The 72,089-nt window shown below is 39.9% G+C and overlaps 1 protein-coding gene and 1 pseudogene across 1 annotated transcript; both read left to right on the plus strand.

Moving 5' to 3' along the window:
* Positions 1–12,197: 12,197 nt before the first annotated feature.
* LOC138378273 (small ribosomal subunit protein eS17-like) lies at positions 12,198–12,657 on the plus strand. The gene has a single exon (XM_069463627.1). It carries the CDS (start codon positions 12,208–12,210, stop codon positions 12,613–12,615), a length of 408 nt encoding a protein of 135 aa, XP_069319728.1. The 5' UTR covers positions 12,198–12,207; the 3' UTR covers positions 12,616–12,657.
* Positions 12,658–56,416: 43,759 nt separating this feature from the next.
* LOC138378851 (E3 ubiquitin-protein ligase RNF10-like) overlaps positions 56,417–72,089 on the plus strand; it is a 20,990-nt pseudogene continuing 5,317 nt past the window's right edge.

A 72,089-nucleotide genomic window follows, 5' to 3' on the forward strand; every position in this document is an offset into this window, starting at 1 on the left:
GTGGGGGGGTTCTGTGTGGACTATTCTCAACTATTGAAAATTCCAAGATGAAGAAGTAAGGGGAAAAAAGGAAGAAAAACAAAAGCCCAAACACGGGATTTTCTGTTCTAGTGTAAGGTTCAGTCCCATTTAGGAAAGAAAGGAAAAAAAACTTACCTAATTTCCAACACCCTAAAAATTCTAGCTAGTTAAAACATTACAATAATATTAAAATTAAGCTAAAACGGTATGGGAAGCTAACATCTTTTCCTTGAGTTCAATAACAAATCCCTTGTAATGATGCAATCCTTTTTCAGTGCAGACAATTCCAGAGCAAAGTGTGTTAAAGAAGAAAAATTATCACTGACCTTAAAATAACATCAAAAATGGGAGGAACTAACGTAATCATTTGAAGATTTAGAGAAAAAAGTTAAAATGTCACAGCTTTAATTGTGGAACATTTGCTAAGTATCCAGAAAGCCTTACAGACAAAAATTAAAGAAAGCTAAATCTTCTAGCAAAATATGTGTATGTGTATGAAAATTAGTACATAAAAATAAAATGATCTTATCAGTAAGCTTTACCATCTTCCTTAAGGAAATACATGTTTCTAAGTTAAATTTAAAAGAGAAGAAGAAGAAGAAGGAGAATTGTGCCCTTTCTCTGCAAACTGGGCTTTTTCACGATTCATTAAACCCTTTTTCCATATGTGTAATTGGACTCTTCTCATTTACATAAACTAAGGATGAGGCAAAAGACCTAAGATCAGCCCAAAAGGCGAGAGATGTTTCTCATTCTCCTATGTTTAAAAAAAAAAAAATTGTAGAAGAAAACTTCAAGAGGAAAGAGCCTTCTTCCTCACCCCCTCCCCACCAGACCTGAAATACTTCATGGCCAAGGAGTTAACCGGTTTGCAGAGCTTTGGGGGTTGTCCTGCACATGGCGCCTCACAATTATTATCAGAGGCACATGTTTTTATTTTATTTTCTCTACATACAAAGCCTGGGCCAAAATGACTGACAGTAGGACACCACATCCTACTTTCTCTCCTCATTTTTGACTGCGTTAAAAAACAAGAAGAAAGACTGCACTGTCTTTTAAAGAGCACAACCCTCTGCTTGGGCTTGAGTTGTCTGGCTGGTATTCTCCATTCAGTTGGTTTCAGCACCTGATTAATTAGTTAATTAGTACTTAGAGCTGACTAGCCTCGTTCGGCAATTTTCATGCCCTGCATGGTGAAACGTTGGATCCAGCATTGAAATTTCTGTGTCACACACCCTAATTATTATCACCTCACTACTTTTAAAACCATTGCACCAAATTATTATTATAGACAGAGCCAGACAACTGTGTGGGAATATGTTCTTTCTGAGAAATAATGGTAGAAAATATTTTCCACTGTCGCCCTTAACACATTTAAATAAAACAATTGAATGAGGAAAATTCTAATTCAGTTAGCCTCCAACTCCTTCCATTGAGAAAATGATTTTATGAGATATGTTAGAAAAATTACATTAAAAATTTCAAAAAAAATTGTAATGTTTTATTAGTTCCCAGGATGGCACAGAATGTATTTACATGATATCCTGAGATTAGTTTTGTTCCCATGTACTCTAAAATGTTACGAATTTTTTTAAAAAAGAAGAGAAAAATAGAGACAAAACAAAAAGACCATTTTTTACTTGCTATAAGGAAATGATGCTATCTATGTTGGGGGGGATAAACTTTTGATGTTTAAAAAAGCTGATGGTTTAGGAATGAGTTGTCTATGGTAAGAAATATTCCTTGGTTGCTGCCCCATTATTCCATAAATTTGATGTCATGGCTAAGGTTAAATATCAACTAGAGAAAAAATAGTTTTAGAAAATAAGGACACAAACCTAGGGCCGTCTGATTTTTAGCATTTCTCAATGTACTATTACTGAAAAGGGCCCCGTATGTCAGTGATTTCCAATATTATTGGTAGCTACTTTCACCTGGAACAATCCTTCTATATCAGTAGTGGGTTGCCTGTAATTGTAAGAGCTAAATGGTACACAAAACTGGATACACAACCACACAGACCAGTAAATGGGTCGGACTCAAAGCAAAAGTAAACACCAACCTTAGGAAATGAAAGAAGTTAAAAGATAAGTGTTAAGGACCTTATTCTTTTTGGAGAATAAAACAAGATTTAGTAGCTTTCCACTTAATTTAAATGAAAAGAATCACTACCTTACATATTGCAGTGATAATGTAATGGGGAAAGAAAACAAAAAAGTCTTTGTACAAATGACACCTCCTATAGTTGTTGTGAAGAAACTTTTCCCCTTGGTATCTGCTAACAAATTCTAATTAATGCTGCACATTCCTTTACTGAAATCATTTAATGCGTAACAAGGGGGGTAAAAAGAAATGCTGAATGCTCGTGATTGCCCTGTTAGAATTATGGGAGTGAAAGCCTGGGGCCCCAAACTTACTGTCTATTAAAGCCAAGCTTTGAAAAAGAAATGCAACCTACAAAAGCTGTCAATCTCCCTTGCCCCTAAAGCCTGGGTTCACATGGATTCAAGTGACAGCCCTCCTCCCCCATGCACAATACATCAATCTGTCTCTCCCACAAGCACCCACAGCCCATTGTGCTGGCCGCAGGTGCCTATTATGGCACCCATGGCTGCCTCCCACAGCTCCGCCCCTGAGAAACAGGAACTGCAGACAATGGAGCCCTGTGGGAAGACAGAGGTGGGTGTTGGGAGGGATAACAGACAGATGGTAAAGGGTACAGGGTAGTAAGGTAGTTTCAAAACAAATGTCAAACATTCAAAATTATTGCTTTCGTGTGCCCCCCTTTTGAATTGCCTTTGCTTCAATCACCATCTGCCATAAATAAGAAAATACTTACCTGTTAGGACGAATATGTGCTCTTCTTTTTGGGTAGTGGTGCAGGGGATGACCTTCAATACTCCTGTTTAGCCTCTAGGTTTCTCAAGGTCACAGACTCAAGGGTTTTAGTTAAGTGACACCAGTAGATCATATAGGGGAAGGAAGGAATATTTCTACTTTTTTAATTAGGTTTGTGATTTCCTTTCAAGCTTAGTTTGAGGCTCCGGGAGGGGGTAAAAGTTATAAAAACTAAGTTACTTTGGGTAATTTATTTGTGAAACCAAAGTACTATGAGACTTCTTACAAATATCACACCAAGCAGGTGGAAATTCTTAGACCATTTCTTTTCTAGAAAGGAGATATGAAAAGGGAAATGAAGTAGATTTAATAATTAAAAGTACTAAAGGTCTCTGACTCAGCCTCTTGTCTTATTCCCAAATATGCCACAATAAATAAGAAAATTTGTTTAAAAAATTACCAAATACTATTCACATCAAGTGTTGTTATCAGAATAAGTACATTTTAACATTTCATTTTATAAAATGTCACTTGTCTATGGTGTTTTAATCTTCTGAGTTCTGAACTAATTAAGAAGCAATAAATAGAAGAATTAAAATATATGCCAAAAAAACATAAATTAGCTCAAATAATTTGATTTAGTTGCTTTTGCCTTTACATGATCATCTCAATATAACACCTATTTCTGTTTTCAAGATAATTTGTTATAAATTAAAACCAAATTAATAATTTCATCACTGCTATTAATACCTATCTCAAACAAAAATCGAAAATCTGGCACAACTATAAGTCATGGTCAAGACAATTGGTGACTTGTTGGGATGAGGGTACCCCCAGAATAATGCCAAGGACTAAAACCAGCCAGTTTTCCTGAAGCAAACAAGAGAGTCTTGGTTTGCTGTCAAAAACCACAAACTAGGTTTTAACTAGGAACTGTCAGAGATCCAAGTGAGCTCCTGGCCAGGGAGAGCTTAATTAGCAGAGTTGGTTTGGGTTTTTAAATTACACAAGAAAAACAACCAATACAGTATGAAAGCATGCAGTGGTTTAATGTAGCACAAAATTCACTATTCCATTATATGTATGTGTGTAGTGATTTTGCACATTCATTAATGATTTAAATTTAGATTTTAAATATTATTTTTGCACCCATTACCAGGGCATGTTTCTTTTGTTTTGTTTCTTCTTATGTGCCCTTTCAGAGATTTTTATGCATTTGCCACCAAAGACAGATATTCATGCTTCCTCTTTTTTATATAAATAGTAGCATACACTGTTTTTTTTAACCTGATGGATCTTGGAGATCAGTCCATAACAGAACATTCGGAGCTTACAGGGCATACTTCTTAAATGTGAATAGCTTTGAATCATATTTGATATTTGCAAAAATTAAGACTCCAGTTCAACAATGGGAAATATATATCATTCCAATATTTAGCTACCAAAGTGATTAAGTCATTTGGACGCTGCTCTCATTTATCCTGACAATGATCGCATTAGGCATAGGCATTTCATTTTGAATACTCAGAAATTAGTACAGCGCACTCTAATTATCCATGTAAATAGGAACCAGAGAAAATGTGGAAGAGAAAGTCACAGATAACCCATAGATATAATCTTTGTTAGAGATTCTTAGATGGGAACACTTTTAAGATATTTATTGGTAAAGTTTATAAATTGTTTCTGCAGCATCCAAAATATTGAGTTCAAAAGAAATCCTTAAGGCTTTCCACTTGATCCATGGTCCATTATTCATACTCATGGTATCTCACACAAAATGACCTTGCTTAATGGATTTAACTGATTAAAAGATGTCAGGTTTTAGCTGTAAAATTAGTTGACAATATACAGTCCTTTTACCTGTGCCCCAACACCAAGCTCTGTGACTTCTAGATGATTTCCATGGAACTATTGAGTCTATCCATTTAAAAATTAACATAATATATTGGTTAAAATCCAATATTATATTGTCAGACAAACTTGGGTCCTAACTTTGGCTCTGGAGCTTGAAAGTGGTGCTATTTAACTTCTCTGATGCTCAGTTTTCTCTAAAAGGAGGATAATAATAGTACCTACTTCATAGGTTTGTTGTAAAGAGTAAATGAGACCATGCATTCACACTTAAAACAATGCCTGGAACATAGTAAATCCTCAATAAACAGTATATATTAATATTATTACTGTTAATAATAATAATAGCACTTATAGGACTCTAAGGATTAGCTAGATGGGTTCCTAAACCCAACTGATTAGCAAAATCACATGGGGGAGCTTTTCAAAAACACACATACCCCAGCCACACCTACCCTAAGAAATCCCAATTGAATAGATCTGTGGTGAGGCTTGGGAATCTGGGGAATCTGTATTTTAAAGTACCACAGAGGTGTATATTGGGGAGGGGATGGGGGTATAACTACATGATGAGTGCGATGTGCACTGTCTGGGGAATGGGCACGCTTGGAGCTCTGACTTGGGGGGATCGGCGGTACATGGGCAACGTATGTAACCTGAACTTTTGTACCCCCATAATAAGCTGAAATTAAAAAAAAAATGAAGCTTATCTAGAAAAAAAAAAGCACCACAGAGGTGTACATAAAAGAAATCCCAAGATGACAACTACTAAGCTGACCAAGAAAGCAATAGATCATAATTAGAACACGAAGTCAGGGCTCAATGAAGAATACCCTTAAGATGGATACAAATTCCATAGTCAACCCACGTAACTGAGAAACCAGAAGCTATTTAAATGTGGATTTGATTGACAATAAAAATGAAATACAGTTAGGAACTCTAAGGAAAACAAAAAGCTGGGCCGGGCGCGATGGCTCACGCCTGTAATCCTAGCACTCTGGGAGGCCGAGGCAGGTGGATCGTTTGAGCTCAGGAGTTCGAGACCAGCCTGAGCAAGAGCGAGACCCCGTCTCTACTAAAAATAGAAAGAAATTATATGGACAACTAAAAATATATATAGAAAAAATTAGCCAGGCATGGTGGCACATACCTATAGTCCCAGCTACTCAGGAGGCTGAGGCAGGAGGATCGCTTGAGCCCAGGAGTTTGAGGTTGCTGTGAGCTAGGCTGACACCACAGCACTCACTCTAGCCGGGGCAAAAGAGTGAGACTCTGTCTCAAAAAAAAAAAAAAAAAAAAAAAAAAAAAAAAGCTGTACCAGGATCCTAGTCCTGATAGGAAGTATATTAAAATGTGGCATCATTCTGAGCCATTGAAAGAGTATAAGAAAAGATAATCCATTTGATTTTGATACTTGAAACATTCTCCTTCCAGCAACACTTCTTAAGTGCAATATGATTTCATTTTTTTCTATATGGTTCCAATCACACTACTTGGTCTTGCTGTGAATAATATTTACATGGAAATTACTATTGGAAATGCTATTTATCGGTTCAATTTTTAAAATTAAACTTTTAATTTTGAGGTAATTTTAGATTCACATGCAGTTGTAAGAAACAATAGAGAGATCTGAGAGGTCCAGTGTACCCTTTACTCAGTTTCCCCCAATGGCAACACCTTGAAAAACTATAGTACAATATCATGACCAGGATATTGACATTGGTATAGTCAAGACACAGAACAATTCCATCACCACAAGGATCGTGTATGTTTCCTTTTTATATCTATACCCATTTTCCTCCCATCCCATCCCCTCCCTAATCCATGACAACCAATAAACTGCTCTCCATTTCTGTAATTTTATAATTTCAAAAATAAGTATAAATAATATAATACAATCCAACAATGTGTAACCTTTTGGGATTGGCTTTTTCCACTCAGCATATTCTCTGGAGATTCATCTAGGTTGTTGCCTGTATGAATATTTCATTCTTTTTTATTGCTGAGTAGTATTCCATGACATGGATGTACCACAGTTTGTTTAACCGTTGACCTGTGGAAGGACATCTGGGTCATTTCCACTTTATAAGTAAAGCTATTATGAATAAAGCTGCTGTGAACATTTGTGTGCAGGTTTTTGTGTGTACTTAAGTCTTCATTCTTCTGGGTTAAGTGCCCAGCAGTGGGTTGTATTAGTGTTTGCATGTTTAATTTTTTTAAAGAAACTTCCCAATATTTTTTCCAAAGTGGCTGTACCATTTTCCATTTCCACCAACAATGTATGAGTGATCCAGTTTCACCAAATCTTCTTAAGCATCTGTTATTGTCACTAAGTTTAACCCTTCTTATAGAAACATAGTGATATCTTCTTGTGTTTTTAATTTGTGTTTCCCTAATATCTAATGATGTTGAACATATTTCCATCTGCCTGTTTGCCATCTGTGTATCATCTTTGGTGAACTGCCTTGTCATCTCTTTTGCCCTTTGGTTTGCTTTTGTGAATCAAGCTATGGATAAAGCATTCTGAGAATTTCATTAAAATTGCAAAACAGAATTTCTTTACTCATAATTTTGTTATTGTATTTTTAAGTTTAACACTTAAAAAACACTTACTGTGGGCCAGGTGCGATGGCTCACGCCTGTAATCCTACCACTCTGGGAGGCCGAGGCTGGAGGATCGCTCGAGGTCAGGAGTTCGAGACCAGACTGAGCAAGAGCGAGACCCCGTTTCTACTAAAAATAGAAAGAAATGATTTGGACAGTTAAAAATATATATAGAAAAAAAAAATAGCCGGGCATGGTGGCACATGCCTGTAGTCCCAGATAACTTGGGAGGCTGAGGCAGAAGGATTGCTTAAGCCCAGGAGTCTGAGGTTGCTGTGAGCTAGGCTGATGCCACGGCACTCTAGCCCAGACAACAGAGCAAGACTCTGTCTCAAAAAAAGGAAAAAAAAAAAAAAAAGCACTTACTGTATAGCAGCCACTATTTTAAGTGCTTTAAGATATTTATTTTGATTTAAGTGAAATTTAATATTACAACAACCCTACGAAGAAGATATTAGTTTTATGATCTCCATTTGAAAATTAAAGAAACCAGGGGCACAGAGATGTTCAGTAACAAGTGATGGAGCTGGGATTTGAACCCGGGCAGTAGTTGTTATAAGGTTAACAATGCACAAGTAATATTACAGAAGTCAGAAGCTGTAGGGGGAGGGAAAGAGTGGAGTGTCTCTGAAATGAGCACCAATCAATATTGTCTATAATTAATGGATCCAGAAATAAAGATTTAAGTATATTATTTAAAGCTATGAAGGCAACCACTAAATAGTTCTGAAAATTATAATAATATAACTAATAAAATTTTGGCAAAGTCTGAAGTTGGTAAAAGAGGTAGCATAAGTATGCTAAATCCTTCATCTTTCTTTGTAGAGAGTTGATAAATACTGTTTAAAAAAATGGGAAAGCAAGAAATAGAACTATAAACATTATATAGAGTAATCATCAGAAAGTTAATCATCAGAAAAACTCAACATTTGAAATAATTAAAAACAGTTATCTCTGGACTGGAAACTAGTAAATAAACAGGAAAATTTTTCTTCTCTACTGTTCAATTTCTTAAAAACTCTATGCAGTTATTATCTCTATAATAACAACACAGGAGATTTTAAAGCACCCCAGGTGATTCTGATGAGGCCAGGTTTGGTAGCTGCTGAGCTAAATTACACCCAATATTCTTGGACATCTTCAAAGATAGGTGAGGATGAGTGGTTTAGCATAGAGTATTGGTTCTGCTTGTGGCATTCTTAACTTCTAAGTCACCCTAGGATGCTATTTTTAACTCAATAATCTTTTCTCCCCTTCCATTCTCTTCCATTGTGCAAACTTTTCTCCCTAAAATCCAAAATCAGAAGATTAGTGGAAGGTTAGCAGCACTATTAGGGTCAAAGACAGGGAAATGATTAATTTCCATCTTCCAAATTCAAGCTCCCGACACAGTATAAAAATAGACCTCTATTCTAGTTAATAGATGCTTAGAAGAAGGCATTTTTCATTTGAAAATATAATGTGTGCACATGGTTACAAAATTCAAATAGTACAAAAGGGTATACAGTGGAAAGTAAATCTCCCTGAACTCCAGACTCCATGTCCTCCTTGCCAAAGTCAATCATTGTTAACATTTTAAAATGTAAGGTTTCAAATGAAGCACACACACAAAAACGGGGACATATGTATCTAATTCACTTGTGTTTCTACTTTATTCTTTTTAGCAACAGCATGATAGCCTCTTGTATGGACATACCATGTTTAGTTAACCAGTCTCTCATTTATAGGCATTTTTATTACTATATTTTTATATTTATCATTACAAGTAATTCCATAGTGACCATCTTTGTACAAAAAGATTTACATCTGCTTTCATTTCAGCAGAATAGATTCAGAAACACATATAAGCATTTAATATATATCTGTATATTTATCTTTCTATATCAGCATAATCTATTTGATGTCCGTGTAATATTCTATTATATGACCACCAAATGTACCCTAACTTATTTAAGTAGTCTCCTCTGACTGGATAGTAAATTATTCACTTGCAAAAAATGAAGATGAGTTTGACTGTGGCTCTGAGTGAGCATGTGTGTGTTTGTGTGTGTGCGTGTGTGTGCATACATGTAGATGTCAGAGTTCTCCAGAGGAACTGAACCAATAAGATGTGTATGTGTATGTATATATATGTGTGTGTGTTTATACATATACATACATATATATGTGTATATACTGGAGAGGGAGGAGAGTGAGAGAGATTTAAGGAATTGACTCCCATGAATATGGAGGCTGGAAAGTTCAAAATCTGCATGGTAGACCAGGCGCGGTGGCTCACACCTGTAATCCTAGCACTCTGGGAGGCCAAGGTGGGTGGATCGTTTGAGCTCAGGAGTTTGAGACCAGCCTGAGCAAGAGCGAGACCCCGTCTCTACTGTAAATAGAAAGAAATTAGCTGGACAACTAAAAATACATATAAAAAAATTAGCCAGGCATGGTAGCACATGCCTGTAGTCTCAGCTACTCGGGAGGCTGAGGCAGGAGGATCACTTAAGCCCAGGAGTTTGAGGTTGCTGTGAGCTAGGCTGACACCACAGCACTCTAGCCTGGGCAACAGAGTGAGACTCTGTCTCAAAAAAAAAAACAAAAAACTACATATTCCCTATCCTTTTCCTACTTTATGAAAAAAAGAAAAAAGAAAAGAAACAAAATCTGCGTGGTAGGCTGGCAGGCTGGAGACCCAGAGAAAAGCTGATGTTGCAGATCAAGTCTGAAGGCCATTAGGCTAGAGACCTGTTAAAACCTGCATGGACGGGGGTTATTCCTAGGCTCAGTTGCTCACCACACAGAAAGCCAATTACTGAGACAACAAGGATTGTCAAGGAAGAAAGGAAATTTATGGCAGAGGACACAACTAGGAGATGGAAGGACTGCCTCAAATCTGCCTCCGCAACTGATGGGGTTAGGGGTTTTTCTAGAGGTGAAATGAATAATGCATGAAGTGAGTGCGTGTCATTGTGTGTTTGAGGTGGCGTGCAAGACACGCAAGTGCAGTGAGAAATCATGCTGGCACATACATCATATGATCAAAAAAGGGCGGATAAGCCTCTCCCAGGGCAGAGATTTTAGTAATATAATGAGCTAGAGGTTAATATTGGTCATCTTTTCAGTCTTGTGCGCATGAAGGTTGTGGGGATTAAGTTGCCTAGCAAGTCCTTGGGCAAGATTTGTGGTGGAATGCCACTTATCTTGACTTCGCTGAACAATCAGGTAGTATAAGGCCTTGTGATTATCTTGTTACTGCAAGGAAGGTCTACCATTTCTGGAGAACAGTTCAAAAGGGAGGTGATCAATGAAGCAAAAAATTCCCAAGTTCTCATCAGCAAATCTTACTGGCCTGGGAATTTGAAACATAAGAGAACTGAAAAAAGGCATTTTAGTTCTTGGAGCCGGTTACAGACTCAGAAAAGAATTGATGTTATAGTTCAAGTCTGAAGGCAAGCAGTCTGGAAACCTAGGAAGAGCCAATGTTGCTAAAGTCCCAAAGCCATCTGCTGGAAGAATTCCTTCTTGCTCAGGGGAGATCAGTCTTTGTTATCTAACTGCCTTCAACCGATTAGATGGGGACCACTTAACTTATAGAGGGCAACCTGCTTTACTCAAGTCCACCAATTTAAATGTTAGTATCATCCAAAAAAAAAAAAAAAACCCCTCACAGAAACATCCAGAATAATGTTTGAACAAATATCAAATATCTGGGCACCGTGGCCCAGCCAAGTTGACACATAAAATTAACCATCGCAGTGTGTGTGTGTGCATAGAAGCATATTTAAAATCAACGGTCACTTAAGAATTTAGAAACCAGACCAATATTCACTACATACTATCCATTTATAGTGGCAGTATTTTAAAATGTACCAAATTTATCATCACTTCAGAAAAGGGAACCCTATAATACTTTTTCCAAATCTTCCTTCTGTTTCCTTAGAAAACTTAAAGTGCCAATAAAATATCTTTTACCTGTTCCCCACTTACCCCCCAGAAAAACTTAAATGGCTAATTCTGTATAAAGCTTTATTTCCATTCTGCTCCATTCAGCTACAGGGGCTTAACTCAAGTGTTTGGTTGGAGTCTGGGACCTCATCTCCTGAAACTGATATAGGTTGTTCAACCCCAGATTTTTTCCATCTTTCCAAAATTCTATGGAGCTAACAAACCACACAGAACACAGTAGCATAGGTTCCACACCCCCAAAACGTTACCAAATGCCATGGCCAAATATAATTGCTTATATTCCTTACAATCTAGGCACCATTTCTGAAGCAATAGTAGTATTTCCACTTAAAATCTAGATCTGCATGGTTGTTACCAGATAGAAACAACAGATCCTTAGTTCAGTAAATTACAGAGAGAAAGCAGAAAAAAACAAACAAAGAAAAAAAAACAAAAACAGTTTTTAAAACAAATAGTGGTGGAACAACTGATATCCATTTGGGGGAAAGAAAAACCTCTAGTCTTATCTCACACCAGGCACAAGAATTAATTCAAAATAGTTCATAGATAGACCCAAATGTACAAACTATCAAACTTCTAGAAATAGACATAAAAGAAAAATTTGGGACCTTGCAGTAGGCTAAGATTTCTTGGGACACAAAAAGTATAAACCATAAAAGGAAAAAATTGATAAATTGGACTCCATAAAAATTAAAAACTTCTCTTCTTCGTAAGATTCTATCAAAATAATAGAAAGGAAAGCCACGGATAGGGAGAAAATATTTGTAATACATATATCTAACATGTATCCAAAATATATAAATATCTCCTATCACTTAGTAAGAAACAAATAACCTAGTTAAAAATTGGCCAGATGTTTGAACAGACATTTTACAAAAGTAAGTATATGAATGGCCAATAAGCACACGAAAAGATATTCATGACTGAGGACCCGCCGACATGGGCCGCGTTCGCACCAAAACCGTGAAGAAGGCGGCCCGGATCATCATCGAGAAGTACTACACGCGTCTGGGAAATGACTTCCACACGAACAAGCGCGTGTGCGAGGAGATCGCCATTATTCCCAGCAAGAAGCTCCGCAACAAGATAGCAGGCTACGTCACACACCTGATGAAGCGGATTCAGAGAGGCCCAGTGAGAGGTATCTCCATCAAGCTTCAGGAGGAGGAGAGAGAGAGGAGAGATAACTATGTCCCAGAGGTCTCCGCTCTGGATCAGGAGATCATTGAAGTAGATCCTGACACTAAGGAGATGCTGAAACTTTTGGACTTTGGCAGCCTGTCCAACCTGCAGGTCACTCAGCCTACAGTTGGGATGAATTTCAAAACACCACGTGGAGCCGTTTGAATCTTCTCTGTGCTGTAATATTTTAATAAACTTGAGACTACAAAAAAAAGAAAAGATATTCATCATTAGTCAAATGTGAATTAGAACCACAATGATATATCACTACACACCCACTCAAGTGGCTAATATTAAAAAGACTGACAATACCAAGTGATGGTGAGGATGTGGATCTATGGATCTCTCATAGAGATTGCTGGTGGGGATCCAAAGTGGGTACAACCACTTTGAAAAACAGTATGGGAGTATATTGCATATGTTATAAAATTAAACATACACTTAACATATAACCCAGCAATTCCACCTGTAGATATCAACCCAAAAGAAATGAAAATATTTGTCCAGAAAATACATGTACTCAAAAGTTCATAGCAGCATGATTCATAATAGTCTCAAGCTGAAAACAATCCAAATGTTCATCAACTGATGAATGGATAAACAAACTGCGCAATTAAAAGGAACAAGCCATTGATAGATGCAACAAGATGTATAAATCTCAAAAATATTACACTAAGTGCAAGAAGTCAAACACAAAAGACTACAGCAACAGAAAGCAAATCAATGGATGCTTGAAGCCAGAGGTCTTGGAAGAGTATAAATGAGCCCAAGGAAACTTTTTAGGGTTAGGGGACTATACCATAACTTGATTGTGGTGATGGTTCCACAACTGTATAAGATTACTAAAATTCATCCAACTGTACATTTAAAATGGGTGAATCTTATTGTATGTAGATCACAGCTCAAGAAAGCTGGAAATTGTCTAGAAAGGAAAAACGTTTTTGGTTTTCTCTTCATCAAGGTGCCAATCCATGTTAGTTGTCCAGGGTCTACCCGCTATGAACTTAAAATTTTGTCATGTGGGAGAAATGTTCCAAGTGGTGAATCACAACAGAAAACTACCACATTAGGAACACAGGGAATCCACAGCCCATGCAGACTGCCTCTGTCTTTGAAGATGGCACGTGTAACTTTCCTTTCATCTAAACTTTCACCATCTGCAATGATGCCTCCTCCAGTTTATAGACCTTTCTTGAGGCCTCCTTCCTCCCATCAGAGTCTGAGCTATATATATTTAAGCCCCATTATTTCCTTTTCCATTTTTCCTTTCACCTGGTATTACTGACACCTCAGTCACAAACTCTTTCTGAGCTCTATCCAGGAATATGGCTCCCTTTTTCACTTGCCAGCAGGTCCTCTACGTTTACAACATTTATATATCTTCTCCAACCTCATGCTTTTGACTTCTTGTGCCCTCTCCTACTCCTGAGACAGCTCGAATTCCCTCTACCACCTCCTTGAGGAGGTGGAAGGAAAGAGATAAATTCCCTTGAGCGATAGAGTGTGTGTCCTAAACTCCCCACATGTTGTCCCCCCAGGTAACCTAATGGGCTTATCGGCTGAGCCTCAGGAGTGTAACTGCACCTTGGAGGAGGAAGATGTCATTGGAGGCTTAGAAAAGACTAGCAAGCTTCTTCACAAAGTGGCCGCTCTAATCCTGGCATCCACTTGGGAACCAATGGGATGGGCTATTCATCTTCACAACACTTTTACATATGTGTCATTGATAGTGCCCCTAGAAGCCTCTGAAGTGCATCAGGACTTTACTTCAATGAAGATCACACTAAACCAAGAGAGTCTTGCCCTATTTAATTTCCTGTCTCAAATTACACGGGCTCTACTGTCCAACTGAGCACAAGCACACTAGCCAAGGTCAAAAATGTGTACCAGAAAATATTAATAACATGCGGTCAAAAATAAATAAATAAATAAAAAATAACATGAGGTCTGCTTATCAGATTGGCAAAGATTAAACAGGTTCATAAGATCCCATTTGGTGGCCCTATGGGGAAAACATATTTTGTACGCTGTTGTCATGTATACAGGCTGCATTGCTGTATATACAATAGTGTATAAAATAAAGTGTCGCTGTGGCCCTGGGACAAGAGGCAATGTATTGTGCCTCTGGAGTAAAAATTCAGCAATAGTGTTAGAAAGTTTTCACATGTGTAGTCTTTGACATAGCAATTCCATGTCTAAGAATTTGTTAAGAGCATAGGCTCTGGGCCGGGCGCGGTGGCTCACGCCTGTAATTCTAGCACTCTGGGAGGCCGAGGCGGGTGGATGGTTCGAGCTCAGGAGTTCGAGACCAGCCTGAGCAAGAGCCAGACCCCGTCTCTACTAAAAATAGAAAGAAATTATATGGACATCTAAAAATATATATATAGAAAAATTAGCCGGGCATGGTGGTGCATGCCTGTAGTCCCAGCTACTCGGGAGGCTGAGGCAGGAGGATCACTTGAGCCCAGGAGTTTGAGGTTGCTGTGAGCTAGGCTGACGCCACAGCACTCTAGCCCAGGCAACAGAGTAAGACTCTGTGAAAAAAAAAAAAAAAAAAAAAAAAAGCACATAGGCTCTGGAGTGAGACGAACCTGAATTTGAATCCTAGCACCACTACCTCCTTTCTGACTATGTAACATCTTTCTGACACAGTTTGCCTGTCTGTGAATTTGGGACAAATATTGGCACCCTGGCAACGATGGGTAGTACTACAGTGTATTTTACCAGTAAGGCGGCCAAATGTCTGAGACTTAAGGAAGTTGCCAGGATGTGGGACTTTCAGTGCTAAGTTCAAGAAGGTCCTGGGCAAACCAGGATGAGCACTAGGTCCACATCACCTCCTTTAAGAACCACAAGTTCTTGCCCACTCAGTCAGCTCTACAAAGTATCAGAATCACTTTAAGTAACTATCTTGACCACTTAAGAAGCACCAGCCACACCCCAGGCACATTGTATAAATCAGCGGTTCTCAAAGCTGAGCTTACATCTTAGTCTCCTGGAGAGCTTGTTAAGATACAGATAGCTGGGGCCCACCTCAAGAGACTTTTATTAGGTCTGGGGTGGGGCTTGAGCTTTTACATTCTAACAACCCCGAAGTAATGCTGCTGGTGGTCCAGGGTACACATTCTGAGAACCACTGACCTAACAAACTACTAATTAGGAGAGTGTGTGGAAAAGTTTCTTTAAAAAACAAGGGGGCATAACGTGTAACCACAATGTACCTCCTCACCCCCTAAACCCCGACACAAAACAAACACATCCCAGAACAAAGTTCAAGCCTCCATCTCAGGTGAGCCAACCAACCTTAACACAAAACAGTCTACAACCCATAACTGAAACCCATACCAGGCACAGTCCAAGTGGTGATCAGAAGAAGCAAGGAGGCCGGGCGCGGTGGCTCATGCCTGTAATCCTAGCACTCTGGGAGGCCAAGGTGGGTGGATCGTTTGAGCTCAAGAGTTTCAGACCACCCTGAGCAAGAGCAAGACTCCACCTCTACTAAAAATAGAAAGAAATTAGCTGGACAACTAAAAATATATATAGAAAAAAACTTAGCAGGGCATGGTGGCACGTTCCTGTAGTCCCAGCTACTCGGGAGGCTGAGGCAGGAGGATCGCTTGAGCCCAGGAGTTTCAGGTTGCTGTGAGCTAGGCTGACGCCACAGCACTCTAGCCCGGGCAACAGAGCGAGACTCTGTCAAAAAAAAAAAAAAAAAGAGCATAGGCTCTGGAGTGAGACGGACCTGAATTTGAATCCTAGCACCACTACCTCCTTTCTGACTATGTAACATCTTTCTGTCACAGTTTGCCTGTCTGTGAATTTGGGACAAATATTGGCACCCTGGCAACGATGGGTAGTACTACAGTGTATTTTACCAGTAAGGCGGCCAAATGTCTGAGACTTAAGGAAGTTGCCAGGATGTGGGACTTTCAGTGCTAAATTCAGGAAGGTCCTGGGCAAACCAGGATGAGCACTAGGTCCACATCACCTCCTTTAAGAACCACAAGTTCTTGCCCACTCAGTCAGCTCTACAAAGTATCAGAATCACTTTAAGTAACTATCCTGACCACTTAAGAAGCACCAGCCACACCCCAGGCACATTGTATAAATCAGCGGTTCTCAAAGCTGAGCTTACATCTTAGTCTCCTGGAGAGCTTGTTAAGATACAGATAGCTGGGGCCCACCTCAAGAGACTTTTATTAGGTCTGGGGTGGGGCTTGAGCTTTTACATTCTAACAACCCCGAAGTAATGCTGCTGGTGGTCCAGGGTACACACTCTGAGAACCACTGACCTAACAAACTACTAATTAGGAGAGTGTTTGGAAAAGTTTCTTTAAAAAGCAAGGGGGCATAATGTGTAACGACAATGTACCTCCTCACCCCCTAAACCCCGACACAAAACAAACACATCCCAGAACAAAGTTCAAGCCTCCATCTCAGGTGAGCCAACCAACCTTAACACAAAACAGTCTACAACCCATAACTGAAACCCATACCAGGCACAGTCCAAGTGGTGATCAGAAGAAGCAAGGAGGCCGGGCGCGGTGGCTCATGCCTGTAATCCTAGCACTCTGGGAGGCCAAGGTGGGTGGATCGTTTGAACTCAGGAGTTTCAGACCACCCTGAGCAAGAGCGAGACTCCACCTCTACTAAAAATAGAAAGAAATTAGCTGGACAACTAAAAATATATATAGAAAAAAACTTAGCAGGGCATGGTGGCACGTTCCTGTAGTCCCAGCTACTCGGGAGGCTGAGGCAGTAGGATCTCTTGAGCCCAGGAGTTTGAGGTTGCTGTGAGCTAGGCTGACGCCAGGGCACTCTAGCCCGGGTGGGCAACAGAGTCTCCAAACAAAAAAAGAAGCAGCAGCAGCAGCAGCAAGGAGGCAAGGAGTAGGGGGACTCAAAAGATGGAAACAGCAGGTAAGCACCATGAAGTTCACAACTGAAACCGGGCTCCACAGCAACACTGAGTGTTTTCTCTAGCAGGGGACCCCCTCCCATTCATCCTTGATGCTTAGCCCAGTGCTGGGTGCACAGCAGGTGCTTAACAAACAAAAACAATTCTTTGCTTGAGGCCTTCCATAAGGAGACGGGCCTTTTGGCACAAGCTGGGGTCACATCCATTACCCCAGTTGGTGGGTTTGCTCCCGAATTTCAGGACACGCACCCTGAGACCTACCAGCACTGCCCCAGGGCGGGCTTTATCAAGTGGCCTTTGTTCACCCATCACACATTTGCTGAGCCCCTCTCTAGGCCCCAGGCAAACCCCTGAACTTGATCACGGACTCTGGGGTCAGCCAGGCCTGGGAGCAGAACACTGCTCTCCGCTGACAAGCTCTGTGCCCTGGGGCAACTTCCCCGCTGTAACCCTGGACCTCCTTATCAGGAGAGGGGGATGGAAACCCTACCAGCTTCACAGCACGCCAGGAGGGATGAAATCAGAGGACAAGGGGGGCACTCTGAGTACAGGGCCTGGCACCCAGTGAATGCTCCTTAGAGGTCATCTGTTGTTACCCAAGATCCCCGCTCCGGAGCCCTGTGCTCTGTCCACAGGGTGCTGTGGGTGGGGAAGCCCAGGAGCCCTGCGCAGTCACACCTGGCCACTTGCTAATGAGCCAGCCATCCTGGGGCACAGGAGGCAGAAGGTTGAGGGAAGGGCTGATCACAGCCCCCTCTCGGGGACCTCTCTGCTGTTCTAGGAACAACCCAGTATCGGCCAAGGACCCAGTGGGCACACTGAACACCTAACAGGCCAGTTTCGCGACACCTGGGAGCCAGAGAGCCTGGTTCTCAAAAGTCAGCAACAAGGCTGCGGCGAGGATTGAGTACGTTAATTCATGCGCAGCACTTAGCGCAGCCCTGGCCCCCATCACGCGTTCACTGGGGCCCAGGTACCCTTAGATGAGCCATGGTGTCAGCCCCTTAAGGAGCCAGCTGGTACAGAAGCCAACTCGCTAATGAACCCCGACTGGACTTGTAGGGAGCGAGTGGCCCTACAGTGGTGGGATTTGTGGAGCACTAAACCCGCCCTGCTGCCTCAAAATCCCCCCACCCCAGATGTCACAGTGCCGCGCTGTCACTGTGAGACATGCACTCCACATAGAAGGGGCGGCAAATACGCAGCACCAGTTCTGAGAACCCTGCCGCCTACATGGGGGCACATGTCACTAATGAGGCTCCCTGTCCCACCGAGTCCAGACAGGACCTGACATCAGGCTTCCCTACACAGTGCTCTGGGCAGAAATTGCCAAAGGACAGGGGGTGGCCTGGGAGGTGGACCTCTCGCTTCTGAGAGAGAGGTTCTCCTTTCTTTCTTTCTTTTTTTCAGATTTGGCTTCACAATTAGTGACAGTTTGTCAGCTATTATTTATTTCATATATATATATATATACACACACACTATATAATATATATACACACACACATATTTCTTAAACTCCTTCATAAGAATGTATGTTTTATTGAAATTTTTATTGAGATAATTGTAGATTCACATGCAGATGTAAGAGATTATACAGAGAGATCCCAGATACCCTATACCCGGTCTCCCCAAAGGGTAACATTTTAGAAAACTGCACTACAAAATCACAACCCAGATAGTGACATTAGTACAATCCACCGATCTTCTTCACATTTCCCTGCTTTTGCTTGTACTTACTTGCATGTATAGATTTCGTTCCATGTAATTTTATCCACCACTACAGTCAACACACGGAACAGCTTCATCACCACAAGCGTCCCTCCTCTGCCCTTTTATAATCACATGTACCTTTCTACCACGCCCCGGCATCCATCCTTAACCCCTAGCAACCACTGATCTCTTTGCCACTTCTATAATTTTGCCATTACTAGAATGTTATGTAGATGGAACCAAACCATACTGTAAGTCTCATAGGATTGGTTCTTTTCATTCAGCACAATTTCTTGGAGAATCATCCAGATTGTCATGTGTTAATTGTTCATTCATTCTCATTGCTGAGTTATATTCCATGTTGGATGTACCACGGTTTTATTTATTTTTTTTTTTTAACCATTCACTCATTAAATGACATCTCAGCTATTTCCAAGGTTGTTGGGTTTTTGGTTTGGGGGGAGAGTTGCTCTTACAAGTAAATGTGCTGTAAGTATTCATGTACAAGATTTTGTACATGAATGTTCTTCATTTTCTGGGACCCATGCTCAGAGGTGTAATTGCTAGGTCATATGGCAGTTGCAGATTCACTTTTTGAAGAAACTGCCAAACCATTTTCCAGAGTGACTGTACCATTTCACATTCCCACAGCAATATATGAGTGATTCAGTTTATCCGTATCTTCAGCAGCATTTGTTATGGTCACTACTTTTTATTTTAGTCATTCTGATTGATAGCCATGTAATCATATCCCATTGTGGTTTTATTATTTTATTTTATTTCATTTTATTTATTTTTTAGAGACAGAGTCTCGCTCTGTCACCCAGGCTGGAGTACAGTAGCATGATCATAGCTCACTGTAACCCCGAATTCCTGGGCTCAAGTGATGCCCCTGCCTCAGCCTCCTGAGTATCTGGGAGTACAGGTGTGTGTCACCATGCACAGCTAACTTTTTATAGAGATGGGGTCTCACCATGTTACGCAGGCTGGCCTTGAATTCCTGGCCTCAATCAGTCCTCCTGCCTTGGTCTACCAAAGTGCTAGGATTACAGGCATGAGCCACCACACCTGGCCTAGATGCCATTTCTGTCTGAATTTTACAGATGTGAAACCTGAGACACAGAGAGACTTGTGGATTTGTCCAGGGTTCCACAGCTAGGAAGTAGAAGGATGTAGATAAGATCTTGGGCTGTTTTTTTTCCAAGCACCTGTCCATGTGGTCATTTCAAGTTCCCAGCTATAGCAACAGAAACAGACTAGGACATTGGCCATATTTGTCTCCTTTACTGTCCTTTATTTCTGACTTGTGGATTTTGGTTAAGAAGCTTATTTTGGACTTAGGTTCCTGGGCAATTGATCTGCATATTCCTCTGTTCTTTGATGTATGTATATTGATTACCCTCCAAAGACCTGGCCAACCTCCATGACATTTAGTCTTACATCCTTGTCTCCTTCAAAAGCTTCTCTCTGATGACACAATGATTCCAAACTTTCTTTTAAGATCTTTTCTTGAGACCTATTTGTTTCATTAATTTATTCATTTATTCAATGTGTTTTTACTGAGACTCTACTCTTTGCTAAGTACTGTACTAGGCACTAGGGATAAGGCACAGAACAAGACAGACAGAGCCTGACGTCATAATGCTTGCATTCTATCTGGAAGAAATTAATATTAAATAATTACAGGAAGCGTTATTGGCTTGTGTCTACCCTCCTGGGCTTATATCCTACTCCCATACTCAAAACGTATGCTTTAGTGAAAGTGAATTAATCATTTTCCCCTAAACATCTATTGAGTATTCCCTCCTCCCAGCCTTTTTACATGCTCTTCACCTTGCTAATACTTTGCCACTGCATTCTCAGGAATCACCATGTACCTCAATGTCTATGCTTTCCTCAAGACCCAAATGAAATTCCACCTCTTTATGGAGGATTTCTCCACCATCCCTGCTGTACATGATGTCTTCCCCATCTGTATTTGTAGAATACTGGGCACCATTCATGACACTGTTTTATGTTCTAGTTGTTTTTATACTCGTATTGCTTTACCTGAAAGACAGTAGAGTCCCTGAGATCAGGATCTACTTATGACATGTCTTCACCAGCCTCACACATGTCACAGTGCCTTGAGAACAGCAGGCATGAAATGTCTTCTCAGTGGGAGAATGGCTTCTCTGGGTGTTTGCTTAATTTAACAAGCACTTGGGTAGCAGTTACTATGCACCAGGCACTGCTCACTTAGGTAGCAGTTACCAAGTGCCAGACACTGCTTTAATGTCTTGACAAACGTCAACTCCCTAGATTCTCACAAGAACTCTAGGAGGTAGGTACTATTAACAGCCATATTTGCAGATGAGCAACATGAGGCTCAGGGAGGCGCAAAGTCTTTCTCAAGCTGAAGGACCCCAGCTGGTATATGTTAGAGCTAGAATTCAGCCCAGGCAACCTGCCTCAGACCTGAGTTCTTAGCCTCGGTCCTCTAAAACTGTGGTCCCCAACCCCCTGGCCAAGAACCAGTACCAGTCCATGGCCTGTTCATAACTGGGCCACAGAGCTCTGCACCCACCTCCGCGCACCTCCCCATCTGTGGAAAAATTGTCTTCCATGAAACTTAGGAAATGGGGGGCGCACAGCAGGAGATGAGCAGCCTCATCTGCATTTATAGCCTCTCCCCATCGCTCGCCTCACTGCCTGAGCTCCGCTCCCCCCACCAACAACCCATGGAAAAATTGTCTTCCATGAAACTGGTCCCTGGTGCCAAAAAGGTTGGGAACCACTGCTCTAACAAAGCCTGTAATGATTTGCCTAATGTGGAGCCTGTAGCTGTAAGACTGCGAACATGGAATCCAGATCTGATCCTTTTCAGCAGCCCATAGCACCATTTCCCTGCTCATGTTCTTCAGGGGAACTATGCTTCATAGGGGGTGCTGGAGCCAACTAAATTGCAGAAAGTGATAACTTACATTGGGTCTTTCTGAAGTCTTTCAGAGGGGCAGAACTCCTCTGGCCCTCTATGTCAGTGATTCTATCTTCATTTTCAGTATCACCCTCCCCTCCCCAGAAGTCTTTGTAGACATTTTTTCCCTAATTGCCCCCTCATGAAATTTGAATACCACAGATATACTGTATATCTGTTTATACTGCATATCTGTTTATGTACTGTATATACATTTATATATATCTGTGCTTTATATTAATATAAAGTAAAATTGTTTTCATCATCCAAGAACCAATAGTCTCCCCACTTTAGGGGACTACATTACCCCACTGAGAATGCATGCTCGATGTTGACCAGCTTTGCATCCTTCTAGTGTCTAAGAGAAGAGCATAAGCAGAGATTCTCACCCCTATTTGACCCTGTAGAACCACAATTTTCAGAACCATTTCAGTGAAGTAACACACATTTGCAACATTGCCCTAGACCTGATAACAATTATAATAGCATCCCCAACAGCAGTCTTGTGATGGATATTGGGGAGAGAGGATGATCAGATCCCAGTCTCAGTTCTGAGAGGCCAGCTAATCATGAGTAAAATACATTTCTTAGAACTCCCAAAGGCTCATTTTCTTCCTCTGTGAAAAGGGGCAATAAAACTTTAAGTACTCACCTTAAGGAGCTTTTGTGAGACCATGAAGGTCTAAACTCTGCAAATTATTGAGCACTATGCAAAGATAAGTTACAGGGTTACAGCCATCTAAAGGGAAATGGGTTCAACTATTTTGAAAACCACATTGAAAAGTCAAATATACTCTATATTAACTATATACTCTATAATAATAAATACTGCAATGTCTGCCTGAGTACGTGGTACCTCATGCAGTAAAAGTATCCTCTGCTTATACTAGATTCTCTAACCACAACCACTGAAGCAAAAATCACATAATGGAAAATTAAGATCAAAAGTGGGCAAAAGACATGAACAGAAGCTTTTCAAAAGAAGATAAACAAATGACCAATAAACATATGAAAAGATACTTAACATCACTAATTATTGGGGAAATGCAAATTAAAGCCACAATGAGATATCACCTTATACCAGATAAAATGGCTTTTATTAAAAAGTCCAAAAACAACAGAAGCTGGCATGGATGCAGAGAGAAAGGAACACTTATACACTGTTGGTGGGACTGCAAATTAGTACAACCTCTATGGAAACAGTATGGAGATACCTCAAAGAACTCAAAGTAGACCTACCATTTGACCCAGCAATCCCCCTACTGGGTCATTTTATCAAATAAGTCATTTATCAAAAAGACACCTGTACTCGAATGTTTTATTGCAGCACAATTCACAATTGCAAAGCCGTGGAATTAACCCAAGTACCCACCAATTCATGAGTGGATTAACAAAATGTGGTACATGTATGCTATGGAATACTACGCAGCCATAAAGAAGGATGAATTAAGGCCTTTTGCAACAATTTGGACGGACCTGGAGAACACTCACCTAAGTGAAGTGTCTGAAGAATGGAAAAACAAACACCACACGTACTCACTATTAAATTGGAACTAACCGATGAACACACATGTGCACAAAAGTAAGTAAAACTCAATGGAAGTCAAAGAGGGGGAAGAGGGGAGAAGAAGAGGGGTGAAAACCCACCTAAGGGGTACAACAAACACTATCTGGGTGATGGGCACGCTTATAACCCTGACTCAAGCATAACAAAATAGATACATGTAACCAAAAACATTCTTATCCCCATAATATTTTGAAATTAAAAAAATTGTAAAATATATTTAAAAAGGGACAAAGAAAGCATGCTCTGAGGGGAAAGGAAGAACCTTTAAGATGGGTCCATCTGTCCCCCAGAATTAGAACTTAACTTCCCGGGAGAGATACTGACGTAAACCTTATCCAAGGAAATTGTGACCAAAATGCCTTCTTTGATACCCTAATTTCTTTTTTTTTTTTTTTTTTTTTTTGAGACAGAGTCTTGCTTTGTTGCCTGGGCTAGAGTGAGTGCCGTGGCGTCAGCCCAGCTCACAGCAACCTCAAACTCCTGGGCTCAAGCGATCCTCCTGCCTCAGCCTCCCGAGTAGCTGGGACTACAGGCATGCGCCACCATGCCCGGCTAATTTTTTCTATATATATTTTTAGTTGGCCAGATAATTTCTTTCTATTTTTAGTAAAGACAGGGTCTCGCTCTTGCCTAGGCTGGTCTCGAACTCCTGACCTCAAGCAATCCACCCACCTCGGCCTCCCAGAGTGCTAGGATTACAGGGGTGAGCCACCACGCCCGGCCTGATATCCTAATTTCTTTCTCCAGACTGATTATTTGTTCTTGAAGTTTTGAGTCCGGATAGTAAAAAAGGAAAGAAAGAAAGAAAAAAAAAAGAAAGAAAGGAAAGGAAGGAAGAAAGAAAAAAAGAAAGAAAGAAAGAAAGGAAATTAATTAAGTAGGGTCCTTCCATTGTCACCCCCTTTTAAAATGTAAATTTTTTTCGATGGGTAAATATATTACATGACGATGAAATGCTTTTGTCCAACATTTCCCAAACACTCCCAGGTCTGCCCCAGACATGTAGGTGCTGGTAGGTGTGGCTGGGTTGTGTTTTTGTTTTGTTTTGGTTTTGGGGTTGTTTTTTTTTTATTTAATTTAATTTTTTTGTTTTTCAGCTCATTATGGGGGTACAAAAGTTCAGGCTATATATATTGCCCATGGCCCCCCATCCCCCCGAGTCTGAGCTTCAATTGTGTCCATTCCCTAGACAGTGCACATCGCACTCATCATGTAGGTGAGCACCCATCCCCTCCCCCCACCCCATCCCCCCCAGTCAGAACTTCAAGCGTGTCCATTCCCCAGGCAGTGTGCATCGCACTCATCAAGTAGGTATACACCCATCCCTCCCCCCCAGCCCCCACCTCTGTCTGATACCCAATTGGTGTTATTCCCAAATGTGCACTAAGGGAAACCAGTTTGCTGGTGAGTACATGTGGTGCTTATTTTTCCATTCTTGGGATACTTCACTTAATAGAATGGGTTCCAACTCTCTCCAGGAGAACCAAAGAGATGCCATATCGCCATTATTTCTAATAGCTGAGTAATATTTCATGGTATACATATACCACATTTTGCTAATCCATTCATGAATTGATGGGCATTTGGGTTGTTTCCACATCTTTGCTATTGTGAATTGTGCTGCTATAAACATTCGGGTGCAGGTGTCTTTTTTATAGAATGACTTTTGTTCTTCTGGGTAGATGCCCAGTAATGGGATTGCTGGGTCGAATGGTAGGTCTACTTGAATCTGTTTAAGGTATCTCCACATTGCTTTCCACAGAGGTTGCACTAGTTTACAGTCCCACCAGCAGTGTAGGAGTGTTGCTGTGTCTCCGCATCCACACCAACATGTATAGTTTTGGGACTTTTTGATAAAGGCCATTCTCACTGGAGTTAAGTGTATCTCATTGTGGTTTTGATTTGCATTTCCCTGATGATTAGAGATGTTGAACACTTTTTCATATGTTTGTTAGCCATTTTTATATCTTCTTTTGAAAAACTTCTATTCATGTCCTTTGCCCACTTTTTGATAGGGTTGTTCGATTTTTTCTTACTGATTTTCCTGAGTTCTAAATAGATTCTTGTTATCAGTCCTTTATCTGATGTGTAGTATGCGAAAATTTTTTTACCATTCTGTAGGTGATCTGTTTACTCTCGTGACTGTTTCTTTGGCTGTGCAGAAGCTTTTTAATTTGATCAGGTCCCATTTATTTATTTTTATTGTTGCTGTGATTGCCTTAGGGGTCTTCTTCATAAATTCTCTGCCTAGGCCAATGTCTGTAAGAGTCTTTCCTACGTTTTCTTCTAGAATTCTAATAGTTTCCAACCTAAGGTTTAAGTCTGTTAACCACCGTGATTTGATTTTTGTGAGAAGTGAAAGCTGTGTGTCCTGTTTTAGTCTTCTACATGTGGCTATCCAGTTTTCCCAGCACCATTTATTAAATAAGGAATCTTTTCCCCAGAGTATGTTTTTGTCTGCTTTGTCAAAGATTAGATAGCTATATGAGGATGGTTTTATATTTGAATTGTCTGTTCTGTTCCACTGGTCTGTGTCCCTGCAAATGTGCCAATACCAGGCAGTTTTAAGAACCACAGCCTTGTAGTATAGTTTGAAGTCTGGCAAATTAATACCTCCCATTTTGTTTTTGTTGCTTAAAATTGCTTTTGCTAAACGGAGTCTTCTCTGGTTCCATACAAAGCATAAAATTATTTTTTCTATATCTGTGAAAAATGATATTGGTAATTTAATAGGGATTGCATTGAATCTGTAGATAACTTTGGGCAGTATAGACATTTTAACAATGTTGATTCTACCGATCCATGAGCATGGTATGTTTTTCCACCTATTTACATGTTCTGCGATTTCCTTCCTCAGTGTTTCATAGTTCTCCCTACAGAGGTCTTTTACCTCCTTAGTTAAATATATGCCTAGGTATTTTATTTTCGTTGTTGCTATTTTGAAGGGTATTGAGTCCTTAATTTGGTTCTCCATTTGACTGTTATTGGCATATATGAATGCCTCTGATTTGTGTGTATTGATTTTGTATCCTGAGACTTTACTGAATTCATTGATCAATTCCAGGAGTCTCTTGGTTGAAACCTTGGGGTTTTCTAGATATAACATCATATCATCAGCAAAGAGTGAGAGTTTGATCTCTTCTGTCCCTATTTGGACTGCCTTGATTCTGCTCTCTTGCCTGATAGCTCTCGCAAGGACTTCCAATACTATGTTGAAAAGTAATGGGGACAGTGGGCAGCCTTGTCTGGTTCCAGTTCGTAGTGAGAATGCTTGCAGTTTTTCCCCATTCAGTATGATGTTGGCTGTGGGTTTGTCATATATGGCTTGTATCATTTTTAGATAGGCCCCGTCTATGCCTATTTTGTTAAGTGTTCTTATCATAAAAGGGTGTTGAATTTTGTCAAATGCTTTTTCTGCATCTATTGAGAGGATCATATGATCTTTATTTTTGCTTCTATTTATGTGGTGAATTACATTTATAGATTTGCGTATGTTAAACCATCCCTGCATCTCTGGGATGAAGCCCACTTGGTCGTGATGGATTATTTTTTTGATAAGCACTTGGATTCGATTTGCTAGAATTTTATTGAGAATTTTTGCATCTATATTCATAAGAGAAATTGGTCTGTAGTTCTCTGTTTTAGTTGCATCCTTTCCTGGTTTTGGTATCAGGATTATGTTGGCTTGGTAAAAAGTGTTGGGGAGAATCCCATCCTTCTCTATATTAGAGAATAGTTTATGTAGGATGGGCCCCAGTTCTTCTTTGCAGATATGGTAAAATTCAGGTGTGAACCCATCTGGTCCAGGGCTTTTCTTTTTGGGAAGGTTTTTTATTGCTGTTTTGATTTCAGATCTAGATATCGGTCTATTCAGGAATTCTATTTCTTCCTGGTTGAGCCTGGGAAGGCTGTGTGTTTCTAAGAATTTGTCCATTTCCTCTAGGTTTTCTAATTTGTGTGCATAAAGATTTTTGTAGAATTCATAGATGATATCATGTATCTCTGTGGCATCAGTCATGATTTCTCCTTTCATGTTCCTGATGGAGGTTATAAGAGTTTTTTCTTTTCTGCTCTTGGTTAGTCTAGCCAGAGGTGTGTCAATTTTGCTTATTTTTTCAAACAACCAACTTTTTGTTTTATTAATCTCCCTTATGGTTTGATGGGTTGTGTTTTTAACAAGCTCGTCAAGTGAGTCCCATTATCTACAGTGTTAGGAAACTGCTGTCATCCAATCCCCTGGCCTTCCAAGTCTTGCCCTCTCTTTCTCCTACCAGTTTATTTATTCCTTCATTCATCCCACACAGCTTCAAGAGTGTCTCCCACATGCTAGGACTTGTACATGTACATTGGGGTACAGTCCCTAGGTCCTTCCTTTTATAGAGTTCCAAGTGTAGCAGAGAAGACCAACACTGAGCAAGTTATTACAGGCAAAATGTGCCACAAGGTGGGAAGTCCTGGGTGAAAGGTGAGGGCTTGGAAGGAAAAGGTAAGGATTCTGGAAGTTATCCTAAAGGTATTCAAAAATAGAGTAGCATAATGAGATTGACATTTTAGTATAGCTGACGTTCATTGAGGCTTTACGATGTGCCAAGCAATGTATTAAGCACTTTACATACAATATTAACTCAATTAATCCTAACAACAACCCTATGAAGTAGATACAACTATTTTCCCTGTCTTGCAGAGAAGGAAAATGAGGCACACAGGAGATATTAGTATCTTGCCCAAGTCACACAATAGAGCTTGTAACCAAACCTGTGTTGGTGTGCTTAACCACTCTCCAGCCCCTCTTAAGGATTTCCCTACACTGTGAAACTGGATGTCACTTGGTGCCGAATGGTTTGGAAAGGCAAGAATGGGTGTAAGAACGCCAGTTGGGAGGCTATGGCAGCTGTCCAAGTGAGAGATGCTACTGGTAATAGAGACAGAGAGAAACGTATAGATTTGAGAAATGTATAGAATCGAAACTAGCAGCTCTCAACTTTGGCTGCACATTGAATCACCTGGAAAGCTTTAAAAAAAATAGGAATGTCTGGGTCCCACTTCCAGAAATTCAGATTTTATTGGTCTGGGCACTGGAATTTTTTCTAAAGCTCCTCAGGTAGCCCAGTGTGCAGGCAAAGTTAAAAATCACTAGTCTAAATCAGTATTTCTCAGACTTTAATGTGAATAAAAATAACTTTAAAATCTTGCTAAAATGCAGATTTTAATTCAGTTGGTGGTGGGAGGTAGCACTGGACTGAGATCCTGCATTTCTAACAAGCTCCTGAGTGATGCAGGTGCTGCTAGTCCGTAGACCACACAATGAATAGCTTCCTTACCTTAAAAATGAGTTAGGTGGAGTCTGCGGTTATTGATCTCATCAGTCCTTGAGGTGACTGGGAAAATCCTGGGTCAATCAAGGTACTTGGACTAGTCACCCTCTTCCAGAAGCATCCTTTTCTGGGTTCCTTGCAACTGGTTAGAGTTCTGATGGATGTGCCTTTGAGAAAAGATTGATAATACTGGTTTAGGCTATAGCAACATGATTTAATGATTGAACAGCTATGAAAAGCAAGGGAGAAAGCATAGTCAAGTTTGAAAAGCAGACTCAGGTTTCCAGATTGGCTATTTGATGATATTAGCTTAAATACAGAACACTGCAGAGCAGCTGAGGGGTGTGTATGCGTGTGGGGTGTGTGTGTGTGTGTGTGTGTGTGTGTAGGAGGGAAATGAGTTCAATTTTGAACATACTGAGTTGGAGTTGCCTGTAAGACATCCAAATGGAAATATCCAGCAGAAGACTGGGTGGATGAAAATATTTGGGACAGGTGGAGAAAAAGCCAACACAAAGACCAAAAAAGGAACATCTAGAGAAAATTAGAAATCCCAGGATGTGTGTTGCTGTAGAATACAAGGAAAAGGAAAGAAATTTTTGAGGAGGACGTGGGAAATAATATTGAATGCTACTGAAAAGTCTAGCAATTGAATGCTTGGAAGTTTCCATTAGCTTCAGCAACAAAGAGATCTTTGGTGAGAGCAGTTTCATGGTGGAAGGGGTAGGGGGATAGAAATCAAGTTGTGAGGAATGGAGGGGTGAGTGTTAATGAGAAAGTGTGGGGAATGTTTTAAAAGATGTTTGGTTATGAAGGTCAAGAGAAAGACAAGGCAGCAGTCTGGGAAGGAGACATATGACCAAAGAAGGGTATACTTTAAAGATGGGTGAATGTTTAAATGCTGAGGTAGGAAGTTGATAGAAGGGAAGAGATTTTCCATAGAGGAAGAAAGAGAACAGTCAATCGAGCAAGATGCCAGAAAAGGCAGGTGAGGAACAGGTCATGGAAGGAAGAGGGCACCTCATCCTAACATGGGAAAAGGGTGCGGCTAAGATTACAAATGTTGTGGAAGAGATTTGACGTTGTGTCTGATGGTTTCTATTTTCCCTGAGAAGAGAGACCTGAGTCACTGTCTAAGAGATGGAGATGGATAGCAGGATCAGAGGTTTGAGGAAAGCAGAAAAGATTTAAAATAGTTATTGTACAGAGTGAGACAATGAGTGAATTGCTAGGCTAGGTTTGAAGGACCACTTGAGGTGAGTAATTATGAATTTACAGTGGAATGAATTTACCTTGTCTTGTGACTTTTTTCTGGCAGTGCTTATCTACCACAGGAAATGTATAAAGAAGGTAGGTGATTTGAGTTCATCCAGGCTTGAGAATTTCCTAGATAGTAGGGTGAATTGAGTGAGTCTCCTCCTCATACCCCCTCCCCTGGCACAGAATGTAAGGAAGTACTCATTCTCAGGATCATACAAGCATGAGTTTTGCACCTGAAAGTGAGTGTCCCCTTATATTTTGTGCAGGGGGAGGAGGATGTAGGGGGAAGGCTCATTGGTCATGAAGAATATTGACAAGAGAGCAATTACAGTGATGAACCATGCTATGTAAGAGGGAAGAAGAGGAAAGTCAGAATAGGGGAAAGTGGAGGGATAAGGCAGTGTGGGAAACTGACTGAGTAAATGAAAAGGCAAGGAAGTTGTGGCCAGGGAGGAATGTCTGAAGTTGTGGTCTTAGAGGTGGAATGAGTCCTGAAAAGTGCCAAGGTTAGATGGGAGATGTGGGTAGCTGAGGTGGAGGTTGAGGAGCTTCAAGATCAGGATGTTGAATGGGTTGTTCACATAGCTGTTGACTTTGCCCAGAATGTATGCTAAGACTTGGGATGGGGAGAAGAATGGGCCTACTGCCAAAGGTCTTTGTTGAATACAGAGGCAAATGACCAACCAATGACAACAACAGGGAAGGTTAAAGAGCAGTAAAACTGACAGGGGTGGCCGGGTGCGGTGGCTCACACCTGTAATCCTAGCACTCTGGGAGGCCAAAGCAGGAGGATCATTTGAGCTCAGGAGTTCGAGACCAGCCTGAGCAAGAGCAAGACCCCCATCTCTACTAAAAAAATAGAAAGAAATTATATGGACAACTAAAAATATATATTGAAAAAATTAGACAGGCATGGTGGTCCATGCCTGTAGTCCCAGCTACTCAGGAGGCTGAGGCAGGAAGATCGCTTGAGCCCAGGAGTTTGAGGTTGCTGTGAGCTAGGCTGATGCTACGGCACTCACTCTAGCCTGGGCAACAGAGTGAGACTCTGTCTCAAAAAAAAAAAAAACTGACAGGTGTAAGTCTCAAAAGGAGCAGCATATTTTGTTTTTGCTTACAAGAAGGTGAAGGAGCTGAAAGTGGCTTTAGAGAGTGAAGAAGAAACTGGCCCCACTATACTATAATGTGTGGGAATGTGAGCTGCAGCCAACTCAAGCAACAGCTGGAGTGATGGTCTCCTCACCAATCAACCAAGTTTCACTTAAGGCTATCATGAAAAGACTTTTATAAAAGAATTGAGTTTGTAGGCAAACTGGTTAAACAGGAAATTTGAATTCCAAAGAATCTGAAACACGGTAGAATTAGCTGGTTCACAAGGTTGAGGAGACAGTAAGTCACAGTTAGTTCCATTAGGATGGCGAGTACCCAGAACTCTAAGAATTCTATTTTGGCCTGAATGTGACATCCTGAAGCTACCACATGGGGCTCAAATATTTTTGTTTTTGTTTTTTTCTTCCTCATGGTTCTCAGGGATGGAATAGCAATCAGTGGTGATAGGGAGAACCTTATTGTGACTCCCATTTCCTTGGTGCCATCCTTTCAGCCCAGTTGATAATAATAATGTAAATAATAATAATAATTACAAATTCAGAAAATTCTTACTGAATAAACTGAATGCCTACTATGTGCCAGGCACTGTTTTTGGTGCTGGAAAGAGTTCACACATGACAGACAAAGTTCTTGACCTCACAGAACTTACATTCTATTAGATAGTCAGATCATGAACAAGAAACAAAAAACCGGGCCGGGTGCGGTGGCTCATGCCTGTAATCCTAGCACTCTGGGAGGCTGAGGCGGGTGGATCGTTTGAGCTCAGGAGTTCCAGACCACCCTGAGCAAGAGCGAGACTCCACCTCTACTAAAAATAGAAAGAAATTAGCTGGACAACTAAAAATATATATAGAAAAAAAAATTAGCAGGGCATGGTGGCATGTTCCTGTAGTCCCAGCTACTTGGGAGGCTGAGGCAGGAGGATTGCTTGAGCCCAGGAGTTTGAGGTTGCTGTGAGCTATGCTGACACCATGGCACTCTAGCCCGGGCAACAGAGCAAGACTCTGTTTCAAAAAAAAGAAACAAACAAACAAACAAACAAACAAAAAATGAAATATATATCTAAGGTTGGGAAGCTGTACTTGTTATGAGAGAAAGTTAAGTGAGGTAAGTGCAAAGTAAGTCAAACAAGGCCTCTCTGAGCAGAGATCTGAATGATGATGATAAAGAGCCAGCCACGTGAAAATGGAGACAAAAAGTATTCGGATCAAGGGAATAGCAAGTACAAAGACCCCATGGGAAGGAAGGCACTTAGGATGTTTGAGGAAAAACAAGAAGGTCATTATGGCTGATAGGAGGTCTTGCTAACGCCAAGACCTTCAAACATCCCCTTTTAACCACCTGCTGCTAAGAATGAAGTTGTAGGGTCTCCATGGTTAAATTGTGTAAGGGTCTGAATCTCCCTAAGCTGGTTCAAAAGGTTGAGGCTCAGTGAGAGCAGCAGGCTACCCTCAGGGGTGGTGGAGAAACTGAGGAATCCTTTCCACACATTGTATGGGAATGAACTTGTTTAGTAGGTCCAAGGCCATCTTAGTCCCTGATCTATTGCACAGTCACAGTGGAGATGGAGAAGTTTTATTGCCACTTTCACATCTGAAAACATTTTATCATAAACTAGGGACTTGCCTAAGACTTTTGGCTTGGGGCTATTATATGAAGTAGTACTTGTCAGGGGCACCAGCAATGTGATTGGCAAAAAAGTGACATGAAATAGAGGATTTAATTTTTCCATGAGAAAGTCATAGCATGGGACTCATGCAGAGAAGCCAAAGACCAAAAGGAAGCAAGGACCATGTCATGAGCATCACAACTTATGGGCTGCTAGTTACACATCCATCTCAATGGGTATAGTCTCATGAATTACTCATTTCTCTAATTGGGTTGCCTTATGTTTATGAATCAGAGCTGAGTTCATGGAGTCACCTAGGGTCCCTGAGACAATCATGACTTTAGTCCAAAGATAGGAGCTACACCCTGATCCCTAATGGGATGAGAAATACTTTATTATAAGACTGAAGACCAGTATGCAACAGGCGGCGGGACTCAGGAAATGCTCTGGAGCACCCATGAGCCTAAATCTACTAATAAAGTTGTTTTCATTATGGTTGCCACTCAGCCTAGCAATTTACACAATCATAGACGATGGTGGATATGGGAGGCCAGCCATGATAGCTATACAAATGCATATGCTTTTTTGGGAGATCACTTTGGTAATGCCCAGGTTTCAGGAATTTGGGTTTAGCACACAAAAGGGAGTCCAATGGAGTTCTCCACTCCCTAACCCCCAAACTACATCATGCCTTCCTGGAAATGTCTATGAGGCTAGATCTTTCAACTCAAGCTCTTAGAAAAGGTATGGGTTGAAGGAATGGTCCCTGCCTCCCACCTCAGGATTCTCTAGAGCACATCAAGACCTTTGGCCAGGCAAATGTAGGAAAACACTATCTACTCAGCAGGGTGGGAAGTAAGGTCTGAGGGGATGCTGATATTTGGGCTCTATCAGAATTTTTAATGACACCTCACCACAAACAACCAAGACCACAAGGATCCTTATAATGACTATTTCACCTGCCCTCTACAGCTCAGGGAATATCTACCATGTTCTCCCTCCCATCCTTCTGTTGAAATGCTTCTTTTCTCATCTGGTCTTCCTGGTTTTGATCTCATTGTCTCACATTCAGATTCTCCCTCTCTGCCTAGCCTGTCTGGATTGATGCCTTACTTGGATGATTGGCCTTGAGTTGGCATCACCCCATGATGTTGCCTCTCAACTTGACTGTCTTAGCACTATGCACTGCAGTTCTAGACAAATGTTGTTCCTTCTATGCCCATTCCAGGCCCCTACATACCAAAGTTCACGGACATCATTTCTTTGAGGGGCTTGTGAGTAATTGTAATGCTTATTAAAATTATTTGTTTACCCTTTGGTTTCCTTCAAATTGCCTGTGAGCCTCTGAGGGGCAATAGCCCTGAAAGCTGATCTCTCATCTATAAAAAGAGGAATAAAAATGTCTTCTTTGCCTACCTTATAAGGTTCTTCTGAAGATAAAAGGAGAAAAATGACAGGAAAGTACTCAGGTGAGGTGTAAAGCATCATAAAAATGTGTTGTTGTCAGCAAAATTCTACTGATAAGGTATTGAGGTCTTTACAGTCTGTCCTCTGCCCACCTGTCCAAATTCAAGTTCTAGCCAGTCTCATCTTCTTCAGAGTCCAGCAAACTCATCATTGGGGCCAAGGGAAAAGTTTCCCTCTGCCTTCTCAAGGTTTGCTGAACATCACTGACAAGAAGCAGATTAACAGGAGAAAAGGCATACAAATTTATTAACACGTACATGGGAGCCTTTAGAATAAAGACCCAAAGATACAGAGGAAATTGTCTACTTTTATGTTTAGGTTTAACAAAGTATAGACAGCCGTGTAGAAATATGATTAGACAAAAAAGATACAATCTAATGATAATAAACTGAGTAGGGAAAGCCAGCAAAGACTGTCTGTCTAGATTCTTCTTGGCCTCTCTGAGCATGCATTCCTTCCTTCTGGGTTGGCACAGGACCCACTCTGAAATGGGGGTCGTAAGACCTACAGTCAAACAAGATAGGTCAGATAATATTTTATGGCTAGTTCTTACACAGAAATGTAAGGGAGGGAGAGAGTTAGAGTAACGTTTTTAGGTGTTATGGTGGACTTTGGGGGAAAAGGGTTCTGGTTTCTATGGCTAGCCCTGGGAGAGAATGGGACTGAGAGATACGAGGACAGAAGATCAGAGAAAAACTTTTGGGGTATTGTTTTCTGAGTCCCAACATTCTCCAGTCTGAAACTTACCGAAGAAATTTCATAGTCCAGAAATTGGATTGGTGCATTATCGTATAAGCCATTGAACCTGTTTCTCAGTCTTGAGACTAGGCCAGTCCTGATAAACAGTTAACAGTTGTGTCTCATTTTAGGCAGTGGCTTTATACATGGGCTTTCGCCAAAGCCAGGCCTCTGTATGATTTGAGTAATCAGATATTTAGTAAGAGACATTTTATGGAAATTAAGAAAAACAAGGGTTAACGGTTAGAACAAATTATAAGCTCAGTTTTTGAGTCCAGAGTGTAGCCAGTCAAGAAGATTTTTAGATGTTGGGATGAGAAGCATCTTTAGATGAAGTGAGAGTGGATTGGCAATTTGATAGATTTTTCCTGGTTTGTAGTTTCTATTAGGTGTTCCAGTGAACAAAAAGGTGTTCCACCTTTTTGAGTAGTCTATACATTAACAGGCACAAAGGCTGTTTATATATTAAGTTATTCTAATTATTTTTTAAAGTTTATATTAAGTTATCTAGCTTTAGTTTGTAGGGCTTTAGGGCAAAGCAATTTTAATTTTGGTGATTTCAACTCAGAAAAACGGGAAAAAATTAGAAATATTAGTTTGGAAACTTGTAGCCAGGAAAGAATTTAGGATTCAGTCTAAATAGTAGGCAAATAATAAAAACTTAAAAATAATAGACAAGGCTAGAACCTAATAACAGGTGTACTATAGGGTTTTTTATTTTTAACAAAACATCACTGTTGTAGAAACTGCAAGGAGGTTTTGGTCTAGGTCCAGTTGCTTGTGGCACAAAGATCCAATTTTTCAGACAACAAAGATTGCCAGGGAAGAAAGGAATTTTTAATATAACAGACATCTTGTCAGAAGAATGGGAGAAGCCACCTCAAATCTTTCTCTAAGGGAGATTATATGCTTTTAAGGGAGGGGCCATGTGCCTTGGGGAAAATTGTGATGTCTATGTGCATTGGGGGAAGGTTGTGGGGGATGGTGTATCCTGTCAGGAAGTCTGCCCAGGGACCTTCAGAATCTTAGCTCCTTTATCTTGCAGAAAATCCACCATCTGTCTATGTCTATGGCCATATACCACCCTGAACATATCCAATCTCATCTGAAAATCCACCATTTCTGGTAAACAACTCAAAAGTTCAAGTAGTTAGTTAAGGGAGAGGATTATATAGGGGTCACTGAAATTTATTCAGTGGGGGGCCAGTTACATCACCATGGCATTTGGAGTGGTAGTTGGTTGATGGAGGCAGCTGATTCTGATAAGGAACCTTATTGTTGTCAAAAACTTGATAACTACTGCACTCATCTTCCTCTACTATCTGAAGACAGATAGTGCAAAGGCACAATAGAAGACAGGAGCAGAAAGTGCTTATAAATCCACCGTGACTAAGCCAGGGTGCTCACTCACTACCCCTCACATGTGGCCTGCCTTCCTCCCCAGCATGCTATGGCTTTGAAGCAGCAAAGCAGCACTGTGTTGTGGAATAGCCACTTTGTGGTGCTCAGAGCATGCACAACACACAGCACGCTCATTCCTGCTTCCTGATTGTTATTCACAGTGATTCCCCTCCTTGAAATAACCTCCTCTTGCCCTTTAACTTGCTACATTCTCCCCATCTTTGAGGCTCCAGCTCCAGTTCCATCTTATTCAGGAAGCCTTCCCAGAACATTCCTCCTTCATCAATAACCTTCCTCTGACTTCCTACGGCACTTAGAATCTGCACCTGAGCAATTCAGCATGTGCAGCTGTCCTATGTCGTGTACCTCTCCCTAATTGTTTTGGTTAGGTTGGGCTCCTCTCCTTGACTTCTGTGTACTTCTGTATCTTCTGTTGTAATGTCTAGCAAAATACTAGGTACATAGTAAGTATTCAATAAGTTCCTGTTGATGGAAGAGCATGTTTGAAAGCTAAAGAAAAGGGAAATTAGTGATGGGCTTCATCCACCTCACACTTTTGCCTCCAGCTGCCCTTTAACAGAAAGCAATGGCACAGTTTGTTGTCTCAGTAACATATGATTAATCTCATAAAAAATTATGATTGCCTTCCCCACGTTAAATATCTGTAATTTTGCTATTAGGTATATAACTTGTTTTTATCATAAAGAACTAGAAACACTTTATGTCATTTCATGCATATTTTCATTTAACATTTTATGAATGTCTGCTATATGCCATGCCCAGCCCTGGGCCCTACGGACAGGAAGATGAAAGAAACCCAGCTTCTCCCTTCAAATATCTCAGCAATTGGGGAAGATAGGCCTATAAACAATCAGTCAAGTACAACAGAAGTGCTCTGACACAGTTAGAAGCCTCCATCTCACAGCTTCACAGAGGAAGTGAAAAAGGACAAAAACTTATTAAATATATACAATTTTATCTGTCAATTAAATTGTTTTAGAAAATCCTGTAAGTTCTTGGCCTATAATGAATTTAAAAATATGATGTCCTCTCTCTTTATCTAGTAGAGCACGTTAGGTGTAAAAAAAAATCTATACATTTTAAACTCTTTAAAGGAGCTTTTGTGACTATCCTACCACACAGTGTTTGGTGAAATAAATAAAATAGTTTATTTATTATCGTGAAGCAAATATAATACCCTAATTGTTAGCCTGATGTCTAGCACACTTCAAAGAATAAACTGCAATTGAACTTGCATCCCCAGGAATTGTTGTTATTTTCCTGGAAAGAAAGTACTGGAACTTTCTAGTCCATACCTACCTTGGTTCTGAAGAGGCTCAACTCCTAAAGAAAAGTCCTAGAACTTTGTATTGATACACTTGGAGGAAAAAAAACCTGACAGTTCCTCAAACACAGGCCACAGGCATCCATAAGAGGTGGTGCTCAGGAACTTCTTCCCATTGGAAATCGCCAGCTGGTCCTCTTTAGTGCTTTTCCTTAAGGCTACTCTAATTCTAAATGGGGCCATTATTTTTATTCTTCTGTCAAGGTTCTCCTTTAACATCTTACTCAAGCATGGGCAACCACTCTGTAACTTTTTTTAACTTGGAAACTTTGAAAAGAAAGTTACTGAATATGTATACAGAGTTCTGGATTTTGGCCAGCCTTGAGGAGAGCTGATCCACGATTCCAGCTTCCACCTTAAATTTCTTCTTCCCGCTGCCTCTAACCTCCTCCTTCACCGTTGTGCCCAGGGCCTTCACTCTGATGTGCACCATTTCGATTTTGTTGTCCAATTCAAGAATGTTTGCACTCTAAAAGGAGCTTTGGTTGGGGCCACCTGAAGAAAACTCAGAGACACTCCTGCTGAGATCTGAACAGAGGGGCAACTCTAAAGTATTTCCCCACCCAGGCTCTCCACAAAGCCCATCACTGGCTGATCACTCCCCTCAGAAGGCTGAGCCTATTTTCCAAACCATGAATTCTGATCCAAGGTTCAGCAGAGGAGTTTTTGTGCCGGTTTCAGGTGCAAATGACAGTCTGAGAGACAGTGTTTGAACACAGATATTTATAATTGTGTGAATATTTACATGTTTTATGGTGATAATAGGAAAATTTATCTGCAGACTTTAAAATGATCTGAAAAACACCAGGAATAGAGGCAAGTGAGTAGTATGACTCTATTGCTCTAATGTGAGGTTCCAAAGGAAGACAGGGCAAACCATCGGCCTTCCTGTTCAGAAGGTTCTAGCTAGTAGCCCTCAAAACCTCATTTCAGGCCGGGCGCAGTGGCTCACGCCTGTAATCCTAGCACTTTGGGAGGCCGAGGCGGGTGGATCGCTCAAGGTCAGGAGTTCGAGACCAGCCTGAGCAAGAGCGAGACCCCCGTCTCTACTAAAAATAGAAAAAAATTATCTGGCCAACTAAAATATATATAGAAAAAAATTAGTCAGGCATGGTGGCGCATGCCTGTAGTCCCAGCTACTCGGGAGGCTGAGGCAGTAGGATCGCTTAAGCCCAGGAGTTTGAGGTTGCTGTGAGCTAGGATGACGCCATGGCACTCACTCTAGCCCAGGGAACAAAGTGAGACTCTGTCTCAAAAAAAACAACACCTCATTTCATCAAGTTTGTGTCTTTTTAACATCAAGTAGTTATTGTGATCATCAACAAGTTCTCAATTTTTCAGTATATGCCTGAACTATTTCATAACAACCATATGAGATAAGTACTATTATTATTCCCCTTTTACACATGTGGGAACTGAGGCTCGAGGATGTTAACTCTCCCAAGCCAGAACCTAGTTTCATGCCAAGGTATGTTTTATTCCGAAGACAGTCTCATAGGCACTCCTTTAAACTGGGTGGGCCCTGACTCTTGAGTTGCTGGTGAATTTGCCCTCAGGAAGGTGCCTCCTCTGTGATTGTCTCGCCCCTGACCTAGCAACCCCCTCACTAGGCCTCTTACTCTCTTAGCATCTTTTCGGCTGGTTTGGCAGACAATCCCATACCCTTCAGCTGAAAGGGCTCCATACACCCGCTACCCCTGGGTTCACCTGACTCATAAATAGGCCAGCTCTCTGCTGCCCCCTCGTGGCCTAACCCAGGATCTGTTTCAATAGCAGCTGTGCTGAAAGGTTTCTCTCTTCTTATTTGCAGCCCTAGTACTAGCCGTCCCAGCTAGATCATTAACCAGCAGGTCTAGGAATAAGAATGATTCATCTGAATATCTTATATTTGAACTTGACAAAGGTTTCCCAGACTCTGAGACTAGCACCTGTTTCAGAAGTTGCATATTTCAACAACTCATCTTAAGATGACCTATTCTCTGCATTGATAATTAAGTGGCAAGGTGACAAAATGACTACAATATTTTGCTCCAAATGGACACTGGAAACACTAAAAAGTCCAAATTACTTTGTGGTAAATTGTGAGACTCACTGAAAAACTAAATAGAATATCAAGGAAGCTTGTCTTGTGTTTAGTGATTCTCAACTGAGGAAAGCACTTTTTGACCCACACAGACAGCTACAAAACACATGGAGAGAGGGAGAGGAAAAATGGCAAACTAGAAGCAACCAGCACTTGCCGCTGTCAAGGAGAGGCCTGAAAGTTGCAGGTGGATGCCCACCTAGAGATGGGCTTTCTTGGAGAGAGCATTGTGACGCATTGGAGAAGAAAAGGGGGACATTCAGAGTAAAAGAGAAGGTCACAGGATGATCCACTCAGCAAGATAAGAAGGTACCTGGGGGAAGCGTCCACACATGGGGAAGGACAGGAGGAGAGAACCCCGGGACTCCACACTCCACCATAGACACTGTGGCCCAAATTGTGAGGGGGTCCCTACCACCACTGCAGACCTTCGGACTGATTAGGGAGCTGCTTGCAATGTGTGTGGTGACATTGCACCAGAGAGCAGGCACAGCAGGAACCTGGTGACCTCTGTTCCTGGGTCAATGAGACTGATGTCATTCTGAGCTCTCAGGTCCAGAGTGCCTGGTCTCCACACGGCTCAGACTGTGGCAGCCACATCTGCATCACCCCATCCAGGCCAGGGAAGGAGCAGAGAAATTATATGCTCTCAAGTTCTGGTGACTGGGAGCTGAGCACCCCTCTCCCTTACTGGGGAGTCAAGCAGAAACGGGCGCCACAAACACCACCTGAGAAGCCCTGCCATGACTGCTTTGGGGGTCCTAGGCAGGGGGAGAGCCTGGGTCCCCCTGGCAGCCTGGCCCCACACCCCTGCCTTTGAGGCTCCCATGCCACCAGCCGCACAACCCCACCCCTGAGGCTCCCACCCATCACCTGGTGGGAACAGCCCCTGCAGTCCAAAATGCCACCAGATACCTGCTAGCCACAAGCCACCATCACACCTGGAACCAGGTGGAGTGAACATTCACATCTCTGACATCCATGACCACTGCCTAGCTAGCCACACCCAACTGCCACTATCACTGCCATAGGGAGACCTGGGCAGAGCATTCTCCCACAACACCAGCCTCTGTGGAGAGGGACTCACCCAGCTCCCTGCCCAAGCTTCCACCAGGGGCCATGGAGATCATTGAGCACTAGCTTGAACTGTGACAATCACAGGGGATCAGGACAACACAGAACAGCTGCATTACAGGCTCTCAGTGAATCTGCCCCTCTCCTGCCAGGTCAGGCTTCTGAAGTAGGACACAACAGTGCCACCCTAGGGACCTCTCCTTCTTCTCACTAAGTAGGAGAGTTCCCAGCAAAAAATGAACAGGCACGCTGCAAACTTGTTTGCCCTGAGCTGAGATAAGAGGTTTCAGATGAGAAGAAACCAGCAAAAGAACTCTGGCAACATGAAAAAACAAGCTAGTTTGACGCCCCCAAGGGGTCACAATGGAACTACAACAATGGACCCCAACCAAGAGAAAATTGTTGAAATGGCGGAAATAGAATTAAGAATATGACAAAGACACCTGTACCCAAATGTTTATAGCAGCACAATTCACAATCGCAAAGATGTGGAAACAACCCAAATGCCCATCAATTCATGATTGGGTTAATAAATTATAGTGTATATTTATACCATGGAGTATTACTCAGCTATAAGAAATAACAGTGATACGACATCTCTTTGGTTCTCCTGGAGAGAGTTGGAACCCATTCTATTAAGTGAAGTATCCCAAGAATGGAAAAACAAGCATCACATGTACTCACCAGAAAATTGGTTTCCCTGATCATCATCTAAATTCACATCTGGGAATGATACCAATCGGATATCAGACTGAGGTGGGGGAGGGGATGGGTGTATGCCTACATGATGAGTGCTTTGCGCACCATCTGGGGAATAGTCACGCTTGAAGGTGCTGACTCGGGGAGGGGGGGTGCGAGAAGGGGATGGATATATACCTACATGATGAGTGCAATGCGCACTGTCTGGGGAATGGACACGCCTGGAGCTTTGACTTGGGGGGACAGGTGGTACATGGGCAACGTATGTAACCTGAACTTTTGTACCCCCCATAATAAGCTGAAATTAAAAAAAAAGAATATAGATAGTAAATAAGATGAATAACATTGAAGAGAAAAGTGAAAACCAACACAAAGCAGCCAAAAAAATTCAGGACATCAAGGAAAAACAATGAAAAAGTTACTAAAGAGCTGAACAACATAAGAAAGGATAAAATAGAACTCAAAGAAATGAAAAAGTCATTTAGGGAACTTTAAAATATAGCAGAAAGCCTCAACAACAAGCTAGACTAAGCAGAAGAAAGAATCTCAGAATTTAAACACGAGGATTTTGAATTAACCCAGTCAAAGATGCAGAAAGAAGAATAAAGAAGAATGAACAATCACTCAGAGAAATATAAGACTATGTGAAATGAGACAATATATTAATTATAAGTATCCCTGAAGGAGAAAAAGCAAAAAGCATGGAAAACCTATTCAAGTGAATTACTGAGGAAAACTTCCCTGGTATCACCAGAGATTCAGATATCCAGATCCAGATGGTCATTGAACACTAGAAAGATTCATATCATATAGGACATCTCAAGACACACAGTCATCAACCTCACCAAAGTCAAAATGAAGGAGAAAATTCTACAAGCTGAAAGATGAAAGCAACAGCTAACTCACAAAGGAAAACCCATCAGGCTAATAGTAAATTTCTCATTAGAGACCTTGTAAGCCAGAAGGAATTGGGGCCCCATTTTTAGTCTTCTTAAACAGAGCAATTGCCAGCTAAGAATTTGGTATCCTATAAAACTAAGTTTCAGGCCGGGCGCGGTGGCTCACGCCTATAATCCTAGCACTCTGGGAGGCCGAGGTGGGCGGATCGTTTGAGCTCAGGAGTTCGAGACCAGCCTGAGCAAGAGCGAGACCCCACCTCTACTAAAAATAGAAAGAAATTATATGGACAGCTAAAAATATATATAGAAAAAATTAGCCGGGCATGGTGGTGCATGCCTGTAGTCCCAGCTACTCGGGAGGCTGAGACAGGAGGATTGCTTGAGCCCAGGAGTTTGAGGTTGCTGTGAGCTAGGCTGACGCCACGGCATTCACTCTAGCCTGGGAAACAGAGTGAGACTCTGTCTCAAAAATAAATAAATAAATAAATAAATAAAACTAAGTTTCATAAATGATGGAGAAATGAAGAGTTTTCCAGATAAGCAAACACTAAGGGAATTTGTCAAAACTAGAGCTGCCCTACAGGAAATACTCCAAAGTACATTATACTTAGAACAGCACACTAGATACCCACGAGTGTAAAAATGCCCATGAGTTAAAGTTAATAGCTCTTATAGAAACCAGCACAAGAGGGGAAACAAAACAACAAGGTAGCATCCAACATGCTGAAGAGAACAGTGTCCCATGTGTCAATACTAACACTGAAAGCAAATGATATTTATGCCCCACTTAAAAGACATAGACTGGGCTGGGTGAAGTGGCTCACTCCTGTAATCCTAGCGCTCTGGGAGACCCAGGAAGGAGGATTGCTTGAGGTCAGAAGTTCAAGACCAGCCTGAACAAGAGTGAGACCCTGTCTCTACTAAAAATAGAAAGAAATTAGCCAAGCATGGTGGCACACAACTGTAGGCCCAACTACTCAGAAAGCTGAGGCAGGAGGATCACTTGAGCCCAGGAGTTTGAGGTTGCAGTGAGCTATGATCATTCCACTGCACTCTAGCCCAGGCAACAGAGCAAGACTCTGTCTCAAAAGAAAGCAAAGATACAGAATGGCTAAATGGATGAAAAAAACATAAGCCAATTATATGCTGTCTCCAAGAAACACATCTAACTTGCAAGAACTTGCACAGACTCAAGGTAAAGGGATGAAAAAAATACTTCGCACAAATGGAAACCAAAAGGGAACAGGTGTAGTCATTCTTATATCAGATAAAATAGAATTTAAATCAACAATGGTAGAAAAAAGACAAAGATGGTCATTATATAATGATAAAGAGAGCAATTCAACAAGAAAACATATCAATCCTAAATATATATGTACCTAACACAGGAGATCCCAGATTCATAAAGCAAATTCTACTAGTTCTAAACAAAGAAATAAACAGTAGCATCTTAATTGCTGAGGACTTCAACACTCCGCTGACAGGACAAGACAGATCATCGAAGCAGAAAATGAACAAAGAAACACTAGACGCAAACAGGACTCTAAAACAAATGGACCTGGCAGACATTTACAGAACATTCTACCCCCAAACTACTGAATATACTTCTTCTCATCAGCCCATGGGACATTTTCCAAGATTGATCACATCTTAGGTCACAAAACAAGTCTCAGCAAATTCAAACAAATCGAAATCATACCCTTGTATCTTCTCAGACCACAGTGGAATAAAACTACAAATCAAATCCAAGAGAAACACTCAAATTTTCACAGAGTCATGGAAATTAAACAACCAGCTGCTAAACAATCTTTGGATCAGTGATAAAATTAAGATGAAAATCAAAAGATTCCCCAAACTGAACGATAAAGGGGGCACAAACTTTCAAAAATCTATGGGATACAGAAAAAGCAGTCCTAAAGGGAAAGTCCTTACTTAGTCTTGAATGCCTACATCAAAAAGACAGTAAGATCACAAATTACCAACCTAAGGTCACATCTCAGGGAACTAGAAAAAGAAGAGCAAACAAAACCCAAAGCCAGAAGAAAAAAAGAAATAACAAAGCTCACAGCAGAACTAAACAAAAGGGAAATCAAAAAAACAATACAAAGGACCAGGAAAAAAGCAGTTGGTTCTTTGAAAAGATAAATAATATCAATAGACAACCAGATTAACAAGAAATAAAAGAAAATGGACTAAGAAAAGCTCAATCAGAAATGAAAAAGAAGACATTGCAACTGATACTACAGAAATGCAATATATCATCCATGAGTACTAGTACAGCAATAACAAAAATAAATAAATGGCACTTAATTAAATTAAAAACCTGCACAGCAAAGGAAATAATCAATTGAGTAAATAGACAACCTACAGAATGGGAGAAAATATTCGTAAATTGTATATCCAGTAAAGGGTTAACATCCAGAATCTATTCATACAAAGAAGTCAAACAAATCAGCAAGAAAAAACAAAGGACCCCATTAAAAAGTGGGCAAAAAACTTGAACAGAACTTTTTGAAAAGAAGATAGGCAAGTGGCCAACAAACACGAAAAAATGCTCCAAATCATCAGGGAAATGCAAATTAAAACTGCAATAAGATACCACCTTACCCCTGTCAGAATGGCCATTATTAAAAAGTCAAAAAACAATAGATACTGACATGGATGCAAAGAGAAAGGAGCACTTATACACTATTGATGGGACTGCAAATTAGTACAACCTCTATGGAAAACAGTATGGAGAGTCGTCAAAGAAATAAATGTATATTTACCATTCAATCCAGCAATCCCAGTACTGGGTATCTACCCAGAGGAAAATAAGTCATTATATCAAAAAGACACCTACACTCAAATGTTTATGGTAGCACAATTCACAATTGTAAAGATGTGGAATCAACTTAAGTGTCCATCAATTAATGAATGGATAAAGAAAATGTGGTATTATATATGTAAATAAAACTCATCAGAAATCAAGTAGGTGGGAATGGGGAGGAAACGATGAGTAAATTCACATCTAACAGGTACAATGCACACTATCTGGGTGATGGGCACACTTATAACTTTGACTCAAACTGTACAAAAACAACTTATGTAACCAAAAGCTTTGTACCTCTGTAACACTCCAAAATAAAATAAGAAAAATTTTAAAAAAGAAAGAAAATGTGGTATTAAAAAAAGAAAATGTGGTACACACACACACACACACACACACACACACTCAGCCATAAAAAGGAATGAAATAATGTCGTTGGTAGCAACTTGGATGGAACTGGAGACCATTCTTTTAAGTGAGGTATCTCAGGAATGGAAAAACAAACACTGCATGTACTAATAAATGGGAGCTAAACGATGGACACATGTGGGCACAAAGAAATGTAAAAAAAAAAGTAAACTAAGATGGAGGGTGGGAGAGGATGAGGAGTAAAAATTACCAGGTACAATGAACACCGTTATGGTGATGAGCACATTAAAATCCCTGACTTAAGTATTACACAAGGTATCCATGTAACAAAAACATTTGTACCCCCTTAATACTTTGAAATAAAAATAAATCAATAAAATCATGGGTAAGACATAAAAGGAAAACATGGAGAATTTCTCTTACCAGACTCTTGTCCTTGGTACAATAGTTGATGCAAGGGTGACGCAAGGGTGATGCAAAAGTTGTTGGATTTCAGGGAACTTTGACTATGATGCACTAGGTCTTGCCTAGGAAGCACTCATCTAATTTTTTCTTTTATATTTAAAATGAAGTCCTCCGTGCAGTTAGTCTTCTTGACAAGGTCAGAGCGTTCAACAGGATCTAAGGCCGCCAACTTGGCTGGTGGAGACATTTATTTAAAAGAACCAGCTGGGCGCAGTGGCTCACGCCTGTAATCCTAGCACTCTGGGAGGCCAAGGTGGGAGGATCGCTCGAGATCAGGAGTTCGAGACCAGCCTGAGCAAGAGCGAGACCCCGTCTCTACTAAAAATAGAAAGAAATTATATGGACAGCTAAAAATATATATAGAAAAAAATTAGCCAGGCATGGTGGCACATGCCTGTAGTCCCAGCTCCTTGGAAGGCTGAGGCAAGAGGATTGCTTAAGCCCAGGAGTTTGAGGTTGCTGTGAGCTAGGCTGATGCCACAGCACTCTAGCCCGGGCAACAGAGAGAGACTCTGTCTCAAAAAAAATAAAAAAAATTAAAAAAAGTACCGCTAAAGAGCACTGGACCAGGAGTCAGGGGATCTGGGTTCTGATTCCAGCATTGTGACTAATTACAAGTGAAGTTATTGCAAGTAAGAGAAGAGTTAGGAAAATGATAGAGGTCTACCTAACTATGGAAGCCATAGGGACATACATCTATGTTTTGTTCAATGTACAAAAAAGGGTCATTCTAATAAATTATAATTGTTTAGCAAAGGAAAGGTATGAGTCAGGAAGCAGTGAGGTCTCTGTTACTTGAAGGCTTAAAACTGTAGCTGGGTCACCTGTGAGGCAGGTGAAATAAATAAATTCTTGCATCAGTAGAAAAATTAGAATAGATAATTTATAAGGTTTTGTCTGCACTCCACACTTAGCACTTAGTAGGTACTCAGGAAAAGTTCGTGGTAGAAAGGAAAGAGGGGAAGAAGAGAGGGTGGCAGAGGGATGAATCTATTTCACTTCTTTCTCAATGGAATGTGGTAGGCTATAAATAAATGAAGGCAAGCTCACATAAATACTACTTTTTTAATTGGCACTGCGAGAAGAACAATCGTATTAGATAAGACTGCTTAGTATACTATAAAATAATAATGCTAGTCAACAATTATTAAACAACACATGCCAGGTGCCATACCACAACTATTTAAATATTTAAATACTCCTATCAAACCAATGAGGTATATTCTTTTAGTTTAGAAATGGTTAGCAACCTATTTGAGGTTTCATAACTACGAAGAGGCAGGACTGGGAAATGAACTCCAGTGTATGAGTGTGTGTGTGTGTGACTCTGAAGCCTATGCTGGTAGCATCTAATGCTGCCTCTCTACTTCAATATATGGTTATGAGTTGTTATCCTTGTTTATAATGAAATTATTTTTAAGTAGGTAATACATGCATATGGTACACAAAGCAAAAGGTAAAATTCTTTTTAAAAGGATATAGTGATCAGTAAGTCTAAAAAAATAGTCTCTCTCCCATGCCTGTCTCTCTGTCTCTCAACCACCCAGTAACTTGCCCAGGCGACAACTACTGTTAACAATTGCTTATTTTTTTTATTTTTACAAAACCATAAAAATAAAAAATTTGACATTGCAGCATTTTATAGTCCACACAAATCTGAGCCATGTTATTATGGATTTCTTCTCTAATTTTTAAATTTTTTGTGTGTAAAAATTCTTCAAAATTGCTCCCATAAAAAAACATGATGAAAACAGTTCGTAGTGCATTGCAAATGCTCATGCTTTTCTGACAGTAATTGTTCAATTTGACTAATCAAGCTTAGAGATATAGCATATTCTAATTCTTTTACATTTGCTATTTCAATGACGTAACTTCTTTTTACAATAAGATGGAACATCTGTCTAATGAAAAATGGGCCATTATTATTCATCTTAAGCCATGAAGCATCGTTCAACAGCTCTGAACTAATGGTCATTACATCAAATAGGTTTTACTTTCATCATTATTTCTAATACATGTGAAATTAATACACAGTGTTTGTCATTACTGAGCACTAGGATATAATTCTAGAAGAAGCAATTAATGTCTATCAGAAGTTTTTTGAAATATGATTATCAAATACTCAACTAATGAATCATTTGCATATCTGAAATTATAACCTTAACATTAAGCACTATTGTCATAGGATGCATTAGGCTTAAGAATGAAAAACAAAAAGAATGAGCGATATCAGATATTAAGTTATATACATTGTCCACTTCCCTCCTAGCTCAGAATTTTTTCTAAGGAGAATTCATTTTCAAAAGAACAGTTAAACAGCTTCAGGGAAAGGCACTTCTGGTGCTTTTCCAGGAATTAAATTTTTTTCTCTTATTTCTTTTATTTACATAAAAAAGAAAATTATTTAGAAGACATGAACCTCTTAATAAAAAAAATCATGGTTAATTGTCAAATTCAATCTCTATACAGAAAAATGCCATCCATTTCCAAATGTTGCTTGTAAACTCTCTGCAAAGGGGCAAAGAATAATACACTGTATTTCCCCTGCAGTGTTATATTGCACGTTCACCTTACGGAGCATATGCTGCTCTTTTGAAATATGCAAACTCCCCCCTCATTGTACAGGGCCTCTGTGAAAGGATTGAGGGCTCTACAGAATTAACATATGAATAGGCTAACATACCTCCCAAGAAGGCCCTGCACAGGGGTGGGGGCGACAAAAGGGGGAAATCCTTTATATTCATTCTGCAGTTAATGAAGAGTAAGAGGACATTTTCTGACCAATTTTTCTTGGGGATTCGGAATTTAAATTTAAAATGTTGAGTGTGGAAAATATCCATTTAAATCCAATGCCCCTTCATAACCAACCCAGCCCACTGAAAAAGGCAAATGTCCAGTATCTGAAAAGAGTAATTGCTGGTATCAATATTAATAATTGAAAGCTGATTATTGCTGTTCTTGGGAACTAGCTACTCAATTCGGGTCATTTTTGCAAAAATGCTTTACTGGAAAAGGTAGGCCTTCAAGAGTAGGTTAGGGTCAGTGTTCTAGATGTGGGGGCCTGGCCAGACGGAGGGGTGTTAAGGTAATGTGTCTGAAGAATGGAGCCTAGAAAGTAGAACTGAAGCCAGGAGCTTAGTCTAAGGGGATAAGGCTAGATTGGGCAGGATTACTGTCAGCAAAGGTCTAAGCAGAGATCAAGACCCATTTACTAAGGAGATTAGGGTGCCTGCTGCATAATCAATCCTAATATAGGATTCCACCTATCTTTTCTATGTAGAAATAGGAGTTAAGTGTCACTTCCTCTGGGAGCCACCTTCCCTGACCTCCACGGCTGGCTTAGATGCCTTCCTCTGTTCTCCCACGACAACCTGTACATCCTGCAATATTACAGAGAAATTCTAGCATTATTACATAGAAGTGCTTCCATGTCTTTGTCCCTCACTATGGTATGTGAGCTCTGTAATGGTCACCACCATGCCCACACTGCTCTTTTCTGTGTCCGGAGGCTAGTACAATGCCAGGCACATCATTGATGCTTAGTAAATATTTGCTGAATAATGAAAAGTTTGGTTCTATGTGTAAATGAGGTGTATGTCATTGCCATGGTTAGGGAGCTGGGCCCAGGAAACCTGGCAAGTTGCTTCAAGGGACATAATGTTGATGAGTCCCTGTCCGTGAAACAGTCTATTACCTGGACCAGACCACTAACCACCATTCTGGTTCGGAGTGATGCTTTCTGCTGCAGCAGCATTGTATGCTAAGCTGTCACTGGAATTAGAGGGAAGGGCTTAGATGGGAAGCAGGGAGAGTGCACAATCAGATGAGAGCAAGTAGAGGAGATGAGGGTAAGAAACAACTTGCGTGCCAAGTAAGGTGGGATGGAGTAGGGGTGGAGAGACACCATGAAACCAAACCAGTAGAGGCAGGAGGCTGAAAATTTTGCTTTAAGATGGGGGTCAGAAAACTGTGGCCCACAGGCCAAATCTAATCTTCAGCCTATTTTGGTACCCCTGGGATCTAAGAATGGTTTTTATATCATTAAATGGTTATAAAAAATATAAGAATATGCCACAGAGATAGTATGTGGCCCACAAAGCCTAAAATATCTGATATTTGGTCCTTTACAGAAAAAGTTTGCTAATAGATGATTTAAGTAAATAAAACAATGAGAGCACAAGTAACCACATCCACAGTCATAGACATGCTCACACACACACATGCACATGCAAATACACATGCATGCAAATTCACCATAATAACAAAACACCATTTTGTTGTAATTTGGAAATAGCAAAGGAATTTTGATGCCCCATGAAGTTTGTCAAAATGGAAATTAACCGATTTGTATTCTTTGACAATTAAACTAACCATAAATATATTTTTTTTTTGGTAAGGCACTACTATTCCAATAAATTTTTTGAAGACAGATTTTTCTCTTCTCCAGCCTCTCAAAGATGGGTCTCTTATCCAGCCTCTGCTGTAATCATTCTGTTTGCCCTTGGACCTTTACCTAATTATGAGAATTTTGCACCTCCTGAGAAGAGACTGCATAATGTGAATATATTTGAAAGATAATAACTTTGATTTGATCCCATTCAGTAATGTTCTTTGAAATACAGTCATAGAATGCTTCAGAACTGAAAGATACTCTACGGATCATCTCATCCAAATCTCTTGTTTTACTGAGAGGAAAACGGAGATTAAGTAATTTATCTAAGGTTTTAAAATAAATCAGGGTCAGAGTGAGACCCAGAAATCCTGGTTGCAAGCTCTCTCACACTGCTCATTAGGCATGGTATTGTTCCTACCCTAAACTCTTCGCGGGCAGGACTGTGTCTGTTTTCTCTTGCATGCCAGTGCAATTCCACTGCCTGGCACATAGTCGATACCAAAATGTGTGTTGAATAAATGAATGAATGCTAATCATGCTTGCCAGGTACCAGGCACTATGACAAACACTTTTACATGCGTTATCTCATTTGACCTTCACAACAACCCTATGAGTAAGTTTTATTACTATTCCTATTTTACAAATGAGGAAAGTAAGGCACAGAGAGGTAAAATGACTTGCCCAAAGTCACACAGCTAGGAAGTTGTGGAATTTGGCTTTGAATGGAGGTCTTATTAACTCCAGCGCCAATGTTTTTAATCACACTCTAAATGTGTAGTGGGGACCAGTGAAAACATCCATTCTGAAATTATGCTGAAATACTAAGCCTGTGCACTTACACATCAAAATACAATTTCCTACCCTGTCTTTACTCAACAAATGAAGCCCAGTGAACAGGACCCTCAGCTTGTTTTTTCTGGCTTTGCCCTGACTCCCTGTGTGGCCCCACACAATCAGTTAATCTCTCAAGTTCCCCAATTCCCCAAACCCATTGCATAGCCCTGCTTTTTGCGACACCCCAGGGTGTCTTCAATTATCTCAGAGGGGTTTCATGAAATTTTTAGAACAAATTTTAAACATAATCTTTTTTAAAGAACATATGCTTTACAAAACCTTTAGGAGGATAGAAGCGATTTCCTTCAAATGAAAATGTGTTGATAATTTTTATAGTCCCAGAGTGCAAGTTGAATGTTAAGGTATGCAGCTCCATCTGCTGGACATCGAACACACAAATAATAACTGTGATTAAATATTGATAATGGGGCATATTTGTAGCCTGCAGCATTCTCTATGGTCTGTTCTAAATACCTCATTTTAAAAAATAACAAAAATACATGGCCATTATCAAAAATTTATAAAACATAGAAAAATGGCCATGGATAACATAATAAGCACCTATAATCTTGCCTTCCTGAGATATATACCACATTAACAGTTTTTTCTTCTGTTTCTACGTATCTATGTCTTTTTTTTTTACCCAGGTGAGAACATATATGTACAGTGATACGTCATATTTATATTTCTAAACACTATATGTGTTTTCCAAGATATTTAATAATCATCATAAGCACAATTTTAATAGCTACATAATATTCTAAGGTTAATAATAATTTATTTATCCTCATCCCCATTGTCGGACATTTAAGTTGATTGACAATTTGGTATTATAAATGAGCATCTCTTTGCATAAATTTTGTCCAGACATTGGCTTACTTCCTGGGGAGTGGTTGTTAGTAACAGTGGAACTACAGGTCAAAGGTTAGGACTATATTTTAGCTTCTGAACATATTGCCAAATTGCTTTCCAAGAAGACTGCATCAGTTTACCCTCCCATTATCAGTGTATGAATGCCCTTCTTATGGCACCCTGGCTAACATAAGAGTATTGTCTTTTTTCATCTTTGCTAATTAATAAGTGAAAATTGGGCTCTTGTTTCCATTAGCATTTTTTATTACTAGTGCAGGTGAATATTTATTCATATGTTTATTAGCCATTCACATTTCCTCTTTTGTGACTTGTTCCTCAATGTCATTTTCCCATTGAGAGCCTTTGGATTTTTTTCATTATTTTGTATGTGGTCTTTAGATATTCAAGAGATTATTTTTCCTCTCATATTTATGACAAATATTTTTTCAAGCTTGTTCTTTGTCTTTTATTATACTTGGCATGTAGAAACTTTTCATTTTATATATTCAAATATTTTAATAGTTTCTTTTATGATTTTTCTCCTATTGCTTCTGAGTACCTTCTCTATACAAAGGTACAATAAATATTCACATTTTTATGGTCTCAATTTTTGATCCACATTTTTATTAGTTCCATTTTTATCGACTTGAACTAATTTTGATATAAAATATGAGATGAGGATATAGTTTCAAATATCACATTTATTAAATTGCTTTTCCCCACTTTATTGGATTGCGAAATTATCACCAGCATATATTTCACACAGCATTGTCCATGTGCTCTACAGAGAGTTGTGAAAGTTTAAATTTTGCAGTAGACTTTGGAATGGTTTGCTTTTTGCAGACAAAACGATTCTGGAATGTTGAGAAATTGTAGGGAGCCATTTAAGAATATTCAGCAGGGGACCGGGCAGCAGGGTGCCGAGTGGGTGGCTCACGCCTATAATCCTAGCATTCTGGGAGGCCGAGGTGGATGGATCGTTTGAGCTCAGGAGTTCGAGACCAGCCTGAGCAAGAGCGAGACCCTATCTCTACTAAAAATAGAAAGAAATGATCTGGACAACTAAAAAACATATAGAACAAATTAGCAGGGCACAGTGGTGCATGCCTGTAGTCCCAGCTACTCGGAAGGCTGAGGCAGCAGGATGGGTTGAGCACAGGAGTTTGAGGTTGCTGTGAGCTAGGCTGACGCCACGGCACTCTAGCCCGGGCAACAAGAGTGAGACTCTGTCTCAAAAAAAAAAAAAAAAAAAAAAAAAAAAAGAACATTGAGCAGGGAATTAACATGATCATGCCTGTGCTATCACAAGGTGGTAAACAAGGTTATAAATAAGGTGACTATCATATAATGTAGAGTGAGACCAGAGCAGAGGGAGATAGTTTCGAGGCAGCTGTGCCAGACAGTTTACACTTCTCTAAATGATTGGTGCTTTCCCCTGAGTCTTATAGGCATCTTGCTCCACGCCCTTTTTTTCTCAGTATCATTTCTTTAATCATTTTGGCATGGTCCAGGTACTGTGTTAGGCACTTTATATATGTTATCTCATTAACTCAGCCACACCCCCCAGTAAATAGGTATTATTTCCCCCCTCTCTTATAGATAAGAAAAGTAAGGCCAGGCACAGTGGCTCATGCTGATAATCCTGGCATTTTGGAAGACTGAGGTGGGAGGATCACTCGAGGCCAGGAGTTCAAGAATGGTGTGAGCAACATAGTAAGACCCCCATCTCTAAAGAAATTTTTTTTTAATTAGCAGAGCTTAGTCGCACATGCCTGTAGTCCCAGCTCCCTGGGAGGCTGCAGCAGGAGGATCACTTGAGCCCAGACGTTCAAGGCCAAGGCCCCAACAAGTTATGATCTTGCCACTGTACTCTAGCCTAGGACAACAGAACAAGACCTTGTCTCTAAAAAATAATAAATAAATAATTTTTTTTTTTTTTTGAGACAGAGTCTCACTCTGTTGCCCAGGCTAGAGTGAGTGCCGTGGCGTCAGCCTAGCTCACAGCAACCTCAGACTCCTCGGCTTAAGCGATCCTACTGCCTCAGCCTCCCGAGTAGCTGGGACTACAGGCATGCGCCACTATGCCTGGCTAATTTTTCTATATATATTTTTAGTTGTCCGTATAATTTTTTTCTATTTTTAGTAGAGACGGGGTCTCGCTCTTGCTCAGGCTGGTCTCGAACTCCTGACCTTGAGCGATCCACCCGCCTTGGCCTCCCAGAGTGCTAGGATTACAGGCATGAGCCACTGCGCCCGGCCTATAAATAATTTTTAAAAAAGGAAACTGAGGCTGAGAGATGTCGTATAAGTTGTTACAAGATCCCACAGCTGGTCAGAGTTGGAGGAAACAAAACCGAAACCCATGGATTTGGGGGAAATTAAACAAATACAAAACACCTAAAACCATGCCTGGCTTGATAACTAGGAGCTACTTACCTGTCCTGAGGCCTCATTAACTTAAATTTTATATACTAAGAAATATACTGGCATCACATTAACAAAATATCCCAGTAACTAAAGGAGGCTTATTCAAGCTTAATTGTGAATTATTTTGCCCCTCTGATTTTTGTGTAAAAAAAAGCTCCACCATGGCAGACAAGCAGCTTAGCTGCTAGTCCATCTTCTAGTACTAGGTAGTTGTATGACCTTGGGCAAGTCATTTAACCACAAAGTTTCCTTGTCTACTTAACCCCCCCACCCAAAAAAAAGGCAATCATGCCCCTCACAGGGTTTTCAGTAAAATAAAAACAAATCTGAGATGCTTAGAAAAGTTCAGAATTCCACATGATATTATAGATTTCCCAATTAACAAATCAAAATTCTTAGGCCATGAAAATGCCCATAGAAACAAACTGCAACAAACAGTGAATATGAACTCTTTGTTTCATTTTTATTTTTTCTTGTCAATTTTCAAACATACACAAAAGTAGGAAGAACAAATAATGAATCTCCATAGCCAATCACCCAGCTTCAATGATTATCAACTTTGCTGTTATTGTTTAATATAGCCTCCCAACATTTTATATTTCTGTATATTTTAAAACAAAATCTAAGACATTATATAAATATGATTTTTTATGAAGACAAATATAATGGGAGAATTTTATTTGATTTTCTTGAAGCCTAAGGAAAAAGTAAATTTTAAAACCTGGCAAAATCCAAGCAGATATTGATTTCACCTGGTCTTTCTGTTTTTAAAAGGTCTCAGAATAATTAATCTCCACTCTAAATAATGCACTGTTTTTTCAGTCCAGAACAAAGGCTAGTGAATTCCTGTTATGTATGGAGGACAAGCTGGTGGGGGGATTCCAGCTAGTTTATATAGAGGGCAACATTTCATTTTGATAGTATTTACAACATCAAACATTTAGCTTGTTTAGTATATTAAACCAGTTGAGCTTAAGGGTCATTCTGATCAGATTCAACTATTCTCGACAAAGTGAATGAAGACAAGACTAATTAAAATTTTCTTCAAGAAGAAATTTAAAAATAAAAGAAATATGAACGGTCTGTGCTGCCCACTAATAAGGAAGGTAGGAACCAGTTTCTCTCTCAACCCGGGTATTTGTCATTTCTTCCATGCATCTAATTTACAAAGCTCATTGACATTCACGATCCACAGCCTAATGACATGTGCAGGGCAGACATTCATGTACCCATTGTACAAATGAGAAAGTGAAGGGGGTTACACAACCTGGAGAGTGACACAGCGAGGCACTAGGGCCCTGGTCCCTAGTTTCCTATCCTAGATCTGTTGCCCTATGTAAGCAAATTTGCTGAAAAAGAATGAAATTCTTCACCTTCTATTTCCAGTCTCCCTGGGACTTAACACGATACCTGTACTTTGCAGCAGCTCAGTAAATATTTTTTGCCTGTCAGACTGCTTGTCAAATAATGGGAGAAAAGGAAAATTACAGGTAGAAAAACAGGAGAAGTTAGAGAAAACAAGAAAGGGAAAATGACATTAACTTAGAAAATTGTGCTTAGAAAATAAAGCACAAACTAGGGAAAAATGGGAACACGGAGAAAAACAAGTCAGACCACAATAAAGAATCATGAAATATATGCCAGAAAAAAAAATCTGAAGGCCATGTACCAAAAAGCTGATGCTGGTGGTAATGACAACTGTGACTACTACCACTTATATTTGTTAGGCTCTATGGTAAGCTTATTAACCCTCTGAGGTAGGGAAGTAATATATTGTCCCCATTTAATGGGTAAAGAAAGTGGGGGGCTCAGAGAGGTTAAGCAACTTGCCTAAGGCTATAGTGCTAATAAGGATAGAGCTATGATTCAAACCTAGACAGTCTGACTCAATTTTCATATCCTTTTTTTATACTTTCTGTACTTTGCCAATTTCCTACAATGAGCACGTATTACCTTTATTTTTTAATCCCGTAGCATTCATCGTGTATAGAAATAATTTTGTCATTACATCATTAACTATAGTTAATTACTATTTCTATTCATCATTTGTATGTCACCTCAATTAGGCTGTTAAGAGCCTGTGTCTCAGGGAGTGTCATGTTTTAATGCATATTATAGCAGCTCGATGAATACTTCTTAAATGAATGGACAATGGAGAGAAAAATGTGGGAATGCAAAGCAAAACAACCACAAAAAATGGTTTAAGGAGGTGATAAAAGATACGAGGAACAGAAAAGGGGGCACAGAAACCTATCGTGATGATCATGAACAGGAGATGTACTTGGGACCTAGGTAGAAAGACAAACACATAACTATAAAGTAGGGTAAATAAGAAGGGAAGCTAGCCACAGAGAACCCTGTTTTGGTGAAACTGTAGACTAGGATGAGAGCTAAAATGCATTAACAAAGAGAAGCCAGTCACAGTGAGAATGGAGATTTTTTTAAGGTATGGTACTTTAAAAAATTTAAATAGAAAAATTGTTTGAAAGTACCTTATGAGAGGGGAAAGTACTAAAATTGCTTTTCTGGCAAAGGCTGTCCCTTCATCCAACAATTATCCTAAGATACTTGAGATCTCATCTCCATAAATTCAATAGGCAATTGGGGCCACTTTCTCTTCTGAGGCCAGATGCAGAAACAGAAATTACAGTCATTTCCTATATTGCAGAAATTAGCTGGCCAGTTGAAAGCCACCTGCACACATTAATTCACATCATCAGAGGTTGGCATCTAGAAAGCTCAAGGCCCTTCCCTCTCTGCCATATACTTTACCCTCATAGGGGCCAAGCTCAGATAACCAAAGGTGAAGTCTAAGTTTGCAGTTGGGCCACATTACGAGGTGGTGATCTCTTTGTAGTTCCTGTTCACTTGGGAGTTAACGAATAACAGTTTTTCTTCTCATGGTAATACACACAATAGTTAAACATAAAATAATACCAAGGCAGTTCTCTGCCCCACCATTCCCCATCACCCTCCTGAGAAGCAATAATTTTCTATGATTTTAGCTGTTTCTTCTGGTTTCTACATTACATTATCTAAATAATGTAGCTAAAGAGCTGTTTATTTAATGATTTTAGATATTGTCTATTAGCTTTCTTTTGCAATAGTTGAGAATTTAGCTTTTTTATACCTTTCCCCACTGCACCTCTTGATCCTTCCCTTCCCTCAACCCTTCTCTCACAATTCTTGGTTAAATCATTAGCCAGGTCTACAGGATTATGACTATGCCAATTATTATTTGCTGATAAGCAAAGTAGTATATTATTGTTAGTCTTTTGAATTTTTTTCCTGAAGTTAATAACTGCTTCAGTATTTCATTGTTTAAGATTTCAATATTTCTAATGCTATTTTTCTTCAGGTATTCTAACAGTTCTGCAGAATATCTACTAATAATTTTTCCAAACACTCTGATCCATCTAAAAATCTGCTGGTTCCATATACCCCCTGAAGATTGCCTTCTCGGAGCTCTCTGTTCCCCTGCTACAAAGTAAGTTATTCTCATGGCCTAGAACACGACTGTCCTCCTGGGACTTCCCCTTACCATCCCCTGCAGTTGGAGTTTTGTTTTGTGGACTTACACTGTGTCTTTCTCTTTCTTGGCTTACCCCTTCATTTTAGTAGAGCAAAACTTCCAATAACTTCCAGAGAAAGGATTCATAAGAGGAATTTTTTGAGACCTTGTATATTTTAGTCTAATATTTAACATAAGCATGTTTGGATTGCCATAGAATTTTGAGATGAAAATCATTTTCCATTAAAAAATAGACATTTATACTCCAAGACTCTTCAATGGGAAAAAAGTAGTCTTTCAACAAACAGTGCTAGGACAACCAGGTATGCACTGGCAAAATAATGAAGCTGGACCCTTAATTCATACCACACACATAAACTCCTTATGAATCAATGACCCAAACTTAGAACCAAAACTTAGGAGTTAAAAAACCCTTAGAAGAAAACATTGGTACAAATCTTCATGACCTTACATTAGGCAATGGTTTCTTAGATATGACACCTAAAGCACAAGAGGCCAAGGAATTAATACATAATATTAATTCACCAATATCAGAAATTTTGTATTTCTAAAGACACTATCAAAAAAGTGAAAGAGAACCCACAGAATGGGAGAAAATATTTATAAATATATCTGATATTAGACTTGTACATAGAATATATAAAAAGACTTACAATTCAATAATAAAAAGAAAAATTACCGGATTAAAAATGAGCAAATTGTCTGAATAGATACTTCTACAAGGAAGATATACAAATGGCCAATAAGCAGATGAAAAGAAGTTCAGCATCATTAGTCATTAGGAAAATGTAAATCAAAACCAAAATGAGGCCGGGAGCGGTGGCTCATGCCCGTAATCCTAGCGCTCTGCGAGGCCGAGGCGGGTGGATTGTTTGAGCTCAGGAGTTCGAGACCAGCCTGAGCAAGAGTGAGACCCCGTCTCTACTAAAAATAGAAAGAAATTATCTGGCCAACTATAATATATATATATAGAAAAAATTAGCCAGGCATGGTAGCGCATACCTGTACAGTCCCAGCTACTTAGGAGGCTGAGGCAAGAGGATTGCTTGAGCCCAGGAGTTGGAGGTTGCTGTGAGCGAGGCTGACGCCACGGCACTCTAGCCTGGGCAACAGAGCGAGATTCTGTCTCAAAAAAAAAAAAACCCAAAATGAGATACTACTTCATACCCACTAGAATGGCAATAATTTTTTTTTTTTTTAGAAAAGGAAAAACATAAGTGTTAACAAAGATGTGAAGAAATTAGAATGCTGGGCCGGGCGCGGTGGCTCATGCCTGTAATCCTAGCACTCTGGGAGGCCGAGGCGGGTGGATTGCTCAAGGTCAGGAGTTCGAGACCAGCCTGAGCGAGACCCCGTCTCTACTAAAAATAGAAAGACATTATATGGACACCTAAAAAAATCTATATAGAAAAAATTAGCCGGGCATAGTGGCGCATGCCTGTAGTCCCAGCTACTCGGGAGGCTGAGGCAGTAGGATCGCTTGAGCCCAGGAGTTTGAGGTTGCTGTGAGCTAAGCTGACGCCACGGCACTCACTCTAGCCTGGGCAACAAAGTGAGACTCTGTCTCAACAAAAAAAAAAAAAAAAAAAAAGAAATTAGAATGCTTATATATTGCTGGTGGGACGGAAAAATGGTACAGCTGATGTGGAAAACAGTTTGATGTTTCCTCAATTAGAGTTATCATATGACCCAGCATTTCCACTTCTAGGTATGTAGCAAAGAGAATTAAAAACATATGTGTAGGCCGGGCGCGGTGGCTCATGCCTGTAATCCTAGCACTCTGGGAGGCCGAGGTGGGCGGATCGTTTGAGCTCAGGAGTTCGAGACCAGCCTGAGCAAGAGCGAGACCCCACCTCTACTAAAAATAGAAAGAAATTATATGGACAGCTAAAAATATATATAGAAAAAATTAGCCGGGCATGGTGGCGCATGCCTGTAGTCCCAGCTACTCAGGAGGCTGAGACAGGAGGATCGCTTGAGCTCAGGAGTTTGAGGTTGCTGTGAGCTAGGCTGACGCCACGGCACTCACTCTAGCCTGGGCAACAGAGTGAGACTCTGTCTCAAAAAAAAAAAAAAAAAACATATGTGTACACAAAAATGTGTACACAAATATTCATAGCAACATTATTCATAATAGCCAAAAAGTGGAACCAACCCAAATGTCCACCAACCAATGAACAGATAAACACAGTAGGGCATATCCATACAATGAGATATTACTCAACCATAAAAAGGAATGAAATACTAATACACACTACAATATTAATGAACCTTGAAACCATTATGCTGAGTACAATAAGCCAGTCACTAAAGGCCACGAGTTGTATGATGACATTCATATGAAATGCCCAGAATAGGCAAATCCATAGACAGAAAGTAAGTAAGCTGTTGCAAGGGTATGGGGGCAGGTGGGAGTTGAGAGCAACTGCTAACAATGATGAAATTTCTTTTGGGATGATGAAAATGCTCTGGAATTAGATAGTGGTGATGATGCTACAAGTGTGAATAGACTAAAAACCATTAAATTGTACACTGTAAATGGGTAAATTTTATGGTATGTGTCTGGCTTTTTTCACTTAGTGTAATGTCTTTTTTTTTCTTCCTTTTTTTTTCAGACAGAGTCTCACTCTGAGTAGCTGAGACTACAGGCATGCACCACCATGCCCGGCTAATTTTTTCTATATATATTTTTAGTTGGCCAGATAATTTCTTTCTATTTTTAGTAGAGACGGGGTCTCACCTGAACCACTTGTTGAATTGGGGTCACTTTCAAGGCAGTGGATACAGCAGCTGGGAAAAAAGGAACAAGTAGGGACATAAGCCTTTCAACAAGGAACTCTTTTTACAGGCCAATTGCCAATGTGTGGTGTCTGAAAACCAAAACTACACAGTTCATTTTGCTGATGCTTGAACAACTCAAGCGATCCTCCCGCCTCAGCCTCCCAGAGTGCTAGGGTTACAGGCTGAGCCACCGTGCCGGGCGTTTGCTGATCCTGATAATTTAGTCAACTGGGACTTTGTGGAACAAGTGCACATTTGTAGCCATGCAATGTTGTCTTGCCCAATATATCTCTATCCACCTACAGCAGCCAAGGTAACCCATTGTGGACACATCCGCTGGGCCTGCACCCTGCACTATCTTTCACTGAATGAGAAGACCTGGAGTAAATGCCCCATCTGTTATAGTTCTGTGCATAAGAAGGATCTCAAGAGTGTAGTTGCAAGCCACATCAGTTTGTTATTGGCGATATCATTACCATACAGCTGATGAACAGGGAGAAAGAGGTGTTCGTGGCCTTGCCCAAGTCCAAATGGCTGAATAGACCATTCTGTTCATCTAGGAGTGGAATAGCACAGCCATTACTCCAAGTTGCTGCTGGCCTCTAAAGAACAGGTGCTGCATGGAGTAGTTCTGGAAGAGAAAGTAGCACTAGAGCAGCAACTGGCAGAGGAGAAGCACACTCCCAAGTCCTGCTTTACTGAGGCAGCTATCCAGGAACCCAAGACTGGGGAGGAGGCTCTATAAGGATTGGCTGAAAGCAGAGAGGAGGTCACTGGTGTCATGGCTGCTCTGGAACAATTGGCGCTGATGGCTCCCTCGGCAAAGGAGTCTGTTTTTCAACCCAGGAAGGGTGTGCTAGAGTATCTGTCTGCTTTTGATGAAGAAACCACAGAAGTCTGTCCTCTGGACACTCCTTCCAGTCCTTTTGCTTTCCCTCCAGTAGAGGACAAGGAAGCAGTGTCTGAACCAGGCCTGTGACTACTCAGAGGTAGCAGATGACAATTTTGGGGAAAAGACTATTTGCATTGAGCTCAGCAAGCAGCAACCTGTCACCAAGCCAGGCTTCACATACCTGAGCGGCAATCCTTGTTGCCACCTTCACCAAGTGGAGTATGGGCTGCACATGTTCCTGCACCTTGTGAATGTGCACTGCCCCCTGCAGGAGCATAGCAACATGGAGCCCAGCCTGGGGAAGATCCCGGCAACTGTTGTGGAGATCGCTGGGTACTCCGTATCTGAGGATGTTTGACAGCATCATAGATATCTTACTCACCTGCTGTTCACCTGTGAGTTCAGCATCTGTGAACTGGCTCTGCAGCCTCCCCTGGTCTCTGTGGAAACCCTAGAGATATTCTCAGATGACATTAAAAGGAAGCGTCAGCACCAAAAAAAGGCAGAGGAACACCACCGAGAGCATAGGATTCTGAGATGGAAGAGAACAAGAAACAGGACAAGTACCCACAAGTCCACACCCCCTACAGAATCTACAGCAGTTTCCTGCCTTCAATTACTATACCTGCTCCTCCAACTCTGCTTTGGGTCCCCCAGCACCAAGGGCCACAGAGCCCTCTCCCTTTCTCCTCTTAGAAGGCTCCCATGCAGACTTTCTGCTGATCCCTCTGTCACCCACCGCCATTCAGGGCAGTCCCTCATTTTGCATTGGGAGTCTGGAAGAAGACTCTCCCTTCCCTTCCTTTGCCCAGATGCTGAGAGTTGGAAAAGCAAAAGCAGGTGTTTGGCTCAAAACTGCTCCAAAGAAAGATGAGAACAGCTTGGTTCCTCCTGCCCCTGTGGACAGCTAGGGGGAGAGTGATAACTCAGATCATGCTCCTGTGCCCAGTTTCAAAAATTCCTTCAGCCAAGCTTTTGAAGCAGCCTTCGTGAAACTGGACACACCAGCCACTTCAGATCCCCTCTCTGATGAGAAAGGAGGAAAGAAAAGGAAAAAAGAAAACAGAGGCCGGGCGCGGTGGCTCACGCCTGTAATCCTAGCACTCTGGGAGGCCGAGGCTGGAGGATCACTCGAGGTCAGGAGTTCGAGACCAGCCTGAGCAAGAGTGAGACCCCCGTCTCTACTAAAAAATAGAAAGAAATGATTTGGACAGCTAAAAATATATATAAAAAAAAAAATTAGCCGGGCATGGTGGCGCATGCCTGTAGTCCCAGCTACTCGGGAGGCTGAGGCAGGAGGATCGCTTGAGCCCAGGAGTTGGAGGTTGCTGTGAGCTAGGCTGACGCCACGGCACTCACTCTAGCCCAGGTGACAGAGTGAGACTCTGTCTCAAAAAAAAAAAAAAAACAGAAACAAACTCCTGTTCAGCACCTCAGTCATCTTCACCAAGTGACACTACTGGCCCAAGCTACCCTCTCCATCTGGTTTTCTTTTTTCTGTGCTTTTGTTTGGCTGCTTTAATTTTTAAGTACTTGAGTTTGAACAGGTAAGCTTTGAGGGAGGGGGGGTTTTCACTATGTGAGGGGGAACAAAGAAAATTTTAAATACAATGCATTTTCCAGCTTCCTGTCTTTACACCAAAGTAAAGTATTGACACTTACAAGAAATCTCTTCCTGCTGAGGTTTTTAGTTTGTTGCCAGGTTAGTCTTTTTGACCTCTGACTAATTAATGTTTCTCTACCCAAAATCAGTTTGAGTCCCTTCAGCATCCCCTGGAGCACCCCAACCAGAAAGGTACAGCACTGCTCTACTGTAGCTTCATGTGTCAGGGCTTCATGGTTTCAGCACACCTATCAGTTTGTCTTTTGAAAATAATTGAGTTGGCTGGGCGCGGTGGCTCACGCCTGTAATCCTAGCACTCTGGGAGGCCAGGGCGGGAGGATCACTTGAGCCCAGGAGTTTAAGGTTGCTGTGAGCTAGGCTGACGCCACGGCACTCTAGCCTGGGTGACAGAGCAAGACTCTGTCTCAAAAAAAAAAAAATAGTTGAGTTTATTATCAATGCATTGATTAATGTTCACTTATACATTCCTGTACAGAAATTATGATTTTTGTGATTACCGTAACAAAATGATATTCCTTGTGAAAAAAAAAAGTTGAGTTTTTCCCACCTGTGCAGTTCTCTTTGTTAAAGAAACAGAGAGATGGGAATGAAATGGATTGGGGACAAAAAATAAAAATAAAATAAAGTGAATCATTGCTGTGGTATTCTCTTCATGGTAACTTTCTATTCCCTTCATTCATTCTACTTTACTAATTGGAATTCTTTTTTTTTTTTCTGAGACAGAGTCTCACTCTGTTGCCCGGGCTAGAGTGCCGTGGCGTCAGCCTAGCTCACAGTAACCTCAAACTCCTGGGCTCAAGCGATCCTCCTGCCTCAGCCTCCCGAGTAGCTGGGACTACAGGCATGCGCCACCATGCCCGGCTAATTTTTTTTTCTATATATTTTTAGTTGTCTGGCTAATTTCTTTCATTTTTAGTAGAGACGGGGGTCTCACTCTTGCTGAAGCTGGTCTCAAACTACTGACCTTGAACGATCCTCCTGCCTCAGCCTCCCAGAGTGCTAGGATTACAGGCGTGAGCCACCACGCCTGGCCAACTAATTGAAATTCTGCTATAAGGAAAAGTTGTTTTATTTTCCCCATTTATTTATTTATTCAGTAATTTATATCTGTAATGAATCATGGATATTTATTTTATTCTATGGGTTATAATCCGTTAATGTCTTTATTTAATTTATTTATTACTCAAATTATCCCAGATTTGTCCACTGGGAGTTCCTTCAAGTTGTTTTATGTGTCCTTTTGAATTCCCCCATCATTTTTTAAATCCTTCCTTACTTTCTGACATCCCAGACTCAATTTGTACATTCCCTGTCCCAGCCCTGAAATCAACCATTTCTCCAAAGAACTTTGCTTCCTTTTGTTGGAAAATGGTATTTAGAAACCAAGATCTGTCCACTAAATGTGATCAATGCTACTGTCATGTTTTGGTTTCTAGGCTTTCATGGCAGACAAAGCTAGGAATTATACAAATGAATACACATATATACACACATTTATGTCTCTCTCTCTCTATATATAATTAGTTTATACTGACATCTCCGACTTCAACACACAGGTTTCATTTTAGTCTTCCCTCTTTACATATTTGTAATTTGTTTCTCACACAGTGTCAAATGTGGCTCTGATTATCCACAATATATACTTAATTTGCTCAATCCTCCTATATAGTTTCAAAAAAATAAAATATTAAATAAAAGAATTTGCAGATTGCTAACCCATACCCATGTGAAAAACAAATTTATTAAGTACAATATTTGTGTACCACTCTGTTTGTCTTTAGCCTTATAGTATGCAATCAAAATAAGATATTTCAAAGTTATTTAGATTAGTTCTTTTTCTTCACTTCCTTCAGTGTAGTTATGTTATTCATTTGTAATATAGTTAGATCCATTTGTTACCATTTGCAATTCCATTTGGCATTCTCCCCACCCCCTGGTTGATTTTATTGATTGACTGATTGATTGAACATTGTGAAACATTACCATCATTCTAAAATCCAGAGCTATACAAAAAGGTATATTCTAATTTGTGTCACTTCCCCCAACACTTACTAACCCATTCCCATGCCTCCATTCTTTCCACTCTGTTCTCACACACTCCTGTAGGTAACCAATCTCCTTAGTTTCTGGTTTGTCCTTTCTGTTTTTATTTTGCACAGATAAGCACAGACATGTATTATCTTAATCTTCTTTCTTATGTAAAGGTCGCATATTATAGATAGTCTTTTGAACTTTCCTTTTTTAACTTAATATATCTTTGAAATCAGTTTATGTCAGTTCCTACAGATCTTCTTAATTGCTTTTTACAGCAACATAACACTCCATTGCATGTACCTAATGTAGTTTATTCAACCACTCTCCTTTGTACAGGCATTTAAAGTAGTTTCCAATATTTTACAAATACAAATAATGCTGTGTAGGGACCACACCCCTTAACCCCCTAAAGGTTCACCGAAAAATCACTCACAGAAGGCAGATTGATTAATTGGAGGAAAGGCATACAAATTTATTTTATGTGTATACACAGGAGCCTTCAAAATGAAGACCCAAAGATACAGAGGAAGTTGTCTATTTTTATGCTTAGGTTCAACAAAGTATGGACACCCTTGTAGAAATGTGACTGGACAAAAAGGATACTATCTAATGCTAATAGATTGAGTGGGGAAAACCAGCAAGACCTGTCTGTCTAGATTCTTCCTGGCCTCTCTGAGCATGCATTCCTTCCTTCTGGCTGTAGGGAAGGTTCCTCTCTGGAATGGGGGTCGGTGACCTACAGTCAAACAAGGTAAGTCAGATACTTTCTTTATGGCCAATTTTTACGCAGAATCATTTTATGTTTTATGTCTGGCTTTCAGAAAAAGAGGTTCTGGCTTTTATGAACTGCCTTGGGGAAGAGGGACTCTAGTTTCTATGGGTAGCCTCAGGGAAGAATGAGACTGAGAGGCAAAGGAGGACAGGAGATGGTCAGAGAAAAAGTTCTGCTTCTGAGGCCTTCATTTTGGGGTACTGTTTTCTGAGCCCCAGCAGCTGCAACGAATAACCTCATGCATGTGTACTTTAGTATTGTTGGATATGTATCTTCAGGGTAGATTCCTAGAAGTGGGATTGCTGGGTCACAAGGTAAGAGCCTATGTAATTTTGTTAGATAATGCCAATTTCTCTCCAGGAAAGTAGTACTAGTTTGCGTTCCCATGAGCAATATATCAGAGCGCCTGTTTCTCCACATCAAATAGGATATGCTGTCATACTTTAATATTTTTGCAAATCTGATGAGAAGTGGTATCTCTGTTTTCATTTTCATTAATCTAATTACTATAAGCTTAAACATTTAAGGATCATTTTTACACACTTTCGTAATGTATTCATGCCTATTCTCCATTTTCTTACTGGGATTTTGGTTCTTTGTCTCAGTTTTTAAGAGTTCTTTATATATTAAGGATATTAGTCCTTCATTATGATATATGTAGTTAATATTTCCCTCCAGTTGGTCAATTGTCTTTTGACTTTGTTTATCAAGATTGTGCCATGCAAGTTTTTTGTTTTTCATCTTTATGTAGCCAAATGTACTAATCTTTTATTTTATTTCCTCTAGATTTTGAGTCATAGTTACAAAGCCTTTCTCACACCAAGGTCAAAGAGAAATTTACCCATGTTTTCTTCTAGTGCATGTATATTTCATTGTTTGCCTTTAGATCCTTGATCCATTTGAAATTTATTCTTGTGTATGGTGTGAAGTACATATCTAATTTTATCTTTGTCCCAATGACTACACAATATTCCCAGCACCACTTATTAAAAAGTTCACCTTTGCCGTAATGATTTAAGATGCCACCTTTTTCATACACTAAATTTCCACATGTTTTAGTCTATTTCCTAGGCTTTCTATTCTCTTTCACTGGTCTGTTTGTCTATATATGCACCAGGACCACACTTCTTTAATTATACAGGCTTTATAATATATTTTAATGTCTCACAGGGCTAGCTAGAAAACACCTCTCGTATTTTTTTCCCTTTTAGTGATTTCCTGACTATTTTTTCTGTATGTTTATTTTTTAATGTGCATTTTTGTATTAGTTTGTCCAACTCCATGGAAAAGGCTAGTACATACCCTTTATGAGATTGCATTATATTTAAAAATTAACTTATGGAAAACTCCCATGTTTATAATGCTATGTACTATTTGATCCAAGAATAGAGGCTGGCTTTCCATCTGTTCAAATTTAATGTAGTCTTTCAAGAGTGGTTTAAACTTTTGTTGTATAGGATTTGCACATTTCTTTTTAAATTTATTCATAAGTATTTAATTTTCTTTTTTTGTATCATAAGCGAGGTTTCTTTACCATTATATTCTCTACATTTAGAGAATATTTACTTTGTGTTGTGTATACATAGGCTATTGATTTTGTATGCTAATTTTATATTCTGCTATCTTTCTGAATCTTTTATTATTTAAGTTAGTTTTGTCATTGTTTATCTAAGGGATTTTTAGGTATACTGTCATATCATATGCAAATAGAGTTTTGCCATTTCTTTATAAATTCTTATGTCTTTGATTAATTTGTGTTGTCTGATTGCATTGACTAGCACCTGCAGTAAAATGTTGAATAGTATCAGAGATAGCAGACATGTCTATTTATTGTTCCTAATCTTAGTGGAGGCTGGGCGTGGTGGCTAACGCCAGTAATCCCAGCACTCTGGGAGGCCTACAGGGTTGGGGGGTGGGGAGGATCTCTTGAGGTCAGGAGTTTGAGACTTAATCTTAGTGGAATGTCTCTAGTGTTTTCCCATTAAGATGTTGGCTTTAGGATTAAGATAAATATATATATAACCCAATTATATTTACATGTACATTATGTGTGATCAGGCGAAGAAAGTATAAAAGTATGTTTCCATTTCTATATTTTGGAGTGAGTGTTGTCATCATGAATGTTATTGAATTTTGTAGAAGGCTTTTTCAACACCTATGGAATAAATTGTATAATTTTTTTTTTTTTTTTTTACTTATATTGGAAGTCGGCAAACTATGGCCTAAAGACCAAATTTCATCCGTGGCCTCTTTTTGATTGGCTCTCAAGCTAAGAATGGTTTTTACATTTCTATTAATTAATTTTAGAGACAGGGTCTCACTATGTTGCTCAAGCTGGAGTGCAGTGGCTATTCTCAGGTGTGATCTTAATGTACCATAGCCTTGAACTCCTGGGCTCAAGTGATTCTCCTGTCTCAGCCTCTTGAGTAGCTGGGACTGTGGGCATCTGCCACTGAACTGAGGAAGTCTTCACAATGTCTGTTAAATCTTCATTTTGACTGTTATTTCCTCTCCTGTTTTATTTATCCATATGGGTATGTTTATATATTTGTAATCACAAAAGCAACTTAATTTTTGCCTCCCATCCCTTTAAATTTGTTAAAGTTAGATAGTCTAGACTCTATCCTCTGTCTTTTTTTTTTTTTTAAGACAGAGTCTCACTCTGTTGCCCAGGCTAGAGTACCATGGCGTCAGCCTAGCTCACAGCAACCTCAAACTCCTGGGCTCAAGCGATCCTCCTGCCTCAGCCTCCCGAGTAGCTGGGACTACAGGCATGCACCACCATGCCTGGCTAATTTTTTCTGTATATTTTTAGTTGTCCAGCTAATTTCTTTCTAATTTTAGTAGAGACGGGGTCTCGCTCTTGCTCAGGTTGGTCTCGAACTCCTGAGCTCAAACAATCTGTCTGCCTCGGCCTCCCAGAGTGCTAGGATTACAGGCATGAGCCACCGCACCTGGCCTCTATCCTCTGTCTTTTGGTGAAAACTCAGGCTGTCCCAGTGATTTCCTCATCACTCTTTAAGAGGCTAAGAGGGATTTTTACATTTTTGAAGGGTTGTAAAAAAAAGAAGAATATGCAATTGTGACTCACTGTATATGGCCCACTAAGCCTAAAAGATTCATTATGTGACTCACTGTATATGGCCCACTAAGCCTAAAAGATTCATTATCTGGCCTTTACCAAAAAACTGTTTGCTCACCCCTGACATATCTATTAAGATGGTATATGTTACTAATGTTCGGTCAACCTTGCACTCCTAGAATAAATCCCACTTGGTCAAGGTATACCATAGTCTGAGATTAGGGTAAGGCAAGACAGGCACCTAGGCCTCAAAATTTAAGGAGACACTCACTCTACTTGCCCACCCTGCATTTCCAAGGCTCTGAGAATGAGTGCCTCTTTAAATTTTGCACTCTGGATACTTTATATTGAAGGAGGCAGTGACTCTCAGGATCATGAAAGTGCAGGGTCAGCATGTGAGAGTCACTGCCTCTTTAAATTTTTTGCGCTAGATGTCTGGCTTGCATCACCCTAGTCCTAGCCCTGATGTATCTTTTTCTTCATGTGGTGTGGAATATTGTTTACTAATATTTTATTTAGTAATTAAGCATCAATATTTGTGAGTGATAAGTGGCTTCTAATTTTCATTTTTGGTGCTATCTTAATTAGGTTTAGGTATCAATCTTAATTTGCATAATAAAAAATTAGAGAGTTTTTCTTCATTTTCAATTCTGTAGAACAATCTTACAAACACTGAGACTATAGAGTTCCCTTGTGAAAACTTTTGGCCATAGTGTGATTTACTGGTATAGAACTTTATTAACTTTTTCTATTTCTTCTATGGAAATTGGTCTTTTTAAACTTTCTTACTCTCAGAAGGTCAGTTTTGGAGATTTGTATTTCCCAAGGAAGATTTTCATATCATCTATGTTTTCAAATTCATTTGCACAGAAATCTGGAGTAGTATACTATTTAAAAAAAAAATTCTTCTGTTTCAGTGCTTATTTTATATTTGTCATTTCTTATTTTATATATTTGTGCTTTCTCCCATTGTTTGGATCGTTAGTGATTTGTCTATTTTGTTAACTTTAAAAAAAAACACAAAATTTTGACTCATTAATAAGGTCTAAACTTTCTTTCCTATTCTTTACTTCATTAATTATTCCTATTATCTTTATTTCCATTCTTATACTTTCTTTTGTCTTATATTGTTGCTCTTCTAGGTTTTTTTTTTATTTGAGCCAAAAAACTAATTCATTTTTCATTCTTTCATTTTTAGTGATAAAATATTTAGTGTTGTGAGCTTCCTTCTGATCACTGCTTTAAACATATCCCATAAAATCTAATGTGTACTGTTTTGATTATCATTACCTAAAAGTTTGTCTGTAATTTCACTATGCATTTTTCTTTCACCAAGAATTGTTTAACGGAAAGTTCTAAAATTTCCAGAGGGAGAATCTTTCTGGGTTTTATTAGTAATTTCCAATTTTTTTACATTGTGATTAGGGAGTGTTATTGATAATATTTCCATTTGATGGAATTTACTGATATTTTCTTTAGATTCTAATATGTGATCGATTTTTTTAATGCTATTTATTTATTTTATTTATTTATTTTTTTGAGACAGAGTCTTGCTTTATTGCCCAGGCTAGAGTGCCGTGGCATCAGCCTAGCTCACAGCAACCTCAAACTCGTGGGCTCATGCGATCCTCCTGCCTCAGCCTCCTGAGTAGCTGGGACTACAGGCATGTGCCACCACGCTCAGCTAATTTTTTCTATTTTAAGTTGTCTGGCTAATTCCTTTTTTTTTTTTTTTTTTTTTTTTTTTAGTAGATATAGGGTCTCACTCTTGCTCAGGTTGGTCTTGAACTCCTGAGCTCAAGTGATCCTCCCACCTCAGCCTCCCAGAGTGCTAGGATTACAGGTGTGAGCCACCACGGCTGGCCCTTTTAATGCAATTTATTTCCTGACAAGAAGTTATATTCTCAATTATCTGAGTAAAGGGTTTGATATATATCTATCAAATCTACTTTGTTGATTGTGTTGTTTAGGTATTTTATCTCAATTTTTGTTATAGTCTTATTGATGTATAATTTATATGCCATAAAATTCACACATTATTAACCAAATATTTATAAGTCTACTTCTGGATTTTCCATTTTGTTCCCTTCATGTATTAGTACTTAGCTATCTTAAAGCAAATACCATATTTTATTGGCTTGATTACTGTAGTTTAATTTGAAGTCAAGTAATGTAAGATCTCCAATTTTGTTCTGCCACTTCAAAATTATTTTGGCTATTCTAGGTCTTTTGCATTTTCATACAAATTTTAAGATTTTCTGTTAAATTTCACAAAAATGCATGCTGAGATATTGACTGGAATTACATTGTCTATAGATCAATTTGAGAATTGACATGTTGACAATTATGACTCTTCTGAATCATGAGCAAGTTATATTTCTACATTTACTTAGGTCTTCTTTAATTTCTTTCAGCAATGTTCAATGTTGTTAATGTACAGGCCTTGCACATTTTTGTTAGATTTACTCCAAAGTTTTTTTACTTTTTTATGTTATTGCAATTTTTTTAAATTTCAATATTCAATGCTACATTTTTAGTGTATAGAAATACAATTTTTAAATATTGACCTTATATCCTGCAATATTGCTAAAATCATTTATGAGTTTTAAGACCTTTGTT

This window comes from Eulemur rufifrons, chromosome 30 (genome assembly GCF_041146395.1).
Source record: "Eulemur rufifrons isolate Redbay chromosome 30, OSU_ERuf_1, whole genome shotgun sequence".
NCBI lineage: Eukaryota > Metazoa > Chordata > Mammalia > Primates > Lemuridae > Eulemur > Eulemur rufifrons.

What these genes read in the sequence shown, in the direction of transcription:
- LOC138378273 (XM_069463627.1), top strand. Translation starts at nt 12,208, where the DNA reads ATGGGCCGCGTTCGCACCAAAACCGTGAAGAAGGCGGCCCGGATCATC.